General features: G+C 33.6%; 1 protein-coding gene across 6 annotated transcripts; it reads left to right on the forward strand.

Moving 5' to 3' along the window:
* Positions 1-14,395: 14,395 nt before the first annotated feature.
* LOC123559764 (galactose-3-O-sulfotransferase 2-like) lies at positions 14,396-32,714 on the forward strand. Of its 6 annotated transcripts, none has more exons than XM_053552275.1 (4): positions 14,396-15,028; positions 16,657-16,770; positions 17,908-18,951; positions 31,217-32,714. In XM_053552275.1, the coding sequence occupies exons 3-4, from the start codon at positions 18,935-18,937 to the stop codon at positions 32,283-32,285; spliced, it is 1,086 nt and encodes a 361-aa protein (XP_053408250.1). In that variant the 5' UTR covers positions 14,396-15,028; positions 16,657-16,770; positions 17,908-18,934; the 3' UTR covers positions 32,286-32,714. The 6 variants fall into 6 exon arrangements, with proteins under 6 accessions (XP_053408250.1, XP_045207773.2, XP_045207770.2 ...); XM_053552273.1 differs by having other exon boundaries at positions 14,398-15,063; positions 17,908-17,954; XM_053552272.1 differs by having other exon boundaries at positions 14,398-15,028; positions 17,908-17,954.
* Positions 32,715-72,089: the final 39,375 nt, after the last annotated feature.

A 72,089-nucleotide genomic window follows, 5' to 3' on the forward strand; every position in this document is an offset into this window, starting at 1 on the left:
AAAAATATTCTTTACTATGAGTATTTTTCATTTCATTTGTACCCATCATTGTAATATATTTTATTACAAATATGACTATGATATAAAACAAATATATAAACCTTACTGTGCTGTCTTGAATCATGTTTTTGTAGTATTTATAAAAAAGAAGAAACATGTTGAAAAATCGTTAGCAGTTTCAGCAATAGTGGATGTATTCAAAACAATTTTTATTTTTTTCATTTGTTAATTGTTTTCAGCAAAAAATTTCCTATCAGATAATAAATTATGTGAATTTTGAAAAAGAAAAGAATCTGTGTAAAAATACTATAGGAATTGGGACCAGTGAAGCTATAATTTCTCTTTCTAAAAGTTGAATGGATCCAAAGAATACACCGAATGCATAGAGATTTGCATTAAGGGATATAAAATTTCAGAACAGTTGACTTTCACACCACGTGAGATCCGTGATTCTGAGAACAGATAAATACTGGTACAGTATCCAGTAACACTGGTTAGGTTAACTGCCCGCCGTTACATAAATGAAATACTGTTCTAAAACAATTTAGCAAGAATGTACAGAGTTTTCTGAGAGGTACAACTGACTTCCTTAAACAGCTTCCTAAACACATAGATCCTAATATTATAATTGCCTCCTTCGACGTTGAATCTCTTTACTGTAATATCATACACAACCACACACTGGGAGAAGAAGCTTTCACTTACTGGCTAACACCCAGAAGAAATACCGGACATATTTACAAAAATGTTGATTATAGAATTAGTCGCTTTTATTTTGAAGAAAAAAAATAAATAAATAAAATAAACATTTACCTTTAATGATAAATATTACAAACAAATCAAAGGAACTACAATGAATACCAAATTCGCGCCAACTTATTCAGAACTCGTAAAAGGATATTAAGAACAAAAGTTTACAAACAGACTGAAGAAACTTTCGGAAGAGACAAGATGGAACAGTTCAAAGAATAGTGAAAAAGATTTCTCTGGAAAAAATCGAAATGAGAACTAGATTATCGTCTTGAAATATTCAACAACCTGAATGAACATATCAGATTTACAATAAAATAAAGTAGTGAACGACTGCCAATTTTTGAAGTGCACGGTTTTAAACCCGGCGAAAATATCGAAAATCACATCTATTACAAAGCTACTGACACCAAAACATACCTACTGTTATGGTCATGCCATCTGAAGCACATCTAAGTCAGTATACCGTTCGCACTAGCAAGACGCATATAACTCAAAGTATCCGATAAACTGACACATTTGAAAAGATTCGATGAACTGTGAATTAACTGAGTACCTTACGCGAGCGATCATATTGACGTCTATGCGGGAACTTAGTTCACAGAAAAAAAGATAATTCCATTTTTCTAAAGGATCACGGACAATAAAGTCAATAGTAAACATCAACAAATGTGTTTATAAGACAACTTTAACGTTCACTAATTTACATAAACACATAACCTATTATATTACACAGAGACGTTTTACAAGGACGTCACGTCATTTTTATTTGTTAGAAAATAAAACGTCACTTTTTAAGAGTGACGTCCCTTCTTTCTATCGATGACATCAAATGACGACCTATTGTTTGTTACCTTACTGACAATTATTTTTGAAAACGGTTTAGGAATAAATAAAATATGCAATTTAAACGGATTTGGCTATTTCCTTAAAATCGTATATATTTTAAAATATGCCTCATGGAGACCTGTGGATTGGAGCGTCCATTTTCGGTCTCTTAATGAATTTGACGACCCGATAACACTAAAGTCTTTATTTTTCAGTGATGTTTTAATGCAGGGTGTTGGACTATCTGGTGTATTAATAGGCAATGCATTCCTGGGTTGCCATTTGTCATTTTGTTATGAATTTATCAATATATTAACGATTATCAGTATATATTTCCATAAAGATAATATTAAGCATGAAGGGGCCTGTAGAAAATTTTTAAATTCGCGAAAAATGCGCTATATATTTATATCAAATGGTTTTGCAATAATTGGGTATCTTCATTGATTATACTTTATGTATATCTTAGTATGAATGATTTGAATCTAAAAATTGATAAAAATCGACGTAATACTAGTAGAGATTTCAGAGATTTCGCCGAAAACATTCACTGACGCATAAACAATAACAACACTTATGTAACAGTATTTTGATTAACATAAAATTTGCAGAACAAGCATTGTGCCATATCAGATGGTGGGGAAGGTCAATAGTTAAGTATCATCATCTATAGCTTGTGTGATTAAGTAGTATCTGGCTCTCGATCCCTAAAATAATGAATGTGTTTAATCTGTTTTACTTTCGTAGTCGGTTTTAAATGCTCAAAAGAGCCAACTCAAAATAAATCTTATCTTATCTTATCATCATTTACGGTAGTGATGAAAAATAAGATCGGCAGATGTGTAGCTATGAAGGGTATGCTTTCTTGCACAAGTATATTTGGGTTTCAGCTTGCCACACAAGTGATAACACACAGACCACTATGTTCACTTACTGGTATTGAATTCATGTTTAAAGAGGTAGGTTACCTTCATATTTGTATGTGCGTATGTCCAACCGGAAGCTAACGTGACGATTTACGACGACGTTTACGACAAACTAAATGTGTTTGTATATTCATTCTTCTGAAAACAAATCATGAACCTGTCTCCGATCTGGTGCTTTATGGTTTAATAATTCAGAAATAATGAATAAATTGCCGCAGAAACGCTTCAAAACAATGTTGCCTAAAAATGACGTCACTGACGTCATGACGTTACGTGTCAGTTACCGCGCAAAATTAATAGTTTTTGTCTTAAAAGTACGTAATTCTGTGCATTTCTTTTTATTTTAACTATTTTCAAATAAACATTATTTGCTGAAATATTTTTGAGTCTTTTGCTCTGAATAAAAATCAATATTTTGCTTCTTTTATGTAGTTATATTGCAATGTTATGCAGAATGTAAGAACATGGATGATGGTAACTAATGTTATTTGGAATATAGTAGGGTGAAAGGTTACTTGTTACGGCATTTTCAAATAAAAAAATAGCAGTTTGATTTGTAATACCTATTTTTCAGGTTCCGTTGATAATTTGTTACTTATATACTAAAACTAACATCTAAAATTGTTCAAATTCGGTAGAAAAATGTGGTTTCTTGAATTAAATTGATGTTACCATGGAAACGAAGCCCGTGACATATGTATCTAAATGTAAAATTCAAAAGCGTTGACACTGGTCTATTTAAGAAACACAACTTCGGCTTTTTATTTTCATTTCAACAATATCCATGAGAATAATAGCAGCATGCTGGACGATTTTTCCATGAAAAATACCAGACGAGGGGTATTGCTGTAAGTATTCTAAGCTGTGAAATTTGTTTGAATAAATGCAAATAACATGAAAATATAACTTACGTTAGAATAGTATGTTTTATAGCTACATTAACTAGAATGATAATCTTATTCGATATTTTTATAAGAAACTACGACATAAAGCAAGATTGTGACAGGAAAGGCCGTACCGGTGACAGTAACTATCAAAACAAATCAACACCCTTTACAATATTTACAAATTTATTTACATAAGATGATTATTAACAATGAATAGATGATATGAAAAAAAAACTGATTATAAGAAAGAAAAAAAAATCGAAGTTCAGTATCTCCAGATACAAAAGATCTTAAAGTTCCATTCTAAAGTGACGTGACACAGTTCTTTAATTTAATTGCGAACTTTATGTAGCACAAACAATATCAAAACGTATCTTGAAATAAAATCCCTTTAAACCGTGAATACGTTGATTCCGTATTGGCTCCCTATGGTGGTAGGTGATTGCATCCCTGAGCTGACTTCAGAGGATAACAAAAATCAGCGTCTTTGCGGTTTACGGCACAACCATGGGACGAAAGCTCTGCGCTGGGAATATCACATCCAGGCGAGTGAAGACAAGTGAACCTCGGGCATTGTACTTCCGGGTTATCACATCACCAGGAAAATCGTCTGGCGGAAGAAGCTAAAATATATAACATATGGTAAGTACCATAGCAAAACAAATAAGTCAGGGCATAAAACTGCTCCTTTGGGTACACCATACCTCCGTAGGCTCCCATAAATAATACGTGCTACTTATACAAATATATGTGCTACTAAGTTCAGACGTCACATGATTAAAATACGTCACTAATTACTTCCATTATTACAAAAATTACTTAAAAGACTAAGGTCAAAGTATGAAAAGATATGAAAAGCTTATGATGAAAAAAATATTATAGATACGGACATGATAAACTGCAGCTATTATTTACAACTACAAATTAACAAAATTCAATATAAATCAAACGTTATATCATAGTTGGCATCCATATAATATCTAATGCCATACACTACAACGGACATTAATTAGATGTGCTATAGACTGGCACACGATTACAAATTACAATAATATATTTCATACATGGTGCTAGACTTGCCATATAGATTTATACATAACAATACAATGCAGTAATGGCGTTCCATAATTAACAAAATGTTTGACATAAGTTTTTGAAACAGTGCTCTACAATTATCACGATACAAATTTCAGTATAAATCTAACATCTTATATAAACGAAACGTCTAAACTCCTCTTTCTAAATAATTTACAAAAGTCTGAAAAATTGAATAAATTATCCTGACATACCGAAACTAGCCAAAATCATGTGCCGAAAAGTAAATGTTACAGAATTCTGTAGAATGCACAAAAATTTACCAAATAAAAATCGTAATGCAAAAAATCATACAAAAATCTAACAAATAAATTTCTTACCTCGATCGAGCATAAATTTCTAGCAAGAAACATTAATCAGACATAGATTCGTCTATAATGTCGGAAGGTGGTGTGCGCAAGGCATATCTAGTCCAGTCTATTTAAAGGGTAATGTCCCGCCAAATACTAAACTTCATGGGATTCACGGCCTATGCGTAAACTCTTGACTATTTGTATTTCCACGGTATTCACGATATAGCCGGGGAATCTAACTACTTTGGCGCGGATTGAAATTGACAATTTGAGGCCCATTATAGTGGTTTTGGGGATAAAAACATAAATTACTGAAGTTTATAAAATATCAACTTTCTTGTTACTGAACCTAATTTAATCAAATTTCCATGGATATTTAAGTCATGAAATACAGAAAAACCTTAGAGGTATTTCATGCGTGAAATCTAACATTTACCTCAATAACTCAAAAATTTACAAAAAGATGATGCAATACCTGCATTTACAATACAGATAAAACAAGGCCCGTATGTCAATTTGTGACAAAGATATAAGCTATTTTAAACATCTCTTTTGCCATGGTTACTTTTATCTTTAAGGAAAATAGGGTACCATATAAAATGCTTGGTATTTTGCTAATAATATTACCCAAATATTCCATGTTGGTCATTAGAGACCATATTGGTAGGTAGACTATTTAATTTCCGATCAATAACCAGCAACCGTTTTGGTTCTGAAATTGGGTACCGCAATAGATATATTTTTACAAAAAAAACCATACCTTGCTGCACATCTATACAGTGGCTTTAAAACTAGAATAAGTAAAACTTCAGGCTGATAGTGTGTCTCTATTTGGCTGGGTGAACATACGGTCAAAGTAGCAGTGACATTCAGACTGAAACCAGTTCGAGCTTAATAACAAAAGAAAGCTTTAACCTATAGTCAACAAACCAGTTGAAAGCTGCATGTGGTCGGTAGATGGCCTGTGAGTAGGTCATGTTTCCTCTGGACTGAAAATGGGACAAAGGTCATGCAGAGTAATAATTTAGCCAAAGTCATATTCTGTAGGCACTAATTTATTAGAGAGTTGAAACGTTCTAGGAGCGTGCCACCTCGGACAATTTTGAAATTATTTGAAACTTTATAGCAGAAATCTAAACTAACATTACATGTATGTACAGTACATGTATGTGCAAAATAAATGAATACCAGTACTGAGAATGAGAAGAAATGTCTTCCTACAAGTCCAAATAGTACGCAAATTATTCTGATCAAAAAGCTAATCCACCAGTTATTACTTTGCCGATAGTGTGATCTCATGTAAGATTGATTTTTAAGTTTTCTTTTTAAAGATTATAAAGACTTTGTTGTTGAAATAAAAATCTGTTCAAATCAAATCACATTTAATCATATTAGAATTTATTCATTGTTGGATAGGTATTATTACTGAAAATGCAGCTAAACATTATAGAGCTTTTTTATCCTCATTCATCTACAGATTCTACGAAAATTCAATGTAAGCTTTAAATTTGGGGATTACAAAAAAATCTGTCTTCTTTTGGGCAAAACGTATTGCAAATATTTAAATGGCATGTAAGCCTTTTTGAAAGTTTTCATAATAATTGTATGATTATGAAGGTAAGGTACGTTTTATTTCATATCGTAAGGCTTAAAAAATCATTAATGTACAGAAGGTTCCTGAGATGCCCTTTACTGGCATACTAAGAGATTTTATCACATTCAATAGCTGTATTAGATACAATATTATTCTTGTCAATATTATTATTATTATTACCATAATTATTATTATTATTATATCTGAGGTTGCTGCAGAGGCCGCAAAATCGTTTTAATCATGAATATTGCACTCTGGAAGTCAGTTGTTGCGTTACCAGAATGCTGGGGACGAATGTGCGTTCGGGACGACTAGAACTGAGAACGAATCGTTCATTTTGCGTCCGCCCTTTAAATGGAAAAGTTTCCCGCAAAAACGTCATTTTTTAATCTAAATGTGAAGAAATAGTGAAAGATTTAAAGCTACGTGTCTGCATCTGCAAACAAGAAAAATATTCAAAATAATAATTAAGTGCCTAGTACTTCATATGGCTTCCTTGACAGCGCAATAGATCACACCGATGTTGTTAACAGTTCTCTACCCATTCTCTCCGCTGGTGAAATTGAAAGCGAGTCCTTTTACTGTTTATGATATATCGACTGTTTAACAATAGTCGTGACCACATCTGAGAATGCGTCACAAAATCAAACCATAGAGGGTACAGAAAATTCGGATAGAAAGAAAAGTGACTCCAAATTTCAGCTAATTTTGGTTACAGATTATCAATGGTTAGACTAGAGTAAAGACTAATGTCTTCAATTGTAGTAATATTACTGATTCATTTAAATGACATTACGTCAAGGGGCGTTGTCCTCGTTTTCTTTATTTCTCAACATTTTTTTTAAAAAGGGGACGTGTGTTCGCACCATTTTCGATCCTCTGCAGAACGCTGGTTGTAAAATGTGCAATACATTTTAAATGTTTCAAATCTTGTTATCGTGAAAGTTATAAATTGTTTTCCTTTATTTACTGTAATATTGAAAAAGGTTCCAAATTTTCCAGAAAATTAGAACATCATCTCATTGAGATGCAAAGTTCTATTGTGAAGCAGGATATGACAGAGAGCGATTTTCTTTCAAATATTTGTCAGATTATAAAGGTAAAATTTTTGCACTTAATCACTGAAAAATGCCTTTCAAATTTTTCAGTTTTTAGGTTTTTGGTATCGCCGGCTTAAGACAGAAGGATGTTTGTTACTGACATTATCTGTCATTCTGTTGTAGCCATATCTAAGACATGGTATTGATTATTTGAATAACGCAATGATAGAAATGCGAACTGCTTTAGGTAAATGCCAACCTGCAAGATCCAGACAGATTGCTTGGGGAAGACAAGGTTTATGACATTTTGTGCTTGTATATATTTTAAATAGTTACTTTATGATGATAAGGTGAATTTCAAAGTTTATGGGTCTGACCAAGGTAATATTCAGAATTTTTTTATTATGACTAGACTTAAAACTCTGTAGTATTGTTAATATGTTTACAAAATGTCAGTACACGTTATTATCGGAATGCAATTAAACTGCTGATTGGATTATCATTGTTGATTATCATTAGAGTAATATGTAGGGCAAGAACCATAACTCTCTCTTGCATTGTTTTCAGAATTATGGACATTTTTAACCTAGAAATTAAGTATTTCTTGGTTGTTGTTTGTTTAAGTTCACTTTTATGAATACTTTTTATAGATTTTGAACTCCATGCACTTTGTCATCCATGAAGATGAGTATGACGGTAAGGAACAGTTACCCTTTTCTTACATATTGAAAAGAACACAGGGTCTTCTAGCCAGCGCACTCATCAGTATACAAACGTTGGTTCTTCTCAAACACATGTGGGGATAATAGGGAGATGATAGGCAGTAAGTTATACAGACATCTAAAATGAAATTAAAACACAATAATTTATTTATATGATATTTCACAAACAATATATTCGGATAAGGTTCATCTGTATTATGGTCATGGCTCCTCGTCAACCTCTGGTCAGGACTGTTTCTCTGTGCCAGTTGAAAGTTCCTGATCTAAGTGTAGTTCCAGAAATTCTAGAGTAAAGAAAAGGTTTGACAAAAACAGTGTCACGTCTTGCCTTTGAATTATTTTAGGCTTGACAAAAAACGGTGTCATGTCTGACCTAAAGGTCTTGTGAGGATATTTAGTTGATGGTACTTCCTCTCGGAATCGATGAAAAGCCATATAGTTGAAATGTTAAGTTTAAATAGTGGCTGTCTAGTAGATTTACATTGTGTAGTAAATGGTAATAATCTGTTATGGATTATGGATTTAGGGTCCTAGGTCTGCTAGACATAGGTGGTGGTTATTTTTTATACATATATTTGAGGGTATAAGGTCCTATCTTGTCTTGGATTTTGTATTTTTATTCAGGACTCTATTATATTTTCGTAGGTTAAGGAACTTTACCAAACTGTGAAACCCTGCCAGAAATTCTAGGCATTCAATGGTCACTGTACCTTCTTGGAAACACATCCATAGGGTGTTTTGGCATTTATTGGCTAAATGGTAAGCGTAGTGGTTAGGACGATCTCTGACTGGTACTGACGACAGTGACAGGGTATGCCACATACTTATAGTCTCGAAGGTGTGGTTCCATTGGCATTGGGTGCCAAGTTTGGCAGATACGTCATCTAGCAGATGACGTCATCGCGCGTGAGGCAGAAATTTAGTCCCAGCCGGAAATGACATCCACGTTTGGCAGCAGGTGGCTAGTCTCCAATATGGTCTGTTTAATATCTAAAGGCATAATCAGTTACAAAATATGTACAGGAAAGGCTAATCTCTCGATCCACAACGGGTATCGGCATGAGGACGAGGTGCGAGTATTATAGTTAATTGATTTGGATAATATATATCCGGACGTAAGATGATGACGGCTTGGTCAATACATTGCACCACTTCCACATGTATTCAGCCCCTAAATAGGAGTTGAGTAAGTATATATACAGTAGGTATAGCAGATTTATCATTTTATAATAACTGTAATGACTTAAATTTGTATTTAGATTTCGGTCTTTGCTATATGTAATTGGAGAACAAACTCCTTTCAGAGGAGGTAATTTAGTTTCGGTAGTAACTGGATTTCCATAAAATCTGTATAATTTATGGTAATTTCAGTAGTAACTGGATTTCCATTAAATCTGTATAATTTATGGTATTGAGGAAACCATTCCGCGTCTGATTCAGCTACAGTTAATTATTACTATCACACGCGATCAATGGAAATGTCCGTTTGGTAATATTACTAACGGCATTAAGTAATGTATTCAACAATACTCGCAAAATTGTCATACTCAGAATTGGTATTTTAACGATGGAACATATATACATTATTCATTCATACGGTACTTCCAGGTAACTTGTAGTTTCCATTTGTAAACAGCTAAACATTCATACAATTTTTTTTTCAGATATACAATTTTCTCAGCGCTGATATTTCATTCATACATCAAATTTTATAATATGTTTATATAGGGAATAGAGAGCTTGACGGTAATAGTCAATTGGCCACCTGAAGAAGCGGTATAAACCAACGGCTTATCTAAACAGAAGTATACTTCATTTCGTCCTCAACACTCGCAGCGGTGTACTGCACAATCCTGCTTGGTACTATTTACAAGACTATTAATAAATCAACATTCTTTGCACATGGCCGGCAAAATAAGTGATATCGACTATGGTAGCTACATCACATCTGGGTTACAAATGTTGCAACACGTTAATTTGTTGCATCACTTCTATTTCTATAGAAAGTAGAATACAGTACATTGCACTGTTTTGCTAATATATATCGTTAATATCTCTATGTCAAATTCATCACCCTAGGTGTATGAATCTGTCCATATGTCAAAATGTTTCAGGCTATTAATGATGTTAAAAGTGTATTTTACATACATGTAATAGTCGTCTATTATATTTCATGGTTCTTTTAGGGTGAGGTTCTCCAGGTTACGTTACAGAATCCTCTCGGTTAGTCATAATTCGGGTAAAAGGACCACTCTGATGTGCAAGCAGGGGAACAGTGGTGTCCACCTGAGGCACATATTTCAGTGCAACAGGGAGCGGTTAGGTTAAATTGTCCAACAGATGAAGATGTAGTTGGTAAGACTCGTAACAGAGAGCGGTATTTTGGAATTCCATATAGTCGTTTCAGTATTAATTTACCTTGAGTATTATGAACATAACTGATTTATGATGGTATTAATTTTTCGTTCTGGATATCTGTTATAGGATTTCAGTCATGTAACGGCGGGATAACTGGTACATTTACAACTTCTGCTTGTTACAGTGAATACTTCCATCATGTATCAATATATATAAATAACGGTAACTATGAACAGCCGTTTCTTTTATCTCATCTGTTATTTTGTATTTTAATCATTCACTTAATGTCCTCTAGTTGTCTTTATCTTCCTGTCTACAGTATCTACATGTTTTGATAGGATGAAGAACTCAGCTTCCGTTTGACCTCGTATAGTACCCGCAAGTCATTAGGAAGGCACCCTGCAGGCTACTTTCTGTCATATCTTAAATAGTTCAAGTTGAATTTAAAATGTGAAGGGTCACGGCCAATGATGATCTTCCATCAGTAGCTAGTCCACAAGGTATAGAAATTAATGATTTTGGTTCTTTCATTAAAGCTGATTTTGTTGTATCGATTCACTTTCCACCAACACATAAAGTTATGCATTTGGTCGCTTTGTGGCCGCATGTTGTCAATGGCAGCACGTACCTGCTGACGTATCAGATCTGACTCATTGTCCTCTTTAGTTGTTTTTTCATTTCCACATGCAGCATCCTCTACTAAAATTATTTCTCTAGGTCGAATGTTTTGAATTACAGTCTAACAATCTTCTGCAGTTATTGCTAATATGTCGCCAAATGACCTTCGTCCTGCTATGGTTTAATCAAAGTCTAATGGTTGTGCAATGACTGTTTCAGGTTCTAGTGTTTGTTTTACAGAAGGACTGTGGCTGTTTCAGTTGGAAGAGCAGGCATTGAGAATATGCTAGGACGTTTGCTCTGACTGGCACCAAGCACAGTTTCTCTTATGGGAGATAACGGCTTCTTTGGTATGAGGCTTATTTCTTCAATTATCTCACTTTCAATTTGTTGATCGTAACTTTGCCTTTTCTGAATGGCAGCAATGCCTGTTAGCCCAGACACTCTATGTGCTAAAACGTACTTGGATCCCTGATCGTTGCAGTCCTGGTCTTTTTCTGGCATTCCGCTGTTAGTTTTCCCACAGCCAGTGCACTGGTACATGACCCATAGTGAAATGTCTGGAGGTGCCTAAATTTGCAATCTCCTTGGTGGTTGAATGACCTTGGTGGATTGACACACTTAATGCAGAAGAACTTGGAGGTCTGTAATGAGTAAAATGGCAGATTTTAAATTGTGGTAGTACATGGAACTAATGTAAAATTATGGTTTTGCATTTAACGTATATCTTGTATAACAGAGAAAAATGATTTGTTATTTTAAGGTAGTAGAGGCGTAATAGCAATGTTAACAAAATAGCATTTGCTAGGTATATTCTTAAAGATGACAGTGTTTCGCACTGTTTTGCAATTTTTTAACAACTTTTACCGTCCCGTTTTTTCTAAATTTTGTATAACTTATGGTATCTCCTCTAGCTCACGTAGAGACAAATTTCAAAGTGATGGCCACTTTACAAAACGTTTGCAGATAACTTATTTTACCATTAATTTTAATAAAAGAATCATCAAACTATTGGTAAACAGTTATAAAACACAAACTAAAAATGCGAATATCATTTTATCTAGGGTTCCTCAAGTAAACGGATTTAATGATACAGAATTCTAACTTCAATATTGAAGTAGAAAGGTCGAATCCTGTGTTTCTGTTTTGAATTTTGCTTACTTCATTGAAAAATAACCTTGGGGCAGACGTAAAACCTACCTAAATTTCTTCCACGATATGGAATCTAAAGGAGTAAAAGCAAAACAGAGAACTTTTACCGCATGTAACTCAATATTTTTAAAGATGTGTAACTCTGCCCCTTCTGTTTAAGTAGTAAATTCACCTTGAACAGCAAGAAATCGCTTATCAAATTATTTGTTTCCATTTTTATACAATAAATCAATCATAAGTCTTGAAAGAAGTAAAAACTTTCTAGAAAAAATGGAAAATAAGGGAAAATAAATTTGGTCCCAGTAGGGCTTGAAGCTACGCCCCCCTGAAAATTGCAGTTAAAGTGGGTTTATGGTAGGAATTGAATACTATTCAAAATGAAGGTACTCTATTACGCCTCTACTACCTTAATATATTCTATAATCAAGTAAAGATAATGTGTCAGTTCATAAAATGGTATAAGTAGTTATCAGTAGCAGCAGTTTAGATATCTCGTCTATTTCAGGGGTGTTGAGGACATACATAGAATGGTTGTTCCTGAATGTTACTGATACAGTACTTTTATTCCTTTTGATGGCAGTCACAGGGTATATATGGTAATAGATAGTATCTTGAAAGTTCATATTTAACAAAACTTATTATCTTATGGTTTGCTATCATAGGCATACATTGTAATAATATTTGGAAGAGTTACTGTTGTTTGTACCAAGTTGATTTGTCTGTTCCAGTATAAGGCTTCAATCTGTCACGATGGACCACCTTTGTAGGTGCCTGAGGTTGTTTTTGAATAAACAGTCATTTATTCTCTTTTTACAATTACCATGGGCCCAGTCCAAGGTCTTTGTAATTTTGGACATGATACTAGTCTATAACACCTTCTTCATAAGGGTAATAATAGGTCACTCTGTCATATAGTCTCTTCATTTGAAAACTTGAGATGTCAAGTCTTAGTTATGAATTTCTGACAACTTGTTTTCTAATTCATATACATATTCTCTAGTTTGTTCTCATGCATTCTCTACAGGTTTACCCATTACAAAATCTAATGGAAGGTTAATTTGTCTGCCAAACAGCATGACACAAGGAGATACGCCAGTACTCTCGAGGATGCTTGACCAGTACCCTAACATAAGTAAAGGTAAATGAGAACGCCAATCAAGTTGATTCTCATTGACATATGCTGCTACCATATTTTCTTTTGTGCGATTTGCTCGCTCTATCATGCCGTCCGAGATTGGTCTGCCATGCCTAAAATTGTGCATGTCTCTTGAAATATCTGTGCCTCAAAGGTTGTGCCTTGATAACAATGTAGTTCAAGTGGTAGTCCAAAGATTGAAATAAACCGATTTGGGATATGAACCTTGTATGTCTATGGCAATCCTTTCTAAAAGCTTTCCACATCATACTGTTTCATCCGGGCTTTTGCTTTCCAGGGAAGAGTTTTTCACCGAGCACATCGGTCACAGGTATTACACCAGTCAAGCTTTTGTTTTCAAGCGTGGTATGGGGACCAGGTCAAACTGGAACTCGGAAAAGGAACGGAAATGAATGATGTCAAAGTGGACTTCCGACTTTCTATACCATTTCACGTGCAATGGCTAGTAGACGCACACGCTCGCGTTACAAACTCTACGAATCTCTAAGTCAAATCGAGTAAATCAGGTGTGGAAGAGGCCATAAAAAATTCGTCTGTAGAAGACTGTTCAAAGTAGATGTACTATTGTCGTTCATTTAATGAAACAATATCTCAAGAATTGGAGACCAGTAACATTGTTTGTATACAAATTAGCTTCAGGTAGCATAGTAAATAGATTTAAAAAGTGCTGAGTGTTCTAGTGCCTGTTTATCACACTGAATTTGTTAAGAATAGATATACTGGCGAAAACACTCGCTTAGTTTATGATATTATGAAGCATTGTGAAGACAATGACATTCCTGGATAACTGATGCTAATTGATTTTGAAAAAAAGCTTTCGACTCATTATCCTTCGGTTTTATTGAGAAAACATTGCCATTTTTTAAATTTGGTGAAATGTTTATAAGATGGACCAAGTTGTTTTTATTTAATACTGAGGTGTGCAAATCACTTAATGTTTTTTTTTGGGTTTTTTTGACAATCTTTTTCTCAATTAAACAAGGCTGTAGACGAGGAGACCCAGTATCGCCTTACATTTTTATCCTTTGTGCTGAAAGCATTAAAATAAAACAATGTAAAGATATCTCAGGTATTAAAATAAATGGAGAGGAATACGGTTGTATGTCATTTTACAATTTGCTGAAGACACCGCCCTCCTTTTAGATGGCTCAGATAAGTCTTTAAAAACTGTTTTGAATCTGCTAAATCATTTCGCTTTAATATACGGCCTAAAAGTTAATTTTGACAATAGTACAAGGTCGATCAAAACGAAATGGAATTTTTCCTCGGGAGATACACAGTTTAAACTATTGGGTATCAAATTTGATGTTGATTTAAATAAAATGATTGCACTGAACTTTCAGAAAAAAGATAACAAGTATAGAGAACAGCATTCTTATTGAAAGAGAGGAAACACAATTATTAAGGCTTTACTATTGCCTATACTTACTCATTTATTCACAAGTTTACTCTCACCTTCAAAACAATTTGTAAAATATCTTATCGATATTTTCTATAACTTTGTATGGGATGGTAAAGCAAAAAGAAAGGCAGTGCTTTTATCAACGATTATACGGAGGGAGTCTTAAAAATGGTAGATGTAGACAGTTAATTCTTTGAATATAAGATGGTAAAGAAGGTTCCATTTACACAGTGAAAGTAAATGTAATAAACTGGTTAATTGTTTGTTTGATAGGAATAAAGTTATGAATTGTGGACAATTTTCTAAAGGAATTATGAGGAAACAAAACATAATATTATGTTTTGGAAAGATGTTTTAATAGCTTACATACTGTATACTGGAAAGTTTATCATTTTTGATTCTGAACACCTGTTAAATATTTTTTATAACGAAAACTTTCTTGTTAATTCGAAACCTGTATATATGCCAGTTCTGTATGAAAGAGGAATAAGATTAGCTAAGGATATATTGAAAGAGGATAGCAGTTTGGTAGACATTTATCTTAAGAATACCATGAGAAAAAACCTCATCTTCTTGCAGTTTTATGGATTAAGAAATGCTGTTAAAACTTTTATTTTTAGAAAACAATGTTGAAATAAATAATGACCAATGCTCTGTTTTTCATAATCCTAGCATAAATTGTTACGCACATACTTTGTTATCTAGATTAGATGTAAATAAGTTTTATTTACAAAACACTAATAGACAATAAAGAGATACTTACTGGTAAAGATAAATAGTTGAGATTGTGTTATATTGACTGGAAAACAATTTATAGTTATGTTTTTAAATGTCCTAAAGATTACACATACATACATACAGTGGTTGCAAACAAGAATATTACACAGAATTCTATCAACCAACTTACTTTTATTCAAAATGAACATTAAAGAAAGCAATTTATGGACATGTCGTCAAGAAAATGAAGAAACTCTAATACACTTATTTTAAGACTGCAGTAAAGTAAAACCTTCGATTCAGTATGTTTCCAAGAAAGTCAAAGAATTTGATCCAAATCATATATTATATAGTATGTATGTACTTTAGGGATCTGGAAAATGATAGTAAAGTGGACATTATATTTTTAAAATCAAAGCGATATGTATTTTTGTGTGAAACAATAAATCTCTTACCTACTACAGAAAGTGTAAAAAATAGTTTGTTTGGCTTCGAAAGTTCCTAGCTTAGTTAATTCCAGTGAGGTTGACAGAGATAGATGGGCAATTATGACACAAAACAAGATTTAGTCCTGTACATGTACTTGGTTCAAAAATGCATGAAATACCATTTTGTTTCTCTGTAAAGCTTTTGTGATAATTGTTCATATTTAGAACTATAAAAATACATAGCTTCAGGTCCCTATATAGTGTAGATGCTTACTTTTATGATATACCAACATACAAAACATGCTTACTTATACAAACATACTGTATTTTAATGAGGTTCAAAGGCAAATAAATGTTTCTTTCCGGTATTCTGACCTAGACTTAATTTTTGGCCAAACCCTTAATGATTTTATGGCCTTGGGGAATTTTTTCCTCAACTGTTTAACAAAAAGTTACAATACTGCACTTTCCATGATTTAAACCTGGTCAGTGATGTTAGGAATCAACTTACTGATGCTCTAAAGGCATAACCCTTTTATTTGTTGTATTCAGGTTTGACACAAAAATGATTTCCGAAAGTCACACCTAATAAAAGCATGTTACTGGGAAAAAAATGTTAGGCCTGATGTAAAATGGAAGATGTTATTAAATTGTTATGTATATATGTATATGAATGTTTATTTTTGTAAGGCCAATGGACAATGGCTCACCGACCCCCAGGAAGCGAGATGGACGGGGATAATAAATGGGGTTACCCGATTAGGGTCCGAAACTAAAAAAATCGTCTATAGAAGACTGTTCAAGGTAGATCTGCTATTGTTCTTATATAAATGGAAAGTGAATTTAGTGTTATTTATTGACTTATTGTGACATGGAATAATGTTAATATGTTGACGTTATTGTATTGGTTAATATTTCTAAGGCAGATGAACATTTATTATACACGGGTTTTAAAAATACCACGGTAATTACGAGTAATCTCGGAAGTTCCCGAAGGCATCACATGACTTGAAATAGTTGCGTTATAAACCTTGTTTATGCTGTATTTTTAGTAAATATATTAATCATTTTGGGTTATTTTGGATTTCCTGCTTAAACCTACGAACACAAAATTGGTAAAAGTGATTTAATTGCCGCAAAAAAGAGGATATATTAGTAAAACATATACGTAACAACGTCCCTTATCATGAATTAGCGGAGCTCCGGTTTGCGCTAATAGCGCTAATATTAAATATTCGAGAAATCCGAGTTATTAGGAATTTCAACTGACGGTGTGATAAGCCTATCTCTAGTCATGCCTAGCACTCTGCATTTGTTAAAAGATACGTAATACATAAATACCATCTGCAGCTTCAAGAATATTTATGGCCTCTTCGAAAGTCATGTGTTCCTCTTGTTCATCCGCCGCAACTATAGTGCTTTGCTGCTCCCGGAAAATCTCGTCTCTTTTTCGCTTGCTTTGGTACACGAATCTTTTGCCGATCTTTCTTTAACTGGTGCCAGCTAGTCTTTCTACCTTTTCAATGTTTTCTGTTGAATTCCAGGAATACCCTAGATTTACAAAGTTGTAAAATAATAATTTTCATGCAGAGGTGATTATCAACTTTTTAAAAAACTGATGTTTTAAATTATGAGAAAGAAAAGACAAATCAGTTGCGGGGAATGGGGGAGTTGTCGTTAAAGAAGGGGTAAAGGAGGTGTGTGTGTGTGTGAATGTGTGTGTGAGTGTGTGGGGGGAGAGGGGGAGGGACGGGGTGGGCAGCGTCGTGGGCATTTGCCGTGAAACAAGAGGTAAAGGAGGTGTGTGTGTCGGGGTGGGGGGGGGGGGGGGGGGGAGCGCTTTCGCCCGCGTCGAGGGCATTTGCCATTATATTTTATATGTTTTCTTGTAGTACCTAATGTTTTATTTCTTCTAATGAAAAATACCCGTTTACATTTCAGGAAAATAGAACGTAAATTCAAAGGATGATGACACAAATTCTACGGAGGTATTTTCTTGAATCATATGAAGAGAGATGGCTTAATACAACATTAATTTTCAATCTCACAATAACCAGCAATAAAATATTTTATTGCCTTAAGTATATACGTTATAATGTTATGACTATAACCCTTTTTATGTCCCTTACATATAGCAAACTGCAGTTTGAGTTTACACGAGGGACACAATTTCCTTCCATTGCAGTTTCATAAATTTTATTTGTAATAGTATGACTGGAAAATCATCAAACTATTTATAAAGTTATAAAGTTAATTCCGTTGAACATCGTAAATTCAACTCACACGCAGGTAGTTATTTATGACAGGACATTTAAAGCTAAGGTCAAAGATGTGTAAAATGTGTAAAACAGACAATTTAAATAAATTCTGCCTCCCTATAATTGTTGGCAAAGCAAGCAGTTACTTCAAAGTAAAAAGCGCATTTAAACTTTAATCTTATATTTTTTTTTTGCGTTAAGTAATAAATTTGTGGAGTTTAACAGTTTCTCATAATGTATATGAAACGATTAAGGATTTTTCAATTTTATCGTTGTTTTCTCGTTGCGCAGGCGCAACAAGCTTTCGTTTCACTGTTCTCATTAAACAGTGCACATACGTAACTGGATATCATATAAACTGCATCGCTGCATAATTACTGTTCAATTTTATCAAATTGTATTGCGTCTTCACCAGCGTATAACTTAGAATGGTTATCTCTTTCATCTTTATTAACTGAACAAAATTTATTAAGCAGACTTTGTCCTGTGATCCATCTTTTAGCCGAAGGCGGGATTATCTATTAATTGTGCATTTGCAAGAAGGTAGTATACTATACTACCTCCATGGTATTTGATATGCGCTGCTATGCCATTTGATGTAAAAAAATAATGTATTATTACTAAATTATGTGGTGAATAAAATATCTGCTCAAAGAAAAGAAAAACGTGTTGTGTTGTAAAACTGGGATTTTCATACAAAAGCGATTGAAATGAGAACAACTACAAGGTATAAGTTCTTCTATGTATTACACTTTAATTAATTTATCTGATGGTTCATGGTTATTTTCGTTTAATCCGGTTTCGTCTTGAAATATGCACAAAACAACGATTAAACAGTCATGCACCATCTGTTAAAACATCTATGTTACCAGTCATAATGTATTTTGAATGTAATGTATGTTAAACGAGTTCCGTTAAAAAGGTTTTAAGTCGTTAAGTATATAAATCTCCGAGAATGATCAATTCATTAGTATCCTGATGGCCGTAACCAGCATGAAGTTTATGAACGCTTTCTTCTTCTTCTTATTATTATTATTATTAATATACCAGATTTATATAGCGCCCTTTTCATAATAAACACGTTCAAAGGCGCTTTAAATAATATAGCAAACGCAGCCACACAGGGCGCGAAATTCATCCTCTACTTTTACAGACACAGAGCGATCTGACCAGTGGGACAGAGTTAGATAAAGCCCCCAGAACAGACAGAGAGAACAGAGAGAGATACAGGCCTGTCCGGCTAACTTAGCATAGCTCGTTGCGAATAGACAGTCTGGTTCTTTAACGTGCCCGGTGTATAGCACCAATACACGCAAAGCCGTCTTTCCTGGGAAGAACCAGTAAAGGCCTCTTAGTCAGGTGGAAGACACTCAAGAGCATCTCAGAAATTTCCAGTTCCTGGACCGGGATTCGATCCCCGGACCTCTGAATTGGCAGTCAAGCGTGTAACCACTAGACCACCGGCTCACCTATTGTTTCAAATTTCTAACTTTAGTTTTCTTCTACAAAGTGTTGATAATATCAGAAACTCTATGAATGCCAATTTACACTAATTATCGTGAATTTAGTGGCAACCTTAATGCATAGATTTTAGTTATAATCATTGCATATTATTTTTGATTTATTCTGACAATAAAAAAAAAAGATTAAATCGCGACAGGCAATTAGGCATTCTTCGATTGTAAATATAGCTCACGCCCACATGACTTTAAGTTAAAACTTTAAGGATGCAGAAATCACATAGGAAGACTATTTTTATTTGCTGAATGTAAATACCTAAGTAAGTAGTATAGAAAGAAAAAAAAGCTAATAAGCCGTAGGGTTCGTTGCTACCACCTGGCGGCATTAATTCTCATAATGACTTTGTGCAAGGTATACAACCGTAGAGCTAGACAATACGTGATAGCATTATATTGGCGGTAGCTTTTTGTGTGATATCATCCTGTTTGTATACCTACCTTAAGATACACTTTTTGGACATTTGCCAAGTAACAGATAAGGCATTTGTATTCAACCTGACAGCGTTTTGCTGTCAGTCACATTTTCACATTCAAATTAATCTAACCTTTATCCATGATAATTTGCTTCCCAAAAACGTACTTAGCGTGAAAAAAAAAGCAATAAAAAGCGAAAACAAGATCAGAAACACATTTATTTATATCATTTTACAGCAAATTAATATATGTGTCTTACAATTATATATATAACTATATATAAATAGCAAATAATGTTGGCCCCGGCACCCCAACTTCTCTCCCATCCCCACCCGCTCATCAAAATAAAAGGCAAGTAAATATTGTTGACGATATACGGAGTTTGTACTATGTCAGGATGTTTTACTTATTGCATAATGATAATTTCCTCAACTCAAACATAAGTAGATGATAATAAATGATATTGATGAACAAGAGTAATGTTTGTCCATACAGTTTCTTAAACAAATACGCATTTTTACGAATTTACATACTCAGTAATGCAGGAATGAAAAAAAAATGTATATTTTTTATTACCAAACACCATCCAGCTGGTATACAGAAGGTCGGTGGTTCCACCCAGGTGCCCGCTTGTGATGAAATAACGCACGTTGGTGCACCTAGTGTCTTCTTGCACCATCAAAACTAGAAAGTTGCCATATAACCTATAGTTGTATTGATGCGACGTTAAACCAAACGGAATAAATAAATTATTTTGTTTACAAAATATCTACCAATACCATGGCAATACGGTAAATAACCATGCGCAATTTTGCGACTGTGTCAAACAGTTACAGAATAGAAAACAAATAAGCAACAAATATTGGTGTTGCACACAAATAAAGCCATTGCCTAAACACAATGTGTTGCTGACATACACTTATGGGTTTAAAAACGCCTCATCTATGGCCATTATTTCATTATAGTAACTTGTATTCAAATATTTCGATAATCATGAAAATAAATGCCCACATTTACAATAGCCACTTTAGACAAGGCAATCTCCCCTACCACCTTTAAAAATGTTTCAAACAAAACGGTGACCAAGAAGGGGGAATGTTTTTGAAAATAGAAAAATGGTTATAATAGTTTAATAATTTTAAGTAAAAGAATAAAAAATTACTTTACTCAATATATATGCAACATCTTCAGTTTATACACATTGAAGTCCCTTAACTGTTCTTTACCATGCTGGAAAAGTTTCTAGAATCCCCTTTAAAAACTTCCAAGTAAATTTGCGAAATGGACTATTCAAAAAGTATGGAAAAAGACATCATTTCCTTGTATATTGCACTTCCTCTTATGGATAACATTTTGGCAAGATCCCTTTAATAGAATTTTAGTTATTATCCAGACTTAGTTTGAAAAATATTCGATTCATGAAGCATTTCATAAAAAGAAGCTGTTAAAGTTATTCATAATTTAGCTCTAGCTCTTGTGACAACTAAAGGGATCAATCGCAGCCACTTGAGCAAAATTGGGAGAGGACATTATAATGATAGTACAAAGCTTGAAAAAGATCTATCAAATAGTTCATGAGAATAAGCTATTAAAAGGTCTATTATTTGTCCTAGCGTCCCTTAAAAGGGGCAAAGTGCCCCCATTCCAGGAGTGAACTCACCATGATGCCTCAGACAAAATTTAACAAGAACTTCGCCAAGCGGGTCAATATATCCCCGAAGGGTTATATCAGAGAAGGACAGAAGCAAAATTTTAAGAAATAACTTTTTTTTTCGAGGGTGAGGGGAGCAGGGTTTGTGTGTGCAGTGGTGTTGACAGGCTACTTTTGGGGGTGGGAGGTTGGGGTGAGTGGTTGCAATGTAGATTGTTGCAGTAACATCGTTGCATCACCAACTGCCTATACTCAAAGATTTAAGTCAATATCTTTAATATTTTTAAGTAGTGCTCGGGACACGAAATATGTTGGGCAGATTTGACCTTGATCTTTGACTTACCACCTTGGTTTGTTATGCTCCTGGCAGTAAATAGACATTGTCGGTTTATGTGAAGCCTGATTTAGAACATCGAATGAGAGATATGTAGGGACCGTTTCAAAATACATCAATTCATTTATTTGTTTGTTTTGGTAGGCGCCGTTTTATGAAAATTATGAGATGACAGTCTTGTTGTATGTAACGAATAGACTATGTTTAAGATGCTTTTACAAAGTAATAGGTCGCATCCTTTGCATGCTGAAATTATACTGATCTGAAATGATGCAATTGTAGTATGGTGATCATCTGAAGTTCACTTTAAGCTAGTATGTTTTTAAATTACTAGTATCAAACTTGTACGTCTGATGGATAAAACTGTTAGAACTCGTGCATTTCATTTTAAGTGACTAAAATTATGTGTATTAAATGCACAATCCTAAACAAAATATCGTCTTCTTTACATTATTCTATTAACAATCGCTTATACATTAATGTGCTCGTCAAAGCTCTGAGCGAATCTAAAATCATTCTTAAAAGATATTTCAACAAAAAGTCTAAAACGTAACTTGATATTTGTTATAGGAAAAAGAAAGCGTTTTCTCCCTTGATGGGAAAGTTATTTTTTTAGTAAAAATCATGTAAAGTTATAACAAAAGAAACATGCACTGAATACTCTGAACGGTGTTGCGTGAACTTTTACGTAAGAATTTAAGGATCATATACTAGTATCAGTGAAATATTGTCTACCGACAAAACTCGTACCTAGGTTTGCTACACATTTTATTAAAAATGATTTTAAGGGTAATAACTCCGCAAACAATTATCCGAGCGGGTCGTGCAAAAGATATGCTCAACATTTCACACTAACATTGAAATCTGGACTAGAATTTTTAAATGAAGCGTGACAAAAATCTCAGACAGGTCTTTTTCTACTACAGATCTACCTACAGTAAACAGTGGAAATCCCAAAGCAAAATTTAACGTATGTTTTTATTCTCCAAATCTGAATTTTAATTCCAAAATGAGTGCTACCTTTTAGATTTTTTTCCGTTTTGACATAGTTTTGCAAATAAGTATGTATATTTTGGTAACATTTAAATAACAGGAAAACTGTTAAACAGTTACTGAAATACAATCCACTAAATATTTTACATAATTTTTGTTAATTTGCGAATTTTTCCAATTAAGACAATTTCAGAGATCATTTTCTCGATTCCACTGCTGTTGGCATTTCAAAATTATGAAAATGGTCTGCCTACATAATTTCTATCTCTATTAATGAAACGATCATTAATCCTATAATATCGTTCAACGTAAAATCAATAATTTATTTGTAATTAGGCCTGCAACTATCATTCCTAGGATGTTTTAGTCAAAATCAAACAAATAGCTAACTAGGAAAAAAGTGAATAATGGTCATTACTCCAGAAAAATAAATGCATGCAGTATATACTGTCACCGAGATACACAAATTATTCAAATCACTGACGTAAACCTTCAAAGAATTCCGGAAAGAAGGTTTGAAGATGAATTGCAAAAAAAAGCTTGTCAAACCCTTTATGCATGAAAATCAAAGGGCAATTACTCAGTGCAAGAACATTTAAATATGTATCCTTTAACACAAGCTCAGCTAGGTCCTATAACACATGCTCAGCTAGAATTGGTACGGATCATTCCAATGTAATTGTATTCAAATCCTACCAATTATATAGCAGTAAAAATACTTCTTTTGGGGACCCTAACTCCGAAGACACGCAAAACAATGCTTATATGTATCATTTCTGTTCTGTGACGTTTTTGTAGATTATCTCTCTCTCACTTTTTAAGAAAATCTATTCTAAGTATATTTGGGAGAGGTCTTGATAAAAAAACGTTTTCATGCTTGGTTAAAGTAACTTTTGATATGTTTTATGAGAATATTTCTATACTAACATTCATTTAAATTGTCTCACATTTCATTACCTCCTTTATAAGCATAGAACATAACTCATACTTAGTTTCATTCAGTCTTCTGTTTATATAAAACTTGAATGGTGTTCTGTATTGAACACAGTCAGCTATATACAGTGATTGAAATACAAGTATGTCTTGAGACCCTCAATATTTACAGTACATTCACAGTTCATTGTCCACATCAGCTTAAGCCGACAATATCTAATATGACTGAAAAAGAAGTTGGAAGTCAATACCTTGAATAGTTAAAACCTTATGCTCCGGACACAAAATGGGCAGTTTTGACCTTTTGGCCCAATTTGTGACAATGCCCTTTTACCAACAGAGCAGCTTCATGTTTTGCGCATCGTCTTAATGCCACCTACCTACGTGGTAAGTTTGAAGTCAATAGCTTTAATGGTTATAAAGTTATGCTCCGGACATGAATGATGACGGACGGATAGAAGCCGTCATAAAACAGGTGTAAAATAAAGTTCCACGATTCAGTTCATGAGAGTAAGTTATTTAAAGTTATTTCTATTCTCAGCTCAAGTGGCCCTTACAAGGGGCCAATCACCACAGTTTGAATAACATTTGCAGAGGACCTTACATTGATACTAGTGACAAAGTTTGATGAAGATATATCGAGAAGTTCATGAGAAGTCATTTAAAGATGTTTCAGTTTTTAACTCAAGTAGGCTATAATGGATCTAATCGCCCCGACACTGAACAAACTTGATACAAAGCCATGCAAGGATTCTACTTAACGAGTTTGGTGCAATTCTGAGCAGTAGTTTCAGAGTAGAAAGAAAAGTGTGGACGGACGGACGAAGGACGGATGGTGAGGGACCACAATAGCTGTAATTCAGTTTGTATTATAACGTTGGAAGTATGGGTGAAGGGATAATGATGTTTCCGTTTAAAAAAGTGTTATTACTGAAGTACCAAATTTAAACTTAGAGTTTGTTGGGAAAGAAGAACACAACAAGGATATATTTCATAAAAGATTTAATAAAAGTTCTGGATTTTATGTCACCAAGCTGGTATGATCATGGGAAAATCATGTATGACCTTTCATATAGTTGCGATGAGTAATGCCAAAATATTACCTTTTCGGACACGGTAAGCAAAGTGTTTAAACACACATGTGACGTCGACGGGCGTACAGTAAAAGGTCCTTGGATTAACGCCATATTGAGCTGATGTCTCTTACTACAAAAAGAAACATATTTTGATGAGTTCAGCAACAATAAAGGGAATATTTTTATTTCTTTTAATTAAATTGTTAATCATTCTGTGAATAGCATCATGGGGAAGGTATGTGTAAAGATTCATTCAGTTTTGAGGAGTAATAGCCCAGACATATCGTTATCAGGCTTTTTAAACATAGTTGTTACGGCTAGCTTTTTTTTCAATACAACGTAAGAAGAGACGTATACCTCCAATACCAGGTTAATCATATGATTGACTTACAGATGTATCACATAGCACACTCATCTGCAATCAAAGTATCACAGCTTTATAGAAAATAAAAACCAGCTTTCTCCCTTTGTTAAACATTTGGTTTCGAGATTACATATTTTCACAACCTTGGGGCGTTCCTGAGACTTCTCTTGTGAAAATCACTACTGGATGCACATACCATTAAAATAGGAAAACCCGTTAATTAACCCCATTAATTCTTGCATCACTTTATTTAACAGGTTTCGCAATGGGTTACATGTTAAAGTACCATTAAAACACCCATTTTTGATCATGAATCACGCCGTTAAAAATTTGGTTTGGTAGCCAAAAAAGTTCTGTATATTTTGAATTTAACAGGATAATTCATGGGCCGTAACTTTGATTTAATGCCCATTAAATGTTTAGGTTCTGTACAATTTTATTTAAGAGTAAAATCATTGGCTCTTAACAGCAAAGATATGCCCATTAAATCTTACATTCTGTAAAATGTGATTCTTATATTTTCAGAAACACAAAAAAAAATATTTTTTGTTTTTGTTTTTGGCTTGCGCTCGCCCCATTGAATGCTTATAATTTCAGACCCATATTGTTGTAAAATAGACTATAATCACAATAAATACATACTACGCACACATCGTCTATAATATATCATGATGTTCTATTTAGTTGCATTAAAGTTATTTCCCCTTGATGCAGTTACGCCATTTTCTTCAAATGTTTGCCAAATTGTGTTTCAATGAAATTTATTTCAATGAAAGTCGGATGAAAACATACTAATTTGTTTGATAACATCAATCTACATTATTCTGGTAAGGGTAAATACGTACTGATGCATGCCACTTTTCTGTTTGCTGTTTTTCCTGTCCAAATAATCAGCATTTGTATACGAAAGTGGGTGTGGTAAGGAATTTACATTATGAGTTGTGTTCAGACCGGTTTAGATTTTCAAATGTTCAAATCCTCGAGTAGAAACTAAGGTTTATAGAGAAGTGAGCAGTACACATGATTGTGAAGATTTACAGTCTGATTTAAATTCACTTGGGGCATGGGCAGACCAATGGCTTCTTCGTTTCAATGAATGAAAGAGTGTTATACGCTTGATTGGGGGAGCTACTTGTGATGCAATCCCTCAAACATTTGTTCTTAGCTGTTTAAGTGCATGTACCTGAGCACAAAGTACTGGAGGAGAGCTAAATTGTGATCACTCATTGTAAGATGACATTGTCATCAACAGTGGCTTTTTGAATACACATGACGCCTAATGTCTGTACCAATAAAAACTTGGTCAGAATGTTTGTCAATATAAAAATGTTGGTTAGTTAAAACTATCCACATGGTCACTTAATCTTAATAGTAAAACCTTTACCTGTAATCCTTCTCAGTACAACACAATACAATACAATATCGCTTTATTTTCTCATTTCATATGAACATATGACAGAATGAGGATACAATATGACAAATATTTGTACAAGGCTGTTACATGTGTTTACATAACAAAAAAATGAGAAAAAAGAATCAGCATTTTACAAAACAGTACATATGTATAGATACTATAACATGTGTAGTAATACGTAGTTTAAATCAATACGGCAAATCTCAATATGAAGTTGATTATCTTAATGATGTCTAATTCTGGTGGTAAATTTTCATGGCCCTCAATTTGATTTACCATTAAAATATTACAAACTCATTACAATTGAATCTGACATATTTAATGAGACCATTAACTAGTTCTTAATAATTAACAGCCATGAATAGAGTATTAAAAAAATTAATGGCTCCCTTAGTATTTACTAATTAATGTGAAATTATGGGGTACCTTTGTTAATGGCTCATTAATTTAATGCCAATTAATAAATTTTCATGGGGTTTTAAGGAGCCAATTGAATTATTTTAATGGTTTTTAGCAGCTTTTATGGCCCTCAAAGTCATTTTATCAATGTATATTTTGCCAGGGTTTTAATGTACTTTTTTCATGGCATTTTAATATATGGCATTAAAGCTATGGTCATGAAAATGCCATTAAATAGTGAAAAGTAAGAGGTGAATTTTAATGGTGATCAGTTAAAACTCTGTTAAAAATGTTTGAAAAAACTAAGGCCGATTTCATGAGCCTTTAATGGCATATGCATCCAGTAGTAAAATACGGTTTAATCTGGAACGCTTTGGTCATAACTATGTTTAGAAATATCAATTTCTAAGACAGTTTGGATCTAATTTATCTAAATTTTAAAAATAGATTGACCGGATATTCGAATTACCGTTTATTTATATACGGTTTATACATTTATTCATAAATACATAATTATTTTATATTATATCTATACAGTACACTGAAAGACAAACTCATGAAATTTTAAAGATGTATCATTGATGTATTTTAGCCCGTATGCTAGAACAAACAAGTAAAATATTTCCTGAATTTTCGACATTTTGGTTTAGCTGCTTTGGATAATGATAATAACAATAACATTTATAAAGAAAATGTAACTTAAAATCATTGGCAATAGCAACTAAGCATTATTACCGTTCATGATTAAATTGTCTTCAATGTATTTAAACATGACGTATGAATTTGAGCATGAGCTAAAAACCTTTCTAATTGCCTTTTACGCAAACAAAATTATATGATCTCTAATGTATAAGCTCTTGTTTATCAGTGCCTGTATATCAAAAGACTAAATGCTAATCAGGCAACATTTTTATAAAATAAATAAACTTAGATATTTGTCTATGAAATTGCCAAGCAAATACAGTCAAAGATAAAAGAGAACTATTAGTTTAAAATAGAAAGTCTTCTTATGTCTAATGCTGTTTGATAAAAATATATTTTGGGACGGGTCACTTAATGTCCAAAAAATCACAAAAAGCTACCACCAAGGCAATGCTATCACATTGTTTCTGACAGATGTTTACCTTTCCAAAAATAACAATGACCTTTTATCCCCTCGGACGGCAACGCTAGCCAAGATACCGGGTCTTGTTCATCGACTAATAAGGGTGCGAAAGAAATCGTAGATTCTATACATGAAAATAATCTTAAATGAAGAAAAAAGTGCTTCGACTTTTATATCTACTATATCATTAGTTATCACTTTACCTTAGGGTGGTTAACATTGTTGTTATAAATTAAAGTTGAATTGTGCGCATTTTCAAGTAAAACCGAGCTGAAAAATATTTGTGTGTAAATAGGATGGAGGAAATAGCTTTTAATCTAATACAACAAACTCTTCCTGTTACCAGTACAAAATAATAACTTTCCAAATATGACTTTTCTTATTTTGACTTTGGCAGTCTTTTAAGACAAGTCGAACAGCACGCAGGAGTTGCTTACCTTCAACTTCAGAAATCTCTACTTATATGTAAAGGAGATCACTGCGTAGGACATTTAATAAAAGAACTATCATTTTATTAGTACATCTTCTTTATTTCTAAAGCATCAACTACAAATACTTAGTTACACTGCGAAAAAATTGTAGCCTAACTGTCTAGCCTAGTAAACGATCCCGTATTCGGAAATCTAGTATACGGGAAGTCATTTGTCATGCATATACGGGATCCAGTATACGCCAAGTATACATATACAGATCAGCTCACGCGGAAAACCCACTTTCCCCTTTTCCTCGAAGGAAAAATCTTGTATAGCGAGGAATTCCTCCGAGTACTGCCTAATTCTGACTCGGAGTACCGACTGTTATAGTTTTATTACTTTAGCAGAATTTCGTCGAGTCACTCCGAGAAATTACTTGACGGAACTCCGAGTCGAAATTATACAGGTAACACTATAATTATTTCCGGTATTTTATGGCCACTCCGCGCGACTCCGAGTCTGTAATAAACAATAAATCTGTCATTTCGAGTGCCGCGAGATGATTTGACGAAATTTCGAGGCAGTATTTCCTTACTTGGACGGATTTTTTTTTATATAATTAGCTTGTTCTTTTAATTGTATGAAATTGGTGTGAATTTTGATATTGAAATAGTTTCTGACCATACGAATTAGATTAAGAAATATATTTATGTAAAATAAACTAAATTATTAATCATACGAAATTAAACAAACTTTCATATCACCGCCGTTAAAGGAAAGTGATTTGTTAAATTTTCATATTTAAATAATTTCTGACTTTGCGAATTAAATTTAGGAAAAAAGTCGTGTAATAATTCATGCACTAAATTAAGAATAATTTATAACTAGATAAACTTTGAAATAACACTCGCTAAAAGTAAATTGTTTAGTATGATATTGAATTATATGCGAATTAGATTTAGAAGTAAATTTATGTAGAACGGACTAATTATCAATCATATATAATTAAACAAACTTCCAAATGACCGCCGTAAAAGGAAACTGCTTCGTTAAATTTTGATATAGGAACAATTTCTGACTATGCGAATTTAATTTAGAAATAAAGTCATAAAAATGCACTAAATTACTTAATTATGATAATTTTATAACTAGATAACTTTAAAAATACACCCGCTAGAAAGTATTAAGAATTATATAAAACTAAACAAACTTTCAAAAAACTGCCGTTAAAGAATAGAGATTTGTTAAATATTATGTTGAAATTGTTTCTGACAGTGCAAATTAAATTTAGAAATAAACTGATGTAAAATGGACAAAATTATAAACTATATAAAACTAGATAAACGTTAAGATAATGGCCGTTGAAGAAAAGTTACTTTTATAAATTAATAAAAATTATAGGAGAAATGATTTATTTTATTCATTTTGAAGGAATTATAAATGGGATAGGAAATACTACTGCCGTATAAAGTGATAAAATATCATAAGTAAACAGAAAAATTTAGTTTATTTTAAAGTAAAATAAAAATACTACAGTATTATTTTTATTTACAAATACTGTGTTATTTCGCGTATCACTATCATAATGTAAAATATAATCACCCTGCTCCGAGTAATCTGAAATCTGTCCTCGAAGTTACTCGAAGGCCCATTTAAATTTGTATAGTTAATTATTTATTCGTCTCGGAGTCACTCGAAGGAATTCCGTCAGGTGACTCGGAAACAAAAGAAAGCAATATAGGTGTGTATTCCATCTCGAGTCACTTCGAGGATTTCCTTCGAGTGACTTCGCATAAATCCTCGGAGTCAGATAGCGAAATTCCTTGACGGAAAATGGCCGACTCGAAGAAACTTCGAGTCGGAGCCTTGGTATTCGTTTTGGCCATCTTCCGAGGATCGAGTAGAATGGGTTTTCCGCGTGAGCTGATCTGTATGCATATTTCCCGTATACTTAAAAAAAATCAAAAGAAATGGTCTTTATTTGTGTTCAATTTTATAGTTTCATATATTCAAAGAAGCTGTTAAGTAGGAATTAAAAATAATCCAAATCTCGTAGATTAACCTAACTGAAATAAAACAATATCAGAGTACCAATATAATTTACATTATTTTGTATTAGAGTTGTCGAACATTCGATATAATGAGCTCGAAATAATTATGTAACAGTGTATACATGTCTAATCAGTTGTAATTAAAATGAAAGAAATGGTACTAGTTTGGATCGAATTTATATACTTACTCGATTTCTTTTCTAACAAATGACCTCTTTTGGCAAACGATAAGGTCCAACAATCTGGGACGGTTTACGGTTGCATTGTAGGGTATGCCTCTTTAAGAAATATGTAATTCTTTATTATGTCTCGTTGTGACTTTCAGGAACAACAAATTTATTGGAATTATTCTGCTACCTGCGTTAGCAACATGTTGTTTATGGACATTTTCAACTACAGTTTCGACAGAGATATCGGTAAAAAATACATTCAACGGCAATAAACCTGGAAATGAATCAATTAAACAGGGAGATAAAATACAAAGAATTGCTTACTTAAAAGTGCCTAAGACAGGTTCAACCACACTTGCATGCATGTTCATCAGGTTTGGAATTAGGAATAATCTTTCAGTGTTTCTCTCAAAGAAAAGTAGTGTAAGTGAATCTAAACAAAAACTTTTATTAAAACAAGAAAAACAGTTCGACATTTTTGCTACACACACATTGTATAATTATACCTTTTTCACTCATATCGTCAGAAATCCTTCGATAATCGGAAGCGTTGGAGAACCAGGCCAGATGATTATCAGCAATGCTTTCTTGGCGTATAGATACACGACAATAAATAAGGATGACGGGATTTCTTCACAGAAATTTATCGATGAAATAGTAAGCAATACGTCAAATTATCAACTTCACAAGGTAATGTCCAGATACTTTGGGATTAGTGAAGTAAAGAACTATCGTCATATGCAAAAAATCTTAGCTACATTGAACTCAGAATTTTCATTAGTACTTGTTATTGAAAGGTTCAACGAATCTCTTATTCTTTTAAAACGACTTCTTAACTGGTCATTTGCTGATATAACTTACTCAACGAAAATGTTGAATCATCACGGCAAAGTGTTTCTTAACAACTTCCAGATAGATCACCTTAGAACTACAAACTCGTTGGAATATAAAATTTATGAATATTTTTTAAATGAGCTTAATAGAAAGATAAAAAACGCAATTAACAACTTCTGGGGAGAAGTTCGTTATTTCGAACACATTTTAAATGAAATACATTCTTTTTGCCAAAACCCGTCTAATAACAATAACGCATACGTTTTCCCTCCGTCGAGATGGGGTGCAGGTTTTTCAATTAACCTGGAAGAATGCTTTATGATTTTTAACATAGATGATATAAGATTTAAACAGCAATCGAAAATATTTGGCATTGACTTAATTGAATAGCTATTTAATCTGATAAATATTTGGGTAACTAAATATCGAATTACCTCTCTATAGTGGCCCTCTATTAAGCAAAAAACTCTCTTTAACAACATCACCCAAATTTCACAAAGTTGAAATATACTTTCGAATTTACATCTCCAGAGCAACAGCCTCTACATAACAGTCAATATTTGTATCTCCCAAAGAGTGTTGCTCTACAAAGGTTGCACTGTATAAACACTGTACATCCTGTGTAATACATTTATTATAGAAATGGACTCTGTGGTAGAATAGGGGAGAATTAAAAAGTTTTGAAAAAAAAATTACATCCTGGCTTTTAGCCAACCTTTTTTAATGTATATATTTATTTTATATAATATCATTTGGCAGAAAGCTGTTGAAACACTGAGTTTTATGAATGTCTTTCTTTACATATGTAAACGGTTGTTCATGAATGAATTTTAAATTTTCATTTGATATTGAGACTATTAAATTGTCATCTTGCATCCGCTTAGTCCGGAAATGTCCGCCGATTACTTGTAAAACGAATCAAAGATAGAGTTTTAATTTTCGGATGACTTAAATGCGTACCTACTAGAAGAAACTATTCTTTGAATACTACAGCATAGCTTTGAATGTTGGAAGTTTTTATCGCTGGATTTCACAATTGTCAGTCAGTTATAATTATCCGCAAAATCAATTCACGATCTTTCTTTGGTGTCAACCTTGCCATACTTTCTCCCGTGACATAATTATGGGAAATGTTCCGTAATGTTGGCCAAGAAAATGTTGTTTACTTTAACGACAAATTGCCATAGGCTACGCATCAGAAGTCTAACACGTTAGAGCTATAGTTTTATATTACTTGTGGGATTACTCTGATCTTTAAAAGGTAATATACTCGTCTTGTGTTTCCAAAGAAACACTACGCTTGGTATATCAATTAAGAAAAATGTTGTTTCTTTGGTATTTTTCACCCACAATTAATCAGTAAGCGAATTCGCACTCATTCACTGGAATGAATGTGACCTGTTTGACCGTTCCAAGGCGGTGCACATATTTCCAACTTGCTTTCCCTCCGTTTCGTATTTTGTGTTGCGTATATTGTCTTGTTTGATGCTGGCATTTATTAACTGTCTGTGTTGTATTTTTGAGTTGCGTATGTAGCATTGTTTATTGATGGCATTTTATTAGCATTGCCTTGTCTAACGTATTGAAAATAGGGTAAGTGCGAGGTTGGCATGCCCTAAACGCGTTTAAACACCCAGTTTCCTTTATTTAGGTTACTGACCGTTCCAAGGCGGTGCCCCTATTTATTTTCAACAGGTTGTTTTGTCTGTCTTGTATTGTGTGTTGCGTATGTTTTCTTGTTTGTTGTAAGCGTTTTTCCTCCGCCCCACTCCCCCTTTTGCCCTCTCCTTTCCCTTGCATTTACGCTACATGTTGAATCTCCTCCCGCTTTACTTCTAGTAAGTTTTCATGGCTCCACTTTGTTTTGGCAGCCGAATCCCAAGACGGTACTTGATTGTTTTTCCTACTTGTGTGGGTGCGTTCGTATGCTTGTGAGTCTATAACGGTGCCCTACTGTTTTCTTTTGTGTTGCTTGTTCGTTTTTCTATGTTAATCAATTGATCGTCGTTGTGTGTTTATCTTTGTTTCATGAGTGTCTGCGCTATTGTGGTTTACATTGTAGTGCGACTGTTTTTAAAGAACATGGCATTCCCTTGCAATTTCATCCTTGTTCAACTTTCCCCTTCGGATTCCTCCCCCACCCCCAACCCCATTTCGCCCCTTACCATTTCCTTCCCCTTTATCAAATTTAGCTTAACTTCACGGGTATGAAACGTTGCCTGCGGCACAAAATGTGCCGCACTGAAATGAAGGCATCGGGCTTCCGACGTTGCAGGCATTGCGCAGGATGTTTACAAGAATAACGAGGACGGTGAGTAAAATTGTAAGTTTTTGGTTATTGTCTTTTTACAGTAAAACCTTTTTAGAAATCGGGGAATGCAGCGGGATGTAGTTGTGTCTTGTCGACAAATCCATGCCCAGTTTGGGAAGAAATATGTAATATTGTTATTTTGCGCGTGTTTTTCATCGGATACAGTAACGTGAAAATTACAAAAGCAGTCAATATTCCGAGTCATTTCACCTCCTGCTGAAAAAGAAATGATGCATTTCTGTTGTATATATATAAAGACATGATATCTGATCGATTGAGAAAAGAAACATGTCAAAGAAAAGGCATATCCACTCGTTCTGCTGACTTTTCAGTCCAGTGCCGCAGGCATCTCGATGGTACCACAGGCAACGTGAGGGGCGCAGTCATCTTGAAAACTATTGTCGTCAGTAGTACTTGTAATTTCGACAACAATGTTTTTTCCTCCAGTTCTGTGTAAGACAAATCTCAATCCGACATTTGTAATATTAATAGCTATTTTAAGAAGTTTGCAATCATTTTTCTCGCTGTTTTTGGGGGATGGGGCCAGGACCCTTCCAGTTGAGAAAATCACGTTATTTTGTATCGAATTGGGATTATTTGTAACAAATATTGATTTAGTTAAAAGCAAGGTATGAAAACCACCATTGGAGCACAAAATCTGTCATAACATTTTTCAACCAATTTTGATGTTTTTGTTTCAGCATCAAGTTTTGTTGTTGTTTTTTTCTTTACAGTTTGGGCGTTTTCATTAGCGATGAGCTGAATTTCGCCCCCCCCCCCCCCACCGCTCCCCCACCTCCCCACTCCCTCCACCACAAAAACAATGGCGAAAAATCAGTGTTTTGACTTTCCGAAGAAAAGGAACAAAAAAAAAAAAGGACAAAAAACGTAATTTAAACATGAAACTTCCCTTAAAACGATACTGTTCCCAAGTTTTGTGTGGAAAAGAAGAAATGAAATTATCTATAGTAAAATATCTTGTTTATATTATATTTTCAGAAGGATGTTCATGCATTCAGTGTATATTAAAAGGATGAAGAAATTCATTTCTCCTGATGGTTAGACGTAAACTTAATATGTACAGTCAGTGCATAGACCTAAATCATATTAGAACGACAAAGAGTGAGTAAAATACGTTAATATTTTGTAGAATTTCGGAAATAATTAGAACAAGTTAAGCCCCATTGTGGACAATTTTTCGAAATATCTCCACTTTATTGTTTCTTTTCCAAACAACACTTGGGAACAGTATCGTTTAAATATTCTTCGTTTGTATCTAAATATCTTGACTTAACAGTGAATTTGGTGCAGATATACTGTTAAAAAAATCCATGGCGCGAGATGAGCAAGGGAAGAACTCTTGCTGAAACAAAAACATTAAAATTGGTTGAAAAATGACAAAAGTTATGACAGTTTTTGTGCTCCAATGCTGGTTTTCATACCTTGCTTTGAACTAAGCATCAATAATTGTTACACATGGGAATATTTGGTAATTGAATATTGTTATTTTAGGGGAAAATAATCCCAATTCGATACAAAATGACGTGATTTTCCCAACTGGAAGGGACCTGGCCCAATTCCTTAAAACAGCGAGAAAAAATACTGCAATCTTCTTAAAATAGCTATTAATATTACAAAGTTCGGGTCGAGAAGATTTGTCTTACACAATAACTGGAGGAACAACATTGTTATTGATATTTTTTTGTACTTTAATACATGTAAGATGGTCGAAATTACACGTACAACTGACTATAATAGTATTCAAGATGCCTGCGCCGCTCACGATGCCTGTGGCACAATCGAGATGCCTGCGGCACTGGACTGAAAAGTCGGCAGAACGAGGGGATATGCCTTTTCCTGGACATGTTTCTTTTCTCAGTTGATCAGATATCATGTCTTTATATAATATACTACAGAAATACATCATTTCTTTCTTAGCAGGAGGTGAAATGACTCGGAATATTCACTGCTTTTGTAAATTTTCACGTTACTGTATCCGATGTAAAACACGCGCAAAATAAAAATATTACATATTTTTTTACAAACTGGGCATGGATTTGTCGACAAGACACAACTACATCTCGCTGCATTCCCCGTTTTCTAAAAAGTTTCACGGTAAAAAGATAATAACCAAAAAACGTTCAATTTTACTCACCGTGCTCGTTATTTTTGTAAACATCCTGCGCAATGCCTGCGCCGTCGGAAGCCCGATGCCTTCATTTCAGTGCGGCACATTTTGTGCCGCAGGCAACGTTTCATACCCGTGAACTTAATATGTACTTGTTGATGTTTGAAGCAACCCGTCTAAAATAATTTTCCATTACAGCTTCTTTTTGTTGTGGGCCTACTATGTAAATGCGTGGCTCTGGGGCTGTGTTTTTTTGGTGCTCTGTGCTTCCGAGAAATCTACCCTTACCTATTATCTTCTGTTGTTATTTGTATAGTCAGCATATGTTTTATGAAAAAGTCTAAAATTCGTACGATATCAGTTTATAATACTAAGGAGTAAATTCAAAAAAAAAAATCTTCTGGCTATTTTGCCTCAGTATCACCGACTAGTGGGGCCTCAGTCGTTTGTATATCTCGATATTCTAAACATCATATAAGACAGTGTAATAATTAGCTTGTTCTTTTAATTGTATAAAATTTGTGTGAATTTTGATATTGAAATAGTTTCTAGCCATGCGAATTAGATTAAGGAGGTAGGTTACCTTGTTACAATGGTAAATTCAAATTAGTTGATCCGCAGCATTTTTTTGTATTTCGTGTAATATGAAGTTTTAACTGCTACAATTTCAATTTTGTTTGTCTCTGTCCCTTCAAGTTCAATTTTTATCCAGGTTTGAAGAACATGACCCTCCGTATTTCATATTGAAAGAAGAAGGAAAATACGGAAATTTAATACTTTTCAGAGTATTTTAGTTTCATTGATATCCGTAGAAGTCTGCATAATTGATAATTTTACTAGTATGCACGTTAGCTTTCTAATATAAGCTTAAAATGTATATGTCGCGGGGCTCGTGTTTCCACGGTAACGCATTTTCTTTCATTTTTGAACAACTATGTATAAAAATAGGGGTTTTCGATGGCTTCAGTGCCATTCTGTTAATGACCATCATGGAATATTTGTGTAATATTATTAGCAAAATACCATGCATTTTACATGGTACCCTATTTCTCTTAAAGTTTAAAGTAACCATGGCAACAGAGATGTTTAAAATAGCTTTTATCATGCTTTTTGTCGTAGTTTCTAATAAAAAATATTGATTAAGATTATCTTCCTAGTTAATGTGGCTTTAAAACGTATTATTTCTGAAGTAAGTTACATTTTCGTGTTATTTGTATTTATTCAAACACATTTCACAGGTTAAAATACTTACAGCAGTACCCCTCGTATGGTATTTTTCATGGAAAATCGTTCAACTTGCTGCTACTATTCTCATGGATATTGTTGAAATGAAAATAAAAAGCCGAAGCTGTGTTTCTTAAATAGATCAGTGTCAACGCTTTTGAATTGTACATTTAGAAACATAGGTAGGGCTTCGTTTCCATGGTAACATCAATTCAATTTAAGAAACCACTATTTTCTACTGAAATTTGAACAATTTTAGATATTAGTTTTAGTATATAAAACAAATTATCAACGGACCCTGAAAAAAAGGTATTACAAATCAAACTGCTAGATTTTTTATTTGAAAATGGCCGTAAAAAGTAACCTTTTACCCAACTATATTCCAAATAACATTGGTTACCATCATCCATTTTCTTACATTCCGCATAACTTTTCAATTAAAAAACTACATAAAAGAAGCAAAAAATTGTTTTATTTTTTTTCTAGAAAAAGCTCATAAAAAATTTTTTTAGCAAATAAGGTTTTTTTAAAAAAAGATAAAATAAAGGAAATGCCAGATTACTATTTTAAAGGGAAAAAAAGCTTTTAATTTTGCGCGGTAACTGAAAACGTAACGTCATAAACGTCAAGACTATTAAAAGGCAACATTGTTTTGAACTTTTCCCCGGCAATTTATTCATTATTTCAAACATTTTTAAAAACCAAAAACATCAGCTCGAAGACAGGTTCATGATTTTTTCAGAAAAAAAAATATACAAACACATTTATTTTGTCTTTAACGTCGTCTTTAAACCCGTCACGTTAGTTTCCGGGTTTGGACATCGCAAAATACAAATATAAAGGGTAACCTACCCCCTTTAAGAAGTATTTTTTGGGTATAAATCTAAATTTATTAATCATAGGGAAATTTAAAACAAACTTTCAAATCACCGCCTTTAAAAGGGGAAGGGAATTTTTTAAAATTTTTGATATTTAATTAATTTCTGACTTTGCAAATTTAAATTTTTAAAAAATTTAATGCCCAAAATAAAGGGGAAAAATTAACTAGAAAAAATTTAAAATAACACCCGCAAAAAGAAAATTGTTTAGTGTAATTAAAAATAAATGCGAATTAATTTAGAAGTAAATTTATGTAGAAGGGACAAAAATTTTAAATCTTTATTTTAACTAAACAAATTTTTCAAAAAAAACCCCTTTTAAAGAAAACTGCTTTTTTAAAATTTTTTGAACTGAAATAATTTCGGACTATGGCAATTTTAAATTTTTAGAAATAAAGGCATAAAAAATGCATTTAAAATAAAAAAATTTTATAACTAGTAAATTTTAAAAATACACCACTAAAAAAAGTAAATTTTTTAAAATTAAAAATTTAAATTTTAAAACCTAAACAAATTTTTCAAAAACTGCCTTTTTTTTTTAAAAAGGAATAGTGATTTTTTAAATATTTTTTAAAATTATTTTCTGACAGGCAAATTAAATTTAGAAATAAATTGATGTAAAAGGGACTAAATTAGAAACAAATAAAAAAATTTTAGTTTAAACTTTAAGAAAGGGCAGTTAAAGAAAAGTGATTTTTTATAATTTAAAAAATGAAAATTATAGGAGAAATGATTTTTTTTTCTTTAAATAAAAGGGTCCTTCTTTTTTTCATTTGGAAGGAATTAAAAATGGGAAACAAAAAAAAAACTATTTCCGCCCAAAATCAAAAAGTGAAAAAGGGTACAAAGTGAACAGAAAGTAAGAAAAATTTTAACTACAGTATTATCATTTTTACAAAACTGTGTTATTTCGCGTTCCATTATGTAAAATATAACCACCCTGCTCCGAGTAATATGAAATCTGTCCTCGAAGTTATTCAAAAAACTTCGAGTGGGAGCTTTGGTATTTCTTTTTGGGCCATCCTCCGGGGAAATTTAGAATGGGTTTTTCGCGTAAACTGATCTGTATAAGTTATTTTCCTATCAAACTGCCCACAAAATATTTTTAATTTCATAATTCTTTTTTCTTAAAATAAGAAAATTTTGTGACAAAAGGGCCCCATTTTTTTAAAAAAATTAAACTGGGGTTTTTTTATGTTTTTAAAGCAATGCATTTAAAGAAAGTTTATTAAAAAATTTTTCAAAACAAAAAAAAAAATTTTTACCATGCAATTATCAGTTTTTTTAAACTTTTTTAAAAAAAAACCCTGAAAAGCAAAAAAAAAAAAAAAGGAAAAAAAAAATAGAAAAAATTTATTTGGGTCACACAACCGTACTTCATTCTTTCCACCCAGTGCCCACGATAACTGATGCTTAAACACACCCCCCTATTTTTTTTGTTTTTATACATCTATTGAAATTACTGTTTTTAAACCCCATGTAAAATACTGCCCGGGAGAAATTTAGGGGGGGTTTTAATAAATTTAAAAACATGCAGGGGTTTTTAGCTGGCCTCAAAAGTTTAGAGAAAAAATTTGCTAGCGGGCCCTTTTTTCCTTTTTTAGCGGAGGGGTTTGGGAGACTGCCTGGGCCCCACAAGGGGTTCAGGGTCCTGGGCTTACGCATTTTATTCCACATTTAGGCACTTCAGATGCATTTTTTGCTCTTTTAAAGGCCCCTTAATATTGATATTGAAATGTATTCAATCCGAATTATAACAACTAAAAAAACGGCAATTTTTGCTTAAAATATGGATCATTTTATTTTTGAACGTCGTTTTAAAAATACATTTTCTAAATGAAATTTTTAAAATTTTAAATTTTTTCATTTTTATTTTTTCCCAACGTCCCAAATAAACATGTTTTCCGGGGTAAAACCCAACTGTGAACATGAAAAATTTTTTTTGCATGTGCAATTGGGTATTTTTTAAAGAGTCACAAACAAAAAGGCATCATTTTTTTTTAACAATGGCATTGACAATTTTAAATAAAAAGGATCAAATTTTCAAAGTTTCTGTTTTCGGGCCCCCATTCCCCCAAACCCCAAACCGCCTTTCCAAGGGAGTAAAGGTTTTTTGAAATCTTGTTTTTTTTTTAATTTTATCCCTAACCCCCCCATAGTACCACCCCAACGAAACGCACGCACACCCCAAAGGGTCTTACATTTTTACGGGTTTCGTTTCTTACCCACAACACCCCCCTAGTTACATCTGCCCCCCAAGGGATAAATTGCCTTTGGTTTCCCCGGGTTTAATTTAAACCCCTCCACGCATATGTCACATAATTTGACGGGGGAATTTTTGGTTTAAATCAACCTTTTCAAGCAAAAAGCCTCCGTAAAAAACCAAATTTTTAAATTTTCCCGCGGTTTTTCCCACAGAGGGTGCACTTTATTCTAAAGGGGGTGCCCCGCCCCTACTCTCCAACAATCGAAATTTTTCCCAAAACTAAAATTGTAATAAAGTTAGAAAATTAAAAAGTTAGAATTACTTTTTTGAGAAACAAAATCAAACAACCCCAAAATCTTTGGAAGGAAAGAATGGTTAACATAAAGGCTTTCATTCCCCAAAGGAGAAAAAATTTTTTCCCTAAATTTTTTTAAGTGCAAAGGGGCTTTCATTTTAAAAGGGGAGAAACTTTTTCCAAATATTTTTTAAAGAAACCCCGCCCCGAAAAAAAGGGTTGTCTCCCTTTGAAAATGAATGCCATTTTAAAGAAAAAAAAGATAAAATTGCTGAAACTTTTTTCCCCCCTTGTTATGGGGAAATTTTACAATTTGGAAACGCTATTGCAATCAATTGCAATATTGATTTTTCATTTGCATCAAAATAAAACTGGGTAACATTTTTCTTTGAAATGGGGATTTTTTTAAAAGGGCTTTTGACTGACCGGAAAGGGGGCCCCCCTGTAGGAGTCCTTTTTCCGGAATTCAATATTTATAACAGTAAACTGACATTTGGTTTGAAAATTTTAGTATACATCCCTTTACATGCTGTTCAATTTTCTTTTAAACAACTCTTTTTTTCAAATTTTTTGGGTTTTGTTTTGATTTTTTTTTCCCTAAAAGGGCGTAATTCTAACCCTTAAAATTTTTTAACTCGAACATGTTTTTTTATAATTACAAAAAAGGCTTTCAAAATTTTTTGGGTATTAGCACTTTTTTCTGAGTTACGGGGTTTTTTTAAAAATTTAATTTTTTCTCATTTTCTTATTTTCACATAAGTTTTACTTTTTTCACAAGTGTCCCGATTTTTGGTGGGTTCGTTTTCCCCCCGGGATTTTTTCGAAGACGGGTTGCGTTCGAATCTGCCCCCCATTAAGAAGACTCTTTTTTTAAACAAATAAGATTTTTAAAGGCAAGGGGTTAAAATGTAGGCCATATTTTTTTAGATGCTGAAATTCTTTAAAAAATTTTTTTTTTTCGCATAGATAATACGTCCGGAAAAAAGAAACCCGGGTTATGGAATTTTATACAGGTATTTTTAAAAATTTTAAAAGGGTTGAGATATTTTCAAATAAAGGTTTTTTCATATATTCGTGGGTTTCTTTTTTTTAAATTTTAAGTAAATCAAAACCCAAGTTAGGTGAAACGATACATGATTTTTTCATGTATACTAAACCCAAAAAAGAAAACTATGGGGGGCCCGTATCAAAACATCTAATAAAAAGTATAAGAAATTGTTTATTTCTTAAGTAATTACTTGGGTTAAAAAATTTTTTTTTATTTTAAGTATATTTTTTTTTCCCTAAAACAACTTAATGGGAAATTCTTGGCTTTTTTTTTGTGGACGAAAACAAAAAAAAACACAAAATTTTCAGACAGATAAACATGCACAATTAATTTTAAAAGGGGGTTTTATCTGAAAAAAAACACTTTAATCGAAAATTTACGCCCGCCATTTTGTTTCTGACTTAAGCCCTTTTTCTTATGTATTTTTAAGTTTAAGCGTTTTATAAATAGGATTTTAAGTTTTTTACCTGACTTTAGCTAAAACCCCACCCCCAAATTTAAGTAAAATCTTCAATAATCAACACTTCTACTTAAGATCCCTTAAATGAATCGGCCCCAGTGTATAACTGGTAAATTTTTGGGAAAAAAAAAATTTAAATTTTTTAAAATTTTGGGAAGGGTTTTTCTTCTACAAAAAATTACACTTGAAGATCTTCACGTAAAAAATTTTCCTTAAAAATAAATCAATTTTTGAAGTCAGTTTTTCCCCAATTACCTTTTAAAAGGGCTATATTTTTCTGCGTGCCATTTTCCCAATGTAAAAACCCAAATTGGGGCGCTCTCGCTAAATTTGATTCCCAGCCCGGGGCGGTGCAACCCAACAATACCCTTTTAAAACTTTATGCTGTTTCCCCGAGTCAGTCAATTATAAAATTTTTTCCAAGGGAACAAAAAAAATTTTTCCCCAAAAGAAAATTGTTAATTACGGGCCCCACGGAATTTCTTTCAAAAATGTTTTTTTTTGGGACAAACTGACTTCACGGTTGAGGGTTTTTTTTTTTAAATTTTTAAACAGGGGAAAAGTTCCAATTTAAAAGTGAAAACGGGAAAACACAAGTGATTTAAAATTTTAAATTTTTTTTGAAAAAAAAATTCCCCGTTAAAAAACAAATATTTTCGTTGCTGTTTCAGTATTTTATTTTTAAACCCTTGAAAATTGCGAGATAAATAATTTCAAAAAACGGGGTTGAAATCTTTAAACAAATTGCAAAGGCCTCTTTTAAATTTTAAATTCTACTTAAAATACGTTAAAAAAAGTTGTTTTGATCACAAAAGAAAATAGGTAAGGGTAGTTTTCTCGGAAGCACGAGCCCAAAACAACCCCAGAGCCACAAATTTTTGCATAGAAGCCAACAACAAAAAGAAGCTTAAGGGCAAAATAAAAACAAGAATCAGAAAACCCATTGAATTCCCCACATATTTTATCTGGGTAGGGGTAAAAAGAAATTGTAATTCGGCGAAAAGGGTTTGGGTGTCGAATTTGCCCGCTTTCCTCTTTTATTAAATTTAAATCAAAACCTTTAAAAACCTGAGTTGTACCAGAAATTTTTTCGCAAATTTTAACAGTTTTTAAAGGCTTTTTTTAAATTAATTTACTAGGAAAATGAAGTAGAAAGTTTTTCTAAAAAGAGGAGATCTTGAAAAAAATTCCAATTGCCCCTATTTTGTGTTTTGGGGGTGGGTGAAGCGAAACGAAATTTTTACTTGAAACATGAATTCGGTCACCCCAAATTTCATTCCTTCATTCGACAAAAAATAAAGTTTTCTTCACAATTTAGTTTTTTGTAAAAATTCCCGGGCCCCGGTTTTTTTTTACAAGCAATTTAACCCCAAAACTTTTTTTTTCAAAAAAAAAGGTATATTTGTCGCGCGGGCCCGTCACTTTCAAAGCGAATGCCCGACTTAAACAAAAAAATTGTTCTCCACAAATTATACGAAATTTTAAAAAAGACATTTTGTAAATGAAAATATGTGAGAAACAAGAAAATTCGAAAACTTGTTGAGGGAAAAAAACGATTTACAAAAAACCCCTGACAAAACGCGAAATCAGGGTTTTTCATCATAAAGGACGTCAAGGGGCGTTTTGAAGGTTTGCGAGAAAAAATTACGAAATATCAAAAAGGAAAAATTACGAAATTATATAGAATATGCTTAATTTATATTAAACCAAAATTTCAAAACCCCCAAAATTTTCAAAAAAGGGCCCGCATTCCATATAACTTTCCAAAATTTTTTTATACCTTTTTCCATAAATTTTGGGTCAAAAATTTTGTTTTTTAAAATTTTTTCTAAAAGTGGCCCAAAAAGAAACAATTTCAACAAAAATGAAAAAGGAGTTTAAATTTTGATGCACTAAACTTTGCACTGCCATCAAAAGAAATTCCCTTTAAATACTTCTAATTGCTAAAATACTTCTAAAACTTTTTTTTTTTAACCCCCTTTTGCCCAAGTGCTAAAAATTGAACGCATTTTAGAAAAAGCTAATTACCCTCCCGAAAAGTTTCAAAAAAGATCAATTGTTTTTTTTTTTTTTGCTCGAGCCCCAAGTCCCAATTTTTAAAAAATTTTAGAAAAGAATCTTTAGAAAAATTTTTTTTTTTGTAAGGGGGAAGGGGTCCTTTTTAAAGGGGGGGGTTGGGGAAATTTTAGGGGGTTTCCCCCTTCCCTTGTCCCCCAAAATTTTGTGTCGTTCAACTAAAAAAGTGTTTGCCCCAAGAGTCATCCTACCTTAAAGAATTTTTATTTCACCCCCGAGAAGCTGGCATAGGATTTTGGATAGGGTTTTTACCCAGTCAGACTAGATTAGGCCTTGTTTTGGAAAAAAATGGGGCCTAAAGGGGGCCAAAAAAAGGGCCCTAAGTTTGTGTTAAAATTGATCCAAAAAGCTTTTTGGCCCTGTTTTAATGAAACATTACAGGGAATATTTTCAGCATGTGAAAGGTTACTTTTGGGTTTTTTTAGAGATCTCACCCCGTCAGACTAGATTTTGTGACCCTTGACTTAGTAAAAAAATAGCTTAACAGTTGTTTTTGCTTTGGGCCCATGAAACAACATGGAATGCTTTTTCAGAAATGGGTTTTTTGTTCAAAATTTTTATCACTCAGATCGTGTAATTACCGGGTGTTTATAAAAAATTTGCTTAAAATTTTGGATACAAGCTTGTGTTACATTTTTCACAAAGAGTATTTGACTCAAATTAATAAAAACTTTTAGGAGATTGCTATATTTCCCTGGGGAATGTCTTCTTTTTGGGGACCACTAACCAGCGGGGGATTTTATGGTCCTTTAAACATACACAAAATTGGGGTTTGGGGTTTTCCATAAAACTTAAAACTTTTTCCCCCCCTAGAGTCTTTAAATAAATGTAAAAATTTAAATCCAGCATGGCATTTGTGCCCCTTTAGTTTTTTTTTCACTTTGAAAAAACCAGAGTTATACCCTTAAACTAAGTAAAAAGTATTAAATTTTGGGGCTGCATTATGTCAAAATTTCCCTTAACATAGAATTTTTAAAAACTTAAAAGGTTTTTTTCCCAGCCTTTGAAATTTGGGGCAACAGATGTTCTTTTTTGGGAGTGTTCCCCACTGGGCCCAAAAACTTTTTGGCCCTTCAAAAAAGTGAAAAATACACATAAAGTTCAAAGGGAATGGGTTCCCTTTACTATTTAAATGGGGGCATGTACAACAGGAACTAAAGTGCGTTTAAACAAAGACGTTTAAACAAACTAAAAGTGCTTGTGTATCCTTTTCTTCAAAAATAAATAATGAACCTGCCTCCGGCCCTATGTTTAAAATGGTTTAACAAGGGCAGAAATAAAAAATATTTTGCCGCAAAAATGGTTAAAAAATTTTTGGGTTTTAAAGGGACGCCCATTAACGCCCAGGGACGTACGTGTCATTACCGCAAAAAATTAATAGTTTTTTATTTTGAAGAAAACGAACTTGTGTGCATTTTCTTTTTTTTGGGAACTATTTTTAAAAAACCATTATTTCCCTGAAATATTTTATATATGTCTTTGGTTTCTGAATAATAATCAATTTTTTGGGGGGCCTTATTTGTAGTTTTACTGAAAGGGTTAAAGGGGGAATGAAAAAATTGGATGATGGTAACCAATTTTTTTTTGGGAAAAATATAGTTTGGGGTGAAAGGTTACTTAAAACGGCCATTTTAAAATAAAATTTTTGGGCAGTTTAAATTTGTAATCCCAATTTTCAGTTCTTTTTGATATTTTTACAATTTTAAAAGGGCTATGCCCCAAAAATTTGGGCCCCCAAATTTCAGTAAAAAATTGGGGTTTCCTTAAAAAAAATTGTTTGTAACCAACAAACCCGAAGGCCGTGACCTATATATCAAAACGTAAAATTCAAAAGCTTTGACTTTTTGTCTATCTTAAAACAAAGATTCGGCATTTTTATGCATTCAACAATACCATAACAATACCATATCTCGACGGTCAATCTCATTTCTTATTGCCATTTTTATCTTTCAATTTCTCAACATTTTTCTAACATAAAAAAAGGGGAAAAATTTTTTGATAGATTAAACTACCCATAAAACAAATAAAAAATTTCTTTATCTAGGGGTTTTGGAAAAACATGTACAGAAAAAACAAGATTTTTTTTTTCAATTTTAACCGAAAAGAAAATTTAACGGGTTCCCTTTTTTTTTTGGAATCTACCCATAAATTTTTTCTTCATATATGCCCTTGCATGTAGGTGGGGGGTAATTTTGCAGAAATTCACTTTTTTTTGGGGGTGACAAACCACTTTCGTAAACTTTTAAAAACCAGGGGGGTTGTTGATCACCCTATGCAAAGGGGGGTTAGGAGATTTAAAAAACCTGGAAACCAAGATTTTTTTGGGAATGAATTTCATAGCTCAAAGTATAATCAAAGAAAATATAAGGGTTATATAAAACACACCCTTTTTGAACATGTCAACACAAAAGAATTTGATGACCCTGTATCAACAAAAAACTGTCCCTAAGATAGGAGAACGCAATTTTTGGGGACATGATGAACCCAAAGATATATACGGGCCGTCTTTAAAGGGAAAAAACCCCCAATTAAAATGGGGATAGAAAATAAAAAAAGCCATTAATATGATAAATCAAACATTCCATTATAGGTTTTTGAAACCCAAAAAATATTTGATTCAAACTAAAGTTCTCCCGTGGGATTTTTGTGTGTAAAAAGGGAAAACAAAAAGTCACAGACATTTTAAGCAAGTGTGCCCCCATCTAATATCAATTCATGTTTTTTTTCCCCCGGGGCATACTGGGGGATTCAGATGGGGTAACGATACTGTTTGATGGCATTCCATTCATTTATGAAAACCTTGAAAACAGCTTTCTGACGATTTTGGGTGGTATTACCGCTATTTCGAAACCGGGTCAGCCTTGAAAAAGACAAAATTGCTATTTTTCGCGCGTCCATCGCCGTGAACGACAACCCAAAATTTCGCGATTTCTAAATGTTAAATATTGCCTCCCTTGGGTTAAGCTACGTACCCCAGGTTTTAGGAAGTGGCCATAATATGACTCGCTGACACTTTTTTTCTTGGATACTTACGGGTTTTCCCAACAACCATACTGCCCGTGCAAAACCAACCCACGCATTTTCGAAAAACGTGATATGCCCCTCCTGTTGACGTGATCGATTCTCCGGGCGACAAGAAAAGCTATTTGTCACTCAAAAAGGCCCCCGGGTTTCATTTTGCCATTCGACAATTTTTTCCTTTTTTTGTATGATGTGTCCCCAAAACATCGACTTTCAAAACCCGGGGATAGACTACCATCCGCGATCATGCGAAAGGCAAAGGTTTTCGGGTGAAAAGGCTTTCAACCCCGTGCCATTTTAGTGTGGGAAAAAAAAATAACATTACGTTTTTTTTTGTATTATTTTCCTTTTAAAAGTTTTTTAACAAACAATTAAAAATTTTAATGATCTGTTTGTGCAAAGGGATTCGAAAAATTTCCCATTTTTGCACGTGTAAACCCCGAGGGAAGCCCCGGGGAAACGTTATTTTGGGACTTTTAACCTTTAAAATCAAAACCAGTGTTGACCATAAAACCATTAATACCCTTTAAACTTTTTCAAAATCGGGTTTCTTAACCTAAATAAAAAATTTTTTTTTCCCTTTTAAATAACGGGATTTTTATATTCCCTCTTTCATTTCACATCGAAAGGAAAAACCCAAAAAAACTTGTAATTTCGGTAAAAGGGAATAAAAACAAAACTTGAATTTTTAAGGGGGTTTTTAAAAAGGGGAATGTAGCAGATTTGCTGCAGGAATTTTTTAAGACACGTTTAAAAACAACCAACAAGGCAAACATAAATAATAAACCCCCACTCAACGAAGGTGTGGGGGGTATAAAAAAGCACTTTAAAACAAAAGGACGCTTTACATTTAAAAAGAAATGATTTTTAAATTTTGGGGGTTTTGTGACGCACCCCTTTTTTTTGGCTCTCTGCAAACACCGGCTGGCAAACAAAACATAATTTCACAAACACTTTTTCTTTTATTTTTTGTTTTTAAATAAAGTCCTAACACTAGAAAAACCCTCCCCATCTACAAAGAGAAAAAGCTCTTTTTCCTTTTTTTTGCCAACGATTTTAACCCCTAAATTTGATCCCACTAATTCGCCCCTTTTAAAGGGGACTCAAGGGACTAAGAACAAATTTACCCCCACCCCCTTTTTTGGCATCAAAAGATTGATTTTACAGTCAAAACTCCTTTTAAAAAAAGAAATACATACGTTTGGGGGTTTTTTTGTTCTATTTTGCTCTTGAGGGTTTCAAAAAGCTTTTTTTTCCGACTGAATTTTTTTAAACTAAAATTAAAACAGTTTTTTGAAAGGTTCGGGATTTTTTCCCGGGGCCAGGACAGAAGGTTTATTGGACCGACATGATCATATCGGGGAATGTTCTTTAAAAGCCCCCCAAGAAAAAATTCTATCACATCATTTTTTCAAAGCCTTTAAAAGCCGATACTTTTGGGTTTATCGATTTTGCAGCAAGTTAAAAAAATCTAGCTAGTTCTAGAAGTTTTTTCATATGTAATTGGGTTGTTGTAAATGACCCTGTTTAATTTTACTCATATTTTTTGCAAGGGGGATTTAAATTTCAGTTATTTGCTAAAAAGTTTATAGGTTTTTTGAAATGAAAAGTTTTGAACGTGAACCCCAACATGAATTTTTTGGGGTTTACAAAAGGGATCTTAATTTTTTATACAACTTTTTAAGTGTGGGATTTGGGAATAGTTATTAACTTTTTTGTCTTTTTCCCTTTGGGAAACCCAACTAGGAACAAAAGTTCTATATTTCCCTTTTCGTGCCGTCGGGAATTTTTGAGCTAGTCGCCCGTTCACCAGCACCTGTCGGTTTCTCCCCCTTTTTCGGGTTTTTTTTCAGAAGCAAATAGCAAAGCCGTGTGTCCTTTTTTTTAATTAGGTTTAAAATTTTTTTACAATGCAGACAGCAAGATTTTTTTTTCTATAGATTTTCCAAATTTTGACTGGATGTTGAATTTTTAAAATTTTTTTCCCTCTTAATTTTCCGAATGTATACAAATTTTTTTGCTATTTGGATTTTTTCCCAACAGCAATATAATCGAAAACGCTACCAAAATTATTAAATATCTTTTCATGATCTTTTTTTCCCTATGTATATTAGGGCCCTATCACTTTCCACTTCTGTTTCTACATCTGGTTTTTTCCCTCCTTCATTCCCACTTTTTTCTGAGACCAGGTTTTTTCTCTCCATCCGCTTCCTTTTTTTTTTCTTCATTTGTTTTTTCTAATAATGGGAAAATAAACGCAAGTGTGCATTGGACGCAATTTCCCATTATTGGGGTTAAAAAATTCAGCGGGTTTTAAAAGGTTTTCTTTTTCCAAACCCTATTTTGGGAAAAATTTTTAGAAACCATTCAAAAAACATGTATATGCTATATTTTGGGGTTTTCATAAATTATCCTCATAGGATTAAAAAGGGAAAGTAATGCTGGTTAAAAGTTTCCAAAACGATGCTTAAACCTCATCACGAAAAAAATCGTTATGTGTTTTATAAAGTGTCTTTTGGGTATGCAATGTGATAAATCTTTCCCAACACACAACCGACTTTCCTTTTTTTTGGGGCCTTTAAAAAAATAATTCGATACATGGAAAGGATTATCCACTGGGTTTTGAACCCTTTCAAAATTTTTAACAATACAATAATGCTTCTCACCTTGAAAACACCAGCATCCCTTTTTCAACCAAAAAACATTTATTGAGTTATTGACACGAATCATTATATATAGAGATTATAACTTGGTTGTGAAAATGTTTCTTAAGGGCATGCAAAAAAAAATTTTGGGGTTTTTATAAACAACATAGGATTACAGAAAAAGCAGAAAGATAGGGTTGTTAAATCTTCTTTTCTTCTTTTTGCCATCATTAAAAAACGGGAAAACATGCTGCCCAAGCAAAATGTAACTGAAAAAAGAAAACGGGTTTTATTCATATGTTTTTTTAGGAAAGGAATACACATAACAAAAATATCTGAAAATAATTATCGGGGAGCGGGTTGGGAAGATGGGGATTGATATAGATACATCGGTTCAAAACAATTTAAAAAAAAAAAAATTTTTTCATGGAAAACAGGTTTTTTAAACAGAATAGATGTGTTGAGTGAGAAGCACGAAATTTCCCCCAAAGCTTTAATACAAAAAATGGGGGTATTGGGCCCGAAGATGGAAACCCATTAACTTAGTTTTCTAGCAAGGTAATTTCAGCATACCCCAAAAAAATTTTATTATTCGCATAAACAAACACCAACCACTTGAACGCAAGAACAACAATGGCCATTGCTTGGCCGGGGCCCATTTTCCCAAATCACAAGCAAACAACCAATGGACGAAATAATTTTGTGGTTTCCCACAATCGAAAATTTTGGGGTTTGGAACACTTCGAAACCATTAGTAAAAAACCAGAAAGTATCTGGAATATCGACAGTTTAAAATATTCAGGGTCCCTTATTTTTTATGGGAAAAAAAGTTTTGGAAATTTGGGGGAAAATTCTCCAAAAAGGGGGTACCAAAAGACGGGATCGGGTTTGGGGGTACTGAAAACGAAATTTTTTTGGGCCATTTAAAAGGGATATTTCAACGTTGGATTCATACAGGGCCGATAGATTTCAATCGGGGTACCCAAAAAGATTTAAAATTACTTTCTCCCTAAATTGCCATGGTTTATTATGTTGTAAGGGGGGTTTAACGGATAAAACCCGGGGGCATAATTAAAATAAAATTGAAACGAAATATTCCCTTTTTTGGGGCGAAAATGAAAACCGAACAATTAAATTTAATTTCACAAAAAGTTTTACTTACTGGGAAAAAAAACAAACATAGCACATACGGGTTTTTGAATTATGTAAGCTATCGAAAGGGGCATACCGCCCTTGTTCACTTTCACCCCGTCACGTTGCCCCTCCTTTCTCTGCTTTTTTTTAAGCTTTTTAAAACCAGGCCTTTCTAAAATTAGGCAAAAATTTTTTACAATGAAATAAAGTAAATTGGTTTTTCTAGGGTCCCACTTTCAATTCGACTGCATTTTTGAAATTTTTTTTTTTTTCCCTTTTGTAATTTCGAGTGAAACAACTTTCTTCGTTAATTTTTGGGTTTCCGAATCAGATATACAATCGAAATCGCTTACTTTATTCCTTTTTAATTTTCTTTCCGGGTTTTTAATCTCCCGATCTTTTTCCGCTATTAAATTAAGTCAAAAGTCTCTTCCACTTTCCCATTTTTTATCTGTTTTTCCCCTCGTTTATTTTTCCCCTTTTAATTCGGGGGGAATGATCGTTTCCCCTCTTCCCCCACTTCTGTTTCTTTATCGTTTTGGGCCCCGTAATTTTAAAGGAATGTCACTAATTCCCCAAAAAAATGTTATTCTTCGCTTAAACAATCACGTCCCCTTTATGCAAGAACAACAAGGGCCCTTTTCTTTTTCCCGGACTATCACAAGTCGCAAGCAAACATCCAATTGGGCGAAATAATTCCCGTGGGGTTTATCACAATCCATATTAAGCCCAAAAAATTATTTTTGGGGAAAGAAATAATAAATTTTCTAATAAAAAATCCTCAAAATGGGGTTTAAAAAGAAAAATCTAGTTTTTTGGCCCAGTGGGACATCCTTTTGGCAATTAAAAAAAAAAACAAAAAATATGGGGGAAACCGATTGGAAATTAATTTTAAATTCCTAAAGCATTGTTACCGTTGCTACCAAAAAAAAGGGTTTAAAACTTCCCCCTTTTGGAATTTTTGGGACCCGGAAAACCTTTGGATAATGGACTTTTGTTAATAAAAACTGATGGGAGTATGTTGAGCCAAGACTATTTTCTACGGCCCAAAGGGGGAAAAAAAAGGTAAAATGAAAAACACTGCCTTTTCCCAAATTTTTAAACAGCAAACAAAATAACTAAGGGAAAAAAATTAAAACCACTTTTTGGGGGAAAGTAAATAAAATAGTACAAAAATACAGTTTTGATATTATTGGTTGCTCGGGTGCTTAGCACTTGTTCCCCCCATTCCTGTATTTTTTGCAGTCCTGGGCCGGGGAAATTTCCCTCATAATTGCAAAATTTTTTAAAAAACTAAACGTTTAAGACAAAAACAAATTTTTAAAAGACAACCACACATAATAAAATAAGAATAACAAAAGCTCGGATTTGGGAAATAAATAAAGAATTAGAAAAAAGTTATTTAAGATACTTTTTTCAAACTGTTAAAATGCAGAAAGAACAAAATTTTAAAATATTCAAGCTTTTGAAATACAAAACGAAGAAAATTTAAAAATTTTGCGAAAAACAGAAATGAAAAAAAAAAAGAGTTATATTTTAAATTAAATTTTTTCTTTTTGCGTCGGGAAATTTTTTTATAAAATAAAAATATAAATGGTTTTTTAGAAAAGGAATAGAATGATTCAAAAAAAATTAGCTTTCAATGAATATGAAGGTTCATAAAAAAGTACTAAAAAAGGAAAAGTTATTTAAAACCAAAAATTGATATATTAGTCATGATAAATATAAAATACTTTTATTGAACGATAAAAAATCTTGAAAAGCCCAACTTTTTGGAATAATATACAATATTATTTGAATTTGGAAATTTGGTTGGTTTTAAAGCCAGAAGAGGAAAAAAATAAGAGATTATGTGAGTGCACCAACCAAGTAATCGGAAAGAAACAATCCAAAAAGAGGTTTTTTGCAAAAAGAGTGTTTTTCTAATTTTGAAAAAACATATGAAAGTATTTTTCACCCAATTTTCAAAATCTTGGTTTTTAATTTTTTTGGTTAAAAAAAATGCGGTAAAAACAACCCAGTAAAAAGGGGGTTAAATCGGGGAAAAAAGAAAGGACAAAAATGTAAAAGTAAATATTTTTCCCTCCTCAAATCCTTTAAATTTTTATCCTTTTTTTTGTTTTTTAAAAAATTTTCCCAAAATGTAATATATAAGTGGGATGCAAAAAAATTTAGATCTTTAAATCAATATTTTAAAAAAAACAAAATTAGAAATTTCATATAACAGGGCCCAAAAAATTTAAATATATTTTAAATATAAAAAAAAAATCATTTTGATATTTAAATCTGAACCCTTTATTTTCAAAAAGAATAATAATAAAAAATTATTCCCAAAAATAAAATTTTTTTTTTTTCGAAAAAAAAATTCAAAAAAGATACAATTTATGAACCCGCATTTTCCCTTTAAAGGGTTTACTATTTTTCAATAAATTGAAAAAAAAAGCACTTTTCTCAAAACCTTTCATGAAAAGATAAAAAAAAATTGGGAACTGGGGTTCAGAAAGAAGGGGGGTAGAGGATAGACAGTTGGGTGCTAATTTTATAAACAGATATAAAATCAACGCTGGGTGCTTTTTAGTTACATATGATTTATAATTTTTCCCAAAATTTACAAAATTCAATGAATTATTGATAATTTTACAAAAAAAATTGGGTAATGAAAAAATTTCCCGATGGTGCCATTTGCTTTCAAATTTTTCCCGTTTCAAGAAAAAAAGTTTTTTACTAATAAAAAACCCTGCTGAAAAAATTTACTAACTGGGATCAAAATTTTCCTGTAACTTTAAAAAATAATATATATAAAATATATAAAAAAAATAGATTCCCGACTGGTATTTTATTTAGTATATTTTGGGCCGGGGAAAATTTATTAAAAATTTAAACCATTTAAAAATATCAAAATATCAACGAAAATAAAATGTGGACATGTTTTAATTAATAAAGGAAAAATAACACATTAAATTTTGGATAAAAGACTGTAAAAATGCCAGAAGTTGGAAGTAGGGTATATTTAAAAATGGCACCTTGTATAATTTATGCTGATTTTAAATAAACAACTAAGAAAGTATCTTCTGCTTTGCCGTCATCTTAAGAGTCGTGGATTCATCCATATCAAAAACATATCGACTGTTGATACGATTATAAAGTTGCTTGTTGTTATAATGATAAATACATTAAACCATCTCAAGTTTACAGAGGTCCTAATGCAGTTTATAGATTCATTGAAAAAATACTTTAGGAAGAGGAATTTTGTTAATGAAAACTTTGACAAAGATTTAAAAATGTATAAAAATGACGAGGCTTTTTTTTTTTTTTGTTAAAAAAAAAAGCAACTTCGTGTCATATTTGTGAATAAGAATATTAGTAGAACCAAATTCTAGTCCGAGTTCATTGCCATATAACAGGCACATTTAGGGATAGTGCTCATTCAAAATGTAACATTAAATTTAGACTAACAATCAAAATTCCTGTCATTTTTAATAATTCAAGAGGTTAAGACCATTTTATTTTGCAACAAATAGGAAAATTAAAAAAAAAGAAGATTTTATTCTGAACAATATGGAATAATACATGGATTATTTTGGTAAGTGATCTGATTTTTATAGATAGTTTTCAGTTTATGCCCCAACCATTTGATAACTTAGTTAACTATCTTCAATAATTGAAGTATATTTTTGAAAAATTTGATAAAGACAAAATTGAATTATCAAAGAGAAAAGGTGTTTATCCGTATAATTGCATAGATTCGTTTCAAAACATTAAAGAAATAAATTTACCCCTATAGAAGAATTTTATTCTATTTTAAATGAACGTTGCGTCAGCGACAATAAATATGGACATGCTAAAATACTTGGAATGAATTTAAAATAAAAACGATGGGAAAATATCATGATCTGAATTTAAAAAGTGACGTTTTACTTTTAGCTGATGTTTTTGAAAATTTCAGGAAACTGTGTTTGGAATATTATAAACGTGACCCTTGTCAATACTTAAGCAATCCAGAATTGGCTTGGGATGCAATGTTAAAAATAATTTGGGTAAATCTAGATTTGATATCTTTTATTGATTTGCATCTTTTTTATTAAAAAGGACTGACAGGAGGAATAATTTCTATTACTAATCATTACAGCAAAGCAAAAAAACAAATACAAAATGTATATGAAAGATTATAATCCCAAATTAGACTCTAAATGAATAATTTACCTTGACACCAACAGTCTCTAAGGATGGGCAATATGTCGACCTTTAGCCTGTAGAATGTTTTAATGGGTCACTTTAAAACAATATCAAAATGTAAAGGAAAAAGTTAAAACTAACTTTATAATTGAATGTGAGCTTGAATATCCAAAAGAACTGCACGATCTAAACAACGATTATCCTTTAGCTCCTAAAAAGATTGGTATACCCGATCAATGGCTTTCAAACTGCAGTGAAATATATATATATATATATATATATATATATATATATATATATATATATATATATATATATATATATATAATTTGAAATAGGAAAAAGTAATGTTAAAAATTAGTTCAAACTTTAATGAAGAAATCAAAAGTATGTTGCCCATTATAAATATCTTGACTATATACACAGTTAGGATTAAAAGTAACAAAAATACATAGAATATTAAAATTGACTGTAATACTCAATAAAAAAGTTGAAACTGAAACTGAATAATTTGATTAAAGGCTTTTTATACAATGATATATTCAATGGCGTTGTACATAAAAATGATAATAATAGTTATTATAAGAATATTAAAAATGACAATCATAACAATAACAGCCTTATTGTAATAGTCCCGATCGCACGATCGCACCCCTTCCCTTGAGGTCATATTACCCCTATTGCCAATACCAGTACTTAAAGCATATATACTATTTAAGAAAGAAATACTACACACTTTCCTACCCATAGAGCCTTACTAACAAGTGCGTTTATCAAACAAACCTTGGAGATATAAATGTTGAAATGTAAAATCTTTTACAAAAAATTAAGAACTATCACCTGCTGTTTTCGCATGATAAACCGTTATCAAAAATTTAAAACAATGCCGCGAAATCTCTGAAGTACAGTGTCTTAAGATTTTAATGTGTCAAGTGATTTACGTTTGCGTAGTTCTAATGGCAGTTCATTCCAAAGTTTTGGACCAATAGTACAGAAACTTCTATCATTGAATGTTTTGCACTTGTTGTATGGAACAACGTAACGACATTCAGAATTTTCAGACGATCTCAAACCTTGTCTACTAGGAATATACTCTTTAAGCAATTCTGTTCAGTACAGAGGTGCTCTGCCAGTGTGACAGCTATGCATGAAAGAGAGTATCTTGAACTCAATTCTTGCTTTCACCGGCAACCAATGTTAGTGGTACAATGATTGTCTAGAACTGTCGAATTTCCTCCTGTTAAGGACAAGTTTTGCGCACATGTTTTGAATACGCTGCATCTTACGCACTTCACAGTTAGGGTCTCCGATCGCTTGTGATTCTACGGAAACAGATGTAGGACGGAAGCTTGTATTTGCTATATGATCATCAGCAAAACCGTAGACTGATATGGATTTTGGAATTACATCAAACAGTTCCAGCATAGGTGAGATACAGCCAAGGACCAAGGCAACTGCCCTGGGACACACTGCATTAAAGATTGCGGTCTGATTACTATACATTGTTGGTTGATTTTATGGTTGAGTTTAACGTCGCACCGACACAATTTTAGGTCATATGGCGACTTTCCTGCTTTGATGGTGGAGGAAGACCCCAGGTGCCCCTCCTAGCATTATTTCATCACGAGCTAGCACCTGGGTAGAACCACCGACCTTCCGTAAGCCAGCTGGATGACTTCCTCACATGAAGAATTCCCACGAGTGAGGCTCGAACCCACATCGATGAGGTGCAGGTGATTTGAAGTCAGCGACCTTAACCACTCGGCCACAGATACCCAATATACATTGTTGATATTAAATAGGAGCCTACCCATTGAAGAGCTGTATCACAGACGCCATATTGTGCTTTTAGGACATCTAGAAGAATGTCGTGGTCTACAGTGTCAAATGCTGCACTTAAGTCAATCGCAATAAGGGCAGTGACTTCCTTTTTCTCCATACCACTTAGAAGATCATTGACTTACCGAAGTATCGCAGATTCACAGGAATGGTATTTCCTGTATGCAGACTGTTTCCTAGGCAAAATACTGTTTTGATTTACATGTTTGTTTAATCTGTAAAGAACAGCTTTCTAAATAAGTTTTGATAGAAATTATAAATTTCTCACAGAACGATAATTGGGAAGCTCTAGTTTAAGACCGACTTTTTAGCAGATGTCTAACAACTGCTTGTTTGTATATCACAGGGAAAACACATTGTTGTGATGAGAGATTCACCAGTTTAGTGATACTAGAGAGAAGTTCATCTACATGTGATTTCAGAATACGTGTTGGCAAAGTATCTAACTCTGATAACGTACGCAGTATTCAGTTCATTAATGAGATTTTTCACTTCATCTTGAGTCAGTTCTGTAAATTTGTTAAAATTTTGAATATACTTTACTTGAGGTTCAAAGCTTTCGTATTCACTTAGTATTGACGTATTTTTGAGATATTTGCAATGACAAAAGTCAGCAAATTTTTCGGCCAATGAATAATTAGACTCACCTCGAGGCAGTGGGTTTTCAGATTTGGTACTAGTTAGCTCAGATACCAAGCCATACAGAGTCTTAGAATCACCTTTAGCACTCTCTATCTTTTCACTGAGTGTGTTTCTCTTTTGACGTTTGATTTCAAAATTGTATTCATTTCTTACTTTTTTATACTACTCAAACTGATCTGTTTTACCATAACGCCTCCATGTACGCTCAGACTTCTAACTTGTTGCTTTAGATGTTACAGGTTTTTTTATTGAACCAAGGTTTGGGTGCTCTCTGAATTATATTTTTTTATCTTTTAGGGGAGTGTGCTTATTCAGGGCATCCTCTATTTTCAATTCAAACTCTTTCACAAACTTGTCTATATTCTTTGAATCAACGTTTATTGTACTTAGATCGTTGGAAAATTCTGATTCGTTCAAAATTTTAAAGTTTCTAAATGTCACGCTCCTACCAGTAATAGTCACGTTTCTAACATCTAAGAGAACCTTAACAACACGGTGATTAGATAAAAATGGTCCAGGCTCCCATTTGTCTACATGAACGCTAATAAAGATCTGAAGAAAGGAATTCTTTTGTAAAAGACAAATTTTAAACCCATAAATCATTCAGTGTTTGGTAAGAAGACAACTGAATGAAAATCTATTACCACGGGGGGTTTGGGAGGGGGGGGGGGGGGGGGGGGGGGTCCAACATATGTATTCCCAAATGGGCACCGCTTAAAATCATATGTTGTGCTTCCGGTACTACATATGTGGTGAACAATTCACAGAAAAACAGATGAGTTTTTTTATTTGTGATTGAATTTTTTGAAAATGTCGTTGTTTTGCCAAAATATCGCGATGCAGTGTGCAACCGAGTATACATTAACAAACACGTAAGTGCATTTACCTTACCTGTAATTGTAGAAATGACGGAGAAAAACCTATCCTCCGTGAAGCGGTATAACTGAATATTAGCAACATTTTTATTACCAGATGGAAATATGTTGTAATCGCCCTGCGCCTGCTTAAATTTGGCACCCGAAACCTTCCGTTTGCTAAACCCCACCCAGAAGAAAAAATATATGGCGATCACTTGGCTACAAAAATATTTATAGGCGAAAAACCGAATGGGATACATATGTTGTGCATGAGCTACATATGTGGTGCATTATTTTTTTAAAACCCAGCAGATCTTGAGCTTAAATGAAGGCTTGATGCCTTCATGTCTTCAATTCGTTCTTACACACACATTCTCCTTTGCAACAAGCTAATGTAAATATTGTTTGACAACTTTGAAGGACATTTTCAAGGTATGAGAATATGTTTTGATGAGATACTGGTCCGTTATCGAAATCGGTCTGTTTGAAGGCATAACATCAATAAAAGAGATTATTTACTAGTATTTTAAATAAACAGACTATATTTTTGTTACATATAGTAACTCTGTAAGTAGTGCCTAAGCCTGCGATAGAGATAAATGTTTTGATCCCCGGGAAAAGAGAGTGGCTTGTTGTGCGTTAGGTATAAAATGTTGAACTGCCTATTTCAAGATTATGTCAACATTTCCATATTTTTTTAAAAAATTTTCCTTTTTTGTAACGGGTTTGCGATGTTTTTGCGAGTCTGTTTAAATGTCAAAATAGATAACAAAGGTCTGTGTGATGTACACAGCAAGCATACTTACTTTTATGCTTCCAAAAGGGCGAGCATAAATGTATACACTCAACACATTCCTAAACCGGATAGTTTATATTGTATTACTATTTTGTTAATAATGCATGTATCTACAATAAATTTCACATACCTACATTTGAATAGGCACTGCAGCTAATTATCGATTTATCTTTGGCCGACTCACGGTCAACGTAACCGTATTAGGGGTTTATACCAATATAGCTTATTTGCACGTGCAGGGCATGTGCACTTTTGCATTACTGACGAAAGTCCTATTAGAGAAGCACATACCGTATCATGGAGAAAATGGCACAAGAGCAACACGCCCGAGGTGTCGAAATTTTACAGCAAAATTCAAATCACTTCAATGAATTGTACAAGGGTAAAATTTCGCCAAAAGAGCGCGGGTGATAGATGGCCACCGATTGAAGGTACTTGTGAACGGAAATAAGGTTAAAAATGGAAATAACCGTCAAAGTAACAGCTACAAACAAATTACATCAAAATTCTTTTGAAATTGCAAAAATAATAACACACGTGCCGTAAATGTGTCCCAGCTAGCAACATTCCGACAACTCGATTGTGTTGCTCATGTGTCATTTTCACCGTAATCTGAGCTTTTTTAATAAGACTTTCGTCAGTGGTGCCAAAAGTAAAAACGAACACTTGCATGTTCGTGCACATGCCCTGCACGTGCAAAATATGCAATACTATCATTATACAATAATAAAGTGACCAGTTAGGAATTTAGTTGAGTGTGGTTACCGTTTCGTTCGCCCTTTTGTCCGTCACATATTTTGTTCTGAACGTAAATGGAATTTTGACTAAAACTTCATGAAGTCATAGAACCCAGTAAGACAAAGTGTAGTATCAAAAAAACAATGACTCTATATTTCCTAGTTTTTTTAATTACCTCCCTTTATTATACAAAATAATGCTTGTCCAGAGCATTAATTTCGAAAGAATGAAATGTATTGGACTGAAACTTGACAAAATGATAAAGGCCATTGACAGAGAGTGCAGTGTCAAAGAACCATAACCATGCCATACCTAGTTTTTATTTTTAATAATCTCCCTGAATTTTAAAAATAAGGCTTATCTGGAGCATAATATGAAAAGTATCAAAGGCATTTGATTGAAACTTCTCAGAATGGTAGAAGACATTGATAGCAAGTGAATTGTCATAGAACAATAATTATCCTACCTTTTCATTTTAACTGTATCACTTTATCTTTAATTTAGTCCCTTTATTACATTTTCACCATTTTTGTCCTTCTAATATTATTTCTTATAATTAGAATTAGAATTCTAGTACGATATTCCCCATATTTGGACAAGCACATGCTTTGGGGAGCATCATTCAGTTTTAACGATTCCTTGTTTGACAAATTGTGATGGGCCGATTTAAAGGCAAACCGTTAAAAGGCATCAACTTCGCCAAAAGAAAGAAAACAATATATCTACGGAAGCGGAAATGTTTCTTTTCACCAAGACCTTCCCCGTGAATTAAGAGGTATCGAACCACAACACCGAAATCTTCGGTAAAAAATGAACTTCAGTTAACAGCATCTCATTGCAAGCGAAATCTATTTGACTCCCAGTCATACAGCGCGATGAAACATTCACCAAGTAAGATTGTGCCATCATGGACCAGAAGGAGACATATAGAACAACAAGAAAAAGAACAGCTGCAAGACGAACTCATGAAAGATTTAGGACGTTCTTTGATGTGGACAGAAGATGACATAGTTAAGAATAGTTTCAAAATGCCTGTTGAAATCTTGAACGATCTCGAGAAGTCTGAAGAGCTCGATGTAAGGAATGGTCAAAGTCGAGATATAACCAGCAGCCTTATTTCTATCATACCACATGTAGTTGAGGAGATGACGAATTGTGAAGGCCTTGAAGTAGTTGAAAGTTTCTTTAAGCTTCTAAAGGAAAAGAAGTTTCATTTGACAAACATATCATATCTGCTTTGGTGTGATGTAGTGAAGTGGTTTAGTGGCGAGGACTCGCGAACAATGAGGTATTCTGAGGAATTCGTACAATTTTATTGGGTCGACAAGCGGCTATTCGGTGGAAAATTCCTCCGATTTATGTCGGTTTGAAAAATGAAACCGAATCGTTAAAAGGATCTCACGCATTCATGCCTGAAAAATCCAGAATAAATTTTGCCTGCCCAGATGAAAAAATTCTTAGGAAATTTTGTCCGTTAGGTAATAGCCTTCCTGACTCATTCAAACCAGGTATTATGGAAGAATTGATAAAATATAAAGCAGAAAGAAGTGATGATCGTGACTCCTATGTACTAATGTTAGATGGCAAGAAAATGCGTAGAGGAGCGGATGTAGATCTTTTGGGCTGTGAGAGGGGAGAAACGTTACAGGAACTCCTTGCTGAAAAAGAAATTCGAGAGAAAGTAATAGACAGAGCAGTTGATTCAATTACTAAACTTCATAATGAAACTAACACAGTTCAAGAAACACCCGAGTATCTAACACCCGAAATGCTGATAACTTTGAAGGGCATTGTAATGCTGTTTTCCAAGGTGATTCGAGAGCTTAGACATATGAAAAAAGGAAAGGAGTATGCATTGCAAAAGCTGGAGGAGCAGGGTGGTAAAGAATGAAGAAAATCTAAGTATGCTTATGCGATTGATTTATACACGACGATACATGGAAAATTCAAAATAATATGGACAAAACACTTAAAATTCTTCGAAGCGTTTGTAAAACCGGAACATATTTAAACGGAGTAGAACAGATGTTTGCCGATAATGATAGTGCCGATTTACGGCAACAGGAAAATGTGTTCCTCTTGAAAAATGTAGAACAACTTCCAGTTAATAGAGATGAAAGTGACACATCAGTTGTAAAACAAAGCTCCGAGAAGTGATTGGCAGACAGACAAAAAGATGAAAGTAACTGGAAGTACTATGTATCAAGCACAGGGTTGCGATGGTTTGAAAAGACAAAAAGAACATTACGACAAGATGGTAAGAGGTAAAGAACCACAAGATGCAAACGATACTCAGAAATGGGCTATGCAACATGGTACAAAGTGTGAAATGCACCAGTTAGCCACTATGTGTGGAATTATACTGCCATTTATGTACCCTGATCTAAAGTTCTACGAGGAAGGCTATTAAATCAAAGATAGCGTACTAGTGTCTCCTGATGGAAGTATTAGAACTGCAGACAATACGGTGTTATTGAAGGAAAAGCGCCAATAGAGAAAATATATCAATCAACATTTACAAGAAGAAGTACCGGTTTGCTATATTACACAGACTCTTTTAGAAAGCCGAGTATTAGGGACGCAATCCACTTTGTATTTGTGTTGGACGGATTCATCATCTACACTTTTTAAGGTAAACACAGTTATTGTTAATAAATGTTAGGTAATATTGTTATTAAAATCTACATAAGATAATCAAATCGTAGTTCAACTTAATTGAGAATATTTTAAACTGCTACTGTCAATGCTACCACTCCTATACCTGCTACCACACCATCCAGTACCTCCACCACTACCAGTTACACTATCATCACTACTATAGCTGTAGTGACTTTTTCAAAAAATGTTTTATTTATTAGCTCACTTGAGCCAAAGTCTCATGGTAAGCTTTTGTGACCGCTCAATGTCCGGCGTCCGTCGTGCGTCGTCCGTCCGTCAACATTTTCTAAAAAATTCTTCTTCTTGAAAACCACTGGGCAGAATTACACCAATTCACAGGAATGATCCTTGGGTGCCCCCTTTAAAAATTATTCAAAGAAGTGAATTCCATGCAGAACTCTGGTTGCCATGGCAACCAAAAGGATTTAGTTTTAAATCTTCTTGTCCAAAACCGCATGGCGTAGAGCCTTACTATTTGGCATGTGACATCATCTAATGATCCTCTTTGAAGATTGTTCAAATTGTGCCCCTGCGGTGAAAAGAGGCCCCGTTCCGGGGTCACAAATTTTACATAAACTTATATCGGATTTTTTTTAAAAAAATCTTCTTGTCTAAAACCACAGGACCTAGGCCTTTTATATTTGGTATGTAGCATTGCCTTGTGGTCTTTTGCCAAAATTGTTCAAATTATAACCCTGGGGTGAAAAGAGGCCCTGACCCCGTGGGAGCGGGGGTTGGGGGAGGTCTCAAGTTTTACATAGACTTATATAGGAAAAAACTTCAAAAACCTTCTTGCCTGAAATTGCATGGCTTAGGCTTTTGATATTTAGTATGTTGCATTGCCTTGTGGTCCTCTACCAAAATTGTTCTAATTATGCCCCTGGGGTGAAAAGAGGCCCTGCGCTGGGGGTCCCAAATTCAACATAGACTTATATAGGAAAAAAAATCTTCTTGTTTGAAGGCCTTTGATATTTCGTATGTAGCATTGCCCAGTGGATCTCCAACAAGATTGTTCAAATTATGCCCCTGGGCTAGACTGTTTAATTATAAATACCTGATGACTTCAAGCGATGAAGGGTCACTTGACTGTGACCTTGACCTACTGACCTTAATGTGACCTACTTTCTAATATTTTAGCATATGCCATGCATTTTAAACATGTGGCTGATGTTACCCAGGTGAGCGATTCAGGGTCATCATGACCCTCTTGTTTTTGAGATACCATCGAACGAAAGTCTGTTTCAGGAAATGGACCAACAAGCGCAGGACCTTTACTTCGGAGAATCGTCAAAGTGTCCTTCGCGATTATCACAGAAATCGAAGGATTTCAAAAATCAACTCATCAGACATATAAAGGATTGTGTTTTCCTTGGTGAGTTTCCGTCTGTGAAAGGTTATCTGAGTATGGAACAAAACAATGATTCAGGCGACACGTCTCCATATCAATGTCGAATCTTGAATAAAAGGGCGAATGTTGATTACACATACGATGATCTGCAGAGACATATTATTGTTGGACAAGAAGTTCTCAAAGAATCTTATGAACTAAAACGTATCATAGCATCGCAAGTAGTCGTTTATCTTCTTGCGAACCTTGATAGATTTTTGAAAGAAGAAAAAAACCCATGCTCTTCCCGTTACGTTATTTTACCGTGGATATAGCTTAAGCATGGAGGTAGCACGTAAGATGACAGAAAAATGTAAAGACAGGCTAAGATCCAATGACGTTGATGTTGTCATTACTGCAGCTGATGGAAAATTCAATCAATTAATGGTTAGAGGCCGGGACAATCAGCCACTCGCCAAGAATCAATTGATGAAAGACGTTTGTAAAAATACATCGAAACTCACTAAAGTTCAAATATTGGATCTGTTTGTTAGGGATAGCAAACCTGGAAGTCCAGTGCGTGAATTTGTATCCAAACAGAATATTCTCGACTTCATAACATTAAATCACCGATTAAAGGACGGACCCAGCCAAAACGGATAGGCAGTTCAGCAAATGAAACAGAAGAGAAAGAAGAAACAACAATCGAACAGGATAGCAATCAAAGTAGCAATGATGTTGAGAGCATTGAACCTGTACCTGACATCCAGCCGCTCATAGACTATTCAAATGAAGAAACTAGTGCCCAGAAGCAGGCCGACGAACCTGAAGTCAGAGACGAAATGCCTGAAACAGAAAAGATGCAACTTGATGTTGGTGACATACACAATGTGCTAAAACAAGTAAATAACAGAAAATGGTCAAATATTATCCAGGAAGACATATCAGGGCATCTACAATCACCTGACAACCTTAAGAAACTGACGGTAAAAGAACTCACTGAACTCACGAAATAAGTTAATGAACAACAGAAAGATAGCTCCAAAAGTTTGAAAACTTCAAATGTTAGAAAACATGAACTAGTGAACAATTTGTCACGGCTTATTGGAGACGGATTTACGACGGAAGCAAGGACAATGTATAAGAAAAGGAATGTTGAGCCATTACGACAGTTAGCGAATCGAGTGAAGAAGTCTTTCCCAAAATAGGTTTTCAACGTAGCTTACGCAAATTATGTTTGGCCAGAAGCATTATAAAAAATTGAAAGAAAATGCACGTGTCAGTAATTTTGTTGAGATCAAAGGTTTGGAACGGGTTCTACATCCATACTATGTGCCAGACAGAACTGAAACTGGTGACTTTGAAGTATTTGTATACGATAAGGCACATCTTGGAAGCAATTTAAAAAAGTGTGTTTGTCTTGGTAAAGTACAAGGTATTTCAAAAGCAAGCGTGGCATACAGAGGCAAACGAATCTCCGGAGATATTACATCCGTTAGTTATAGAAGTTTCGGAGGATGGAAAAGTTCAGAATCAGATGAAGGAGAAGTTTCTAGAAACATGTTTAGTACTGATGTTGAAGAATGTATGTGAATGAATGGTTACACTGTTGAAGCTTCGTTACGTCGGATAAAAAGGGAAGGGTTATATGAAGCAAAGGACACTCCAGGTATCTCAGCAATTGCACGGTGTAATAAACGACTTGATTCAGTCAATTGGTTAGGTGAAGGAGTGCGCTTTGGTGACTTCCCGCCATTTGGGGCTACGATTAAAGGTTTGTCAAGTATACTGTATGAAGGCCTAAGAACAAGTACGGAAGCTAAACTGTATATATACGCATTAGGTAAAAAAGGAACATATTGTGTTCGAGCACTAAACACGCTCTGCTCTGAGAACTTCTTTTCTAGTATGCAGGAGATGGATCCATGGGGACAGGGTGTCTTAACAGCTGATGGGATCGAGAAACATATTTCAGACTTCACTACGTTAACAGCACTGAAAATGAAAGAGGACAGATACATCCTATTTTCATTTCACTTTTATGTAGTCTTTTAGTCCCAATCTTAAAATGATTGTCAAGCGGTCATCTATATCTTTACAAACGGTACAAAAATCAAGTATAAAACAATGGTGATAATGCGTGTAATATTGATATATGTTATAATAATAATAATGATGATGATGTTGATGATAATAAAAATAATAATGAATTAATGATAATAATGATAATAATAATAAAACCACTACATCTGCGTTTCAGATCTTTCTATATCAACACCAAGAGGGATAAGAAGTACTCTATTCCCAAAGTTTATTCTATGCAGAGTGAGTATCATTAAAATTCAGAATGACGCAGTGGCATTTAGCGGTGACAACCGTTCGTTCACATGACACTATTCTTTGTTCTCAGCCTCAGCTCATTGAAAGTTAGAGTTTGAAAAAAAAACTAAGTTAAGAATCATGTAAAATAGGCCATAGCCGTCGCAGTGGTGATAAATGATTTCTAAGTATCAGTAACGATAATTTTGGTCCAAAATTAAGCAATACAGCATTTTCAATTATGATATGTTTGGTGTTTTTCAGAGATCATTTCTTTGATTCTTAGGAAAGATCACGGGGGAAAAAACGCAGTCAAAAGCCTGTACAGTTTTTTGGCTTCAATGAACCTTTGACAGGAGATGAACCAGTCCGATCCAGATATGGTTATAAAATTAACGAAGCCAAGATGTTCACTTCCCGGCGTCTTAGAATACAGTTTACATGTGAATGAGTGTTATAAATCTGAATAATAAAAGATGTAATAACTAGTCTATTGTTCATTTTCCGTTTATTAGACATATCATGCTGTCAGATTTTTATATAAATGAGTTTGATCTTTCATGTTTACATGACCCGCCTCACTGGCCGACTGGCTAAGGTCGCTGACTTGAATTCACTTTAAATCGTCTCATCGCTTGATGTTCGAGTCCCAGTTACGGTCCATGTCTCTTAATGTGGGAAAGTTGGAAGTTTCTTACGGAGGATAAGTCCAGTACTGGTACTTCCCAGGAACGTTGGATAGGTAAATTGGCCGCCTGATATAAATGAAATAGTTGAAAACGGGCGTCAAACTAGAAAAAAACACCAACAAACATCAAGGCGATAAGGACACGCCTCCGTGGTCGAGTGGTTAAGGTCGCTGACTTGAAATCACTGTAGCCTCCAACCGCTCGAGGTTCGTAGGTTCGAGCCCCGGCTACGGCTTATGTCTCTTAATGTGGAAAAGTTGGCATTTTCTTAAGAGGGATGGCAGTGGTTAGGTGACAACAACAAATATCGAGTCGACAAGGACAAGGATCAACATATCCAAAATAACACAAACGCAAAAAAAATAAATTTAAAGATTTCTTTTATTTTTAATAAAAAAAAAAAATGAATCCGATTGTAATACAATTATCAAAATGTCAAAAAATTCATATGCATGTACATTTTTCGTGAGTATGATCACAAAATTTTAGGACACATTTTCTTTTCAATTTTATGATAAGTTACTTTTCATATATGACATTTACATTCTTGTTAAATATAACGCGCTAAAGCATAACCTCTGTTTAGGCAATGGTTATGATAAAAAGAGAATGCGACCAATTATTTCTGAGCATCATATAATCAACTGACCTAATACAGTTACATGTACCTTAAATAAAAGTTATGAACATAATTTGAAAAATATAATCTTATTTCACTAAAACCCTGTGGATGGTAATAGTTTCCATACTGTGAGTAAATCACAACATGATTATCTCAAAACTATTTGAGCCACCAAAAGTGCCTGAGCAATAAATTTGTATTGCTACAAAGAAATAGACGCTTTCTATTACATTATACACTACAAAAATTAAAATTGAAAAACAAACGTGTGAAGCAAATCTCAGTAGCTCGGTATGGATAATATTAGCATCACATTACCGAAAATAATCGTGTGTCTTTACCTGAAGGCCAACATAAAACTATAAGCACAACATAAATACTATAAAAACTGAAAGACAATCATTTGAAGCAAATCTTGGTATACGTAGAACGGTATGAATACAATTTGCAGTCACATGACCGAAATGTAAACCCTGATATACACCGGACCAGTAGGTTTTTGAAGAGTTACGATTTCTGTCACGTGGATGGAATATGTTTCCATACTGTGAATAAATTACAACATAATTTCCTCAAATTATTTTAATGTTACACATGGAACAATATCAAACACAAGCTGTCATTTAAAAACAATAGCTTTCACAGGAGACAGGGCGTTCGGCTATTTCGGTGCTGGATAGTGAAACTGGGTTTATCCGAGGAATTTGTGGTTGTCACTGGAGTGTTTAATGACTCAAATGGTAGATGAAGATATTGCCATGGACAATAGCTTGAGACTGTGCCAAACATATGAAGTAATAAGAGATATAAAGAAAAAATGTATCAAAACACTAAATAATTATAAGCAAAACGGGGGCATAATTTATAAAATATCGGTGCAAAAGTTATGCATCTTGTGTTGTATAATGTGGGTGATGATGTGAAACAAGTGCTTCAAGTTTGAATGAAATCCATTTAGTTATAACTGAGGTATACAGTAAAAATGCATCGAAACTGAACTTTATTTCTAGATAAAAGGGGCATAACTCATGATAAAAATGGTACCAGAGTTATTTGTGTCATATGATCTGGGTGATATGTTAAAACAACTACTTTAAGTTTGAATCAAATCCATTTATTAACAACTGAGACAGAGTGAAAGTGCATCAAAACTTTAACCTGAAATTCTAAGTCAAAAGGGGAGATAACTCGTGAAATACTGGTGTAAGAGTTATAACCCTTGTGCCATATGATGTGAGAGATAATGTTGAACAACTATTTTAAAATTGAACCACATCCGTTGAATAATAACTGAGACAGAGTGTAAGCGCATCAAAGCTTCAACCTGAAATTCTAAGTAAAATTGGGGATACTTCATTAAATAGTGGTACCAGATTTATGGGCAATGCGTTATACGATGTTGGAGATAATGTTGAACAACTACTTTCAGTTTGAATCTAATCCATTTAGTAATAATAATTGCACTGAGATAAAAATGGCCGCCAATTTTAATTTGCCACGCCAATATGTGGCAAAAACAGCAAGTACTTCTGTACACGCTATCTTAAAAATTCTTTCGCAAAAGTAAAGTACTTCAAATTCTGATGCACGCCATACTTTTCAATTTGATTTTATGCCACCAACAAAGCAGCAGTCAACATTAAAAACTTAAGTTTCCCATGGGAAATGCTATTTTCCCATAGGAATGCGGTTTTTTCCCATGGGAAAATAACTTTCCCATGAGAAGAACATGTGTTAAATTTTCCCATGGGAAAGTGGATTTCCCATGGGAATTTCCCATGGGAAAAATAATTGTTTCTTAAAATGATAAATCATTATCTATTAAACTTATTCTACACCAGGCACATCATAACATGACTTTGGAAAAAGTTATTTGTCATTTTATTATTTTACAGATTTTCCCATGGGAGACCGTTCCCATATTTCGGCAAGGGAGGACGTTCCTATGGGGATCATTTCCTATGGGAAATATTTCCGATGGGAAGATTTTTAGAATATTCCCATGGGAAATATTTCTATTTATTTTTTATATATTCCGGTGGGAATATTTAATATAAAATAAGTCATGTGTATAATTTTCCACAGAAAAATACTTTATAAGAAACTGAATATTCTGAACTGAATAATACCTTTTTTAGATATGGAAGTCTTCGATACTATCGTTTAAATTGGCATCAAATGGGAAATAGAGTATGTTAAATGGGAAATAGAGTATGGTCATGTGTCTTCTACAGGCGATATTTCTTTTCACATTTACTTACTGCAAAATTACATCTAAACCACACTGCTGTGATCTAGTGTTACTACTCGTACAAACCCTAATAATGCTGGACACGTTTGAGTCTATCTTTGCGGCCAGTGTAAATCATGATCAACTTGCACATCCGTGCAGTCTGATCATGATCTGCACTGTTCGCCATTCAGTCGGTATCCTTTTGTAAGCATCCCCTTTAACAGTTAATTGTACTGTCCAAAGTGAAAGATGGACAAGTTCGTTATAGAAATTCAGCGGGGTAAGGGCTAAAATAGAGTTTAATATTCTCTCTCTTCCTTATACGTTCTAATGCCAAAAAATCTCCAAAGCGAATAAAACAAACACTAGCTTTAACTTAAATCCCAAAGTCATACTCATATTCATTATGCATATTTCCTATAACCCCTTTTTGTGTTTAGCATACAATAAAAACACTGTAAAACTACAAAAAAAAAAAAAAAAAAAAAAAAAACTGACATAGGCTCTATTGAGTATCATCCTTCATCAAACTCCTGTTCAAATTATTTTGATCGTAGTACTGTGACAGGGTCGTGCAACAGTCACGATTAAAACAAATCCACATTAATGCTGGTTTGCTGTCATTATCACATATCGAAATATAAGTATCTATATTTATACGCAGATGGTGTACTGAATAAAATCTAAAAAGAAATTGCTAATTTAAAATCTTCGGAGCACTTGCACTTTAGCGGTCCCTATAATAATAGTAGTTTAATAATGTCTTAAATATCAAAAGTTAAAAGGTGTAACTTTATTGTGAGATGAATATATTTGGGGGCTGCCACCCCCACACCCCCGCTTTACCCTACACCCCCAACTTGCTGCGCATGCGCACTGTAAACTTCCAGGGACCGCTAAATGGCATTCTACCCAAATCTCCTATTAAATATGTGTTGCTATTATAATCCGAAACATACTTATTTCGTTCGCAAAAGTACTACGTTTGTAGTGTGCGGCCAGTTTTTTTTATCTCTAAATAACACGGAGTACTTTTTTTCGGAGATTACATATTATAACTTGTATCGAAAAAAAATCTAATTCTCAATATTTACGCCCAATAAAGAATCAATGTATTCCTAATATCGAGGCTTCACAGTCAGTCTTGAGTTCTTACATATTTATAAGAAATGAAGCTCAGCTAATTCGGCCGAGTTTTGGTAGCGACACAATGCGTTGCAAGGGTACATAATTTTTATGATTAGTTAAGGACCATGGGTTGAAACGTATTTTGGTAGGTTTTTTTACATCAGGGGCTGTGCTCATTTTTACATAATGCACAAAAGAGAGAGATAAAAGGAGGGAATGTCTTCTATAAAAATGGTGGTGGGGGTTTGGAGTTCCCCTGCCGAGATATAGTTTTTGTATAAAAACAACCGAAATGTAGATTCCTGGGCGTTTGAAAAGGGTCTCATACGACGCTTCCTATGCAATAACATTGTATTATTTTGTTGTTTTAATGTGCTATTGTTGTCGGAGGGATTACCCACCGAGAGTTTTAAAGCACGAAAATGTTGAACTGTGAGAATGACACGTGGGTCCTCCACCTAGGTTTTTTTTTTAAAAAACATCCTACATAAACATAAATGGTGAATTCTGTGCGTGTTTTAGGGGTCTTAGATAAATATTTCTTACATACCGGACTGGCGTTTCCGGTGATTTCACCCATGCCGGTGTAATGAAGTATTTCGACCCCCATAGAATACCGACCCCCGGTTATTATTCTATAGAAAATGTGACTCTTTTCCTGTAAAATATTGACTCCCCTTATAAAAAACTGACTCCCTTTGAAAACTCTATAGAATAACGACCCCCGGCCATTATTCTATAGAA

This window comes from Mercenaria mercenaria, chromosome 10 (genome assembly GCF_021730395.1).
Source record: "Mercenaria mercenaria strain notata chromosome 10, MADL_Memer_1, whole genome shotgun sequence".
In the NCBI taxonomy this organism is placed as follows: domain Eukaryota; kingdom Metazoa; phylum Mollusca; class Bivalvia; order Venerida; family Veneridae; genus Mercenaria; species Mercenaria mercenaria.

Coding starts and splice junctions, on each gene's coding strand:
- LOC123559764 (XM_045351835.2), top strand. CDS start 17,932: ATGATGACACAAATTCTACGGAG. Junction 17,955..31,216: donor ATGACACAAATTCTACGGAG/GTATTTTCTTGA, acceptor TGTGACTTTCAG/GAACAACAAATTTATTGGAA.